Genomic DNA, 72,089 nt, shown 5'->3' with positions numbered 1-72,089 from the left:
AATCTAACTCAGAAGAATGAAATTGGAAGAACATATCTGATTTTAAGGTTAGTTACAAAGCTGCAGTAATCAAGATAGCTGGTCCTGGTACAGTCACAGACACAGACATCAAGGGGACAGGACAGAGTCCAGAGATAGATCTATGCAAATATGGTCAATTGATTTTTGACAAAGATGCAATTTGGGGAAATGTGAATGAAAAAAGGCAATTTAAGGGAGAAAGGGTCATCTTCAACAAGCATTGCTGGAGGAATTGCACATCCATACACACACAAAAAAAACCTTCATCTGAACTTTGTCATATGCAAAAAATAAGTAAAAGTGGATTATAGATGTAAATATCAAACCATAAAATTTTTAAGGGAAAATATTCATGACTATGGGTTAGGCAAAGACGTCTTAGATGTTGCATCAAAAGCATGATATATTTTTAAAAATTATAATGTTGAGAATTATAATCTCCATTATAATTATTCTAACGATCTAAGATGGCTGATCGCTAACAGCTCGGGATTGTAGTTCCCAGTGAAAGCGCAGAGAACGAGAGGACGCCACCACCGACCAGAAGATTCCCAGCGGTGGAGCCCCATGGGTCGCCAGCACGACTCTTGTGGCCGGCACAGCGGTTCTTGGTGCAGAATAAACGGGACTGGTTCCCCACCCCCCACTTTTTTTTTTTTTTTTTTTTTTTTTTTGAGACGGAGTTTTGCTCTTGTTACCCAGGCTGGAGTGCAATGGCGTGATCTCGGCTCACCACAACCTCCGCCTCCTGGGTTCAGGCAATTCTCCTGCCTCAGCCTCCCCAGTAGCTACGATTACAGGCACATGCCACCATGCCCAGCTAATTTTTTTTATTTTTAGTTGAGATGGGGTTTCACCATGTTGACCAGGATGGTCTCCATCTCTTGACCTTGTGATCCACCTGTCTCGGCCTCCCAAAGAGCTGGGATTACAGGCGTGAGCCACCGCGCCTGGCCCTGATTCCCCTTTTGACTGATGTTTGGAGCTCCTGGAAGGCAGAGTCACAAGAAGGAAGCCAGACCGGAGATTCCCGGGCAGAAAATCCATAATGAAGAATTTACTTCAACTAATGGGCAAAACAGCCAGCTAATATCAAATGGCAGTAATCCTAAATTTAAATCAATTAAATCCCCCAATCAAAAGATACACCCAAAACCCATCAGTAGGCTGCATCCAGACTTATCTCACATGCAAGGATACACAAAGACTCAAGGGGATGGAGAAAGATTTACCAACTAAATCGAGAGAATAAATAAATAAAAACAGGAGTTGCAATTCTCGCCTCTGATAAAATAGATTTTAAAGCAACAAAGATATAATGGTAAAAGGATCAATGCAACAAGAAGAGCTAACAATCCTAAATATATACGCACTCAATACAGGAGCACCCAGATGCATAAGACCTATAAAGAGACTTAGACTCCCACACAGTAATAGTGGGAGACTTCAACATCAACATTAGATAGATCAATGAGACAAAATTAATAAGGATATCCAGGACTTGAACTCATATGCGGAACAAGTAAACTTAATAAACATTTATAGAACTCTCCACTTTAAATATACAAAACATACACGCTTATCAGTACCACATCACACCTACTCACAGGTTTAAATGAAGTATTGGTTGGCTACTTGTTTGATATTTTCTTCCCTCATTTTTTCCTCTCTCCATTATTAAGCACAATTATTGGCATAAAAGAGGCTTTCAATACCCATTTTTAGAATAAAGCAGCACTCCTGTTCTCTCTCCCTCTCCTTCTTCCTCTTTCTTCCTCTCCATTTTTTTCCTCCTTTCTCTCTTTCTTTAAAAAGAGAAAAAAATTAACATACTACTCATCAAAATTGAAAATGATTGCTCTGTAATTGGAACATTAAGAGGATGAAAAGGCAAATGACAGACTCGGAGAACATTTTGCAAATAGCATCCCTGACAAAGACTTGTATCCAGAACACACAATGAACTCTCAAAAATCAGCAATAAGACGATTTAATATAAAAAATCAATATTAAGAAAATTTAAAAACTGGCAAAATACTTGAACAGACACTTCCCCAAAGAAGATATGTGGATGTCAAATAAGCATATGAAAAGATGCTGAACAGCATTAGCCATTGGGGAAGGAAAATCAACACCACAATGGCAGAACTATTAGAATTAACAGCACTTCGGAAAATTAATACCAACTTACATCAAAAATTCAGAGCAGCGGGAGCCCTCACACCTTGCTGTTAAGGATGCAAAATGGTGCAGGCCCTCTGGAGAACACTTTTACAGTTTCTTTGAAGCTAACGTAACTCTGTGATCCAAGAGTTCCACTCCTGAGTATTTGCCCTAATTAAATTAAAACTTTTACTCACACGAACTGTATGCAAATATTAATAGGAACTCTATTTACAATCGCCAAATCAACCCAAATCGCCTTCAACTAGGTGAAAGGGATCAACTACGGTACATTCATTCAACAGACCACTAGTCAACAGTAAGAAGGAACTGCGGCATGCAGCAGTGTAGATGGATGTCAACGGCACTGTGTGGAGTGACAGAAGCCAGGCTCAAAAGGTCACATACTAAAAGATTCTGTGTATTTTCCGGAAAAGGCGAAATAATAGGGATAGAGAGCGGATCAGTGACTGTGAGGAGGCAGGGATTAAAGAAGGCTTTCACTACCAAGTTGCAATGCAAGGAAGTTTTGGGGGTGACCTGTCCTGTACCTTGACTGTAGTGGCAGCTACATGAGTTTATATTTGTGGTAAAATCTACAGATATGTACTCCCTCAAAAAGTAAAAAAAAAAAAAAATCAGTAAATTTGAAAAGTTAAAGATCAAAAAAGGCAAATATGGTGATTCTTGAAGAGCACCTTAGGCCTTGGTAGTTAAGGCAAGCAATGATTCTTCCCCCCCTCCCCCGTCTAGAGACAGTCTCGCTCTGTCACCAGGCTGGAGTGCAGTGGTGCGATCGTGCTCACTGCAACCTCCGCCTCCCAGGTTCGAGGGTTTCTCTTGCCTCAGCCTCCTGAGTGGCTGGGACTACAGGTGTGCACCACCAAGCCTGGCTCTTTTTTTTTTTTTTTTTTTTAATTTTTAGTAGAGATGGGGTTTTGCCACGTTGGCCAGGCTGGTCTCAACTCCTGACCTCAAATGATCCTCTCGCTTCAACTTCCCAAAGTGCTGGGATTATGAACGTGGGTCACCACACCCAGCAAGCATATCTGTGATGCAAGCAAGCTGTATTACATGCACATTTTATGTAATTCGTAATCTCTTGCAAAAGCAATACATGCCGTAAATCTACCCACTTTGTTATTTGGAGCACAGTTTTCAATGCTAAACAGAAGTTTGTAGATGTTTAAACTTTGCTTTTACAAGATTCCATTCCTAGCTGTCACGTTATCATGAGCAATTATCTGCTTCACAAAAATTTTATAAAACAGTTACTGCTATTTTGTGAACAAAGGGCAGGGACTGTCCATAGGCAGGCAGGAGATGCATGTGTCATTTTTCCATGAAAGCATACTTACCTATACTTGTCTGAATTTATTGGATAGTAAGTCCGTCCTCCAGGTGAGTTTTCCTGATAGTAATCGTGTTAGGACTGCCCATGAATTCTCATCAACTGGGAGCAACAGTGCAGTAGAGGGACCGGTGCACAGGGGATTGTGGTTCTGGTCCTACCTCCACCTATCTGACTCCTCTGGACTTCATTTGTCTCAGCGTGAAAAGCCGGCATCACTTGGACATTCTGTGTTCTCTTGCAATGTAGCTACATGTGTGCAATTGCTTAATGTGTTCTCTTGCTGATGTGTTTCTTTTTAACCTTCCTCTTAACATTATTTAGCCATCTTCTAGCTTCTACATTTTTTTCAGGAAAGCCTGGTGTAAGCTTAAACCATAATTTCTTTTCATCAGTGTTCTTCATTACTCATAAATTCATTTGTCATTCACTGAGCGGCACTGTGCTAAGTACTAGAGAACTAGAGATCAAGTGATTGCCCTCAAAGTGATGGTCGATTGGAAGAGAAGAACAATTGTCATACAGAAGGATCACTGTGGGCAAGGGGATAAAGATGGGGGAGACGAGACGAACACTGGATGAGTCCATGAATGCTGCATTTTAAAGAACGAGTAGGCACTGACCAGCAAAGAGAAAAAGATGCTGCGATGGGAGATTGCAGTTGGGAACAGGGGATGGGGTTGTATGAGCGCTTTAGGACGTGCTATGTGATTTGGATGTTTTCTTGGAAGGATGGGGAGCCTGATAGTTTGGAGAGGAACAGGGATATAATCAGATGTGCACTGGAGAGGCTAGTTTGTACACCTGTGTGATGGGAAACGGAAACGGAGACCAGTTTGGAAACTATTGCAATAACCCAGGAAGATATGATGAATGGCAGTGGGGAGGAAGAAGTGAATCCAAATTCAAGAAATATTAAGGGCCGGGCGTGGTGGCTCACGCCTGTAATCCCAGCACTTTGGGAGGCCGAGGCGGGTGGATCACGAGGTTAAGAGATCGAGACCATCCTGGTCAACATGGTGAAACCCCGTCTCTACTAAAAATACAAAAAATTAGCTGGGCACGGTGGCGCGTGCCTGTAATCCCAGCTACTCGGGAGGCTGAGGCAGGAGAATTGCCTGAACCCAGGAGGCGGAGGATGCGGTGAGCCAAGATAGCGCCATTGCACTTCAGCCTGGGTAACAAGAGCGAAACTCCATCTCAAAAAATAAAGAAATATTAAGAAGGCTGAGTTGCAATGACATGGAGAAGAACTGGAGGTGGTGGGTACTTGACCAGTTAATGTGAGGCTGTCATTTAAAACAAAATCTGCACTATTACATGCAAGTAGTTGGCAAATACTTTCACTTCCCACAATACCCCATCTAGATACTGACTTTATTTTTATTTTATAGAGAGGCAAAGAAGCATCAAGAAGTGACAGAACTTTGTGACCACCACACATTATGTTTTAGGGAGAGTAATGAATGGTAACAGGGTTGGAGAGGGGGAAGTTGGAGGCTGGGAGACCTGTCAGGGAACCAATTAGAGACTAAACGCCCTAAGAAGATCAGACAAGGTGGTGACTACGATAGGGGGAGGATACTAATGTGTGTAAAAGGAAAAAACTACTGATGTCTTGGGTGCAGTGACGGCGTCCTCACTCGTGTCTATAAAATCTAATTCCAAGATCATAAATTTGTCCCCTTAGTGCTATAGAAATACAAATGACCATTTACATTTTGCTTATCTGACTAAATATATCTATCAAGTCTGGGTAACCAGTCTGTAGGTCAAGAAAGTAGAATTCCCTGTAACAGAAATGTCTGCCTAGAAAACCCATGTTAGGTAAATCACAACGCCAAATCCTCTTTCTGCTCCAACACAACCGCAATCACCTTCCTGTATGACACTGAAATTGAAGAGTTACAGCTTTGCAAGAGAGACTGTGGTCTGGAATTAGATTTGGGAGACAACAAGCTATTATCAATGCCACAGTTAGAAATTTGACCTGGCTGGTGGCTCACTTCTGTAATCCCAGAGGCCGAGGCAGGTATGTCATGAGGTCAGGTGATCAAGACCATCGTGGCCAACATGGTGAATCCTCCTCTCTACTGAAAATACAAAAATTAGCTGGGTGTGGTGGCGCATGCCTGTAATCCAAGCTACTCAGGAGGCTGAGGCAGGAGAATCACTTGAACCAGGGAGTCGGAGGTTGCAGTGAGCCAAGATTGTGCCACTGCACCCCAGCCTGCTGACAGAAGCTCCTTCTCAAAAAAAAAAAAAAAAAAAAAAAAAAAAATTAGATTTCAGAGCCCAGAAGTCAAGCCCAGCCTCAGCAACAAAGTGAGAACCTGTCTCTACAAAACATCAAAACATTACTTTGACGTAGTGGTGCATGCCTGTAGTCCCAGCTACTCGGGAGGTTGAGGCACGAGACTTGCTTGAGTCCAGAAGGTTGAATCTTCAGTGAGCCATGTTCATGCCACTATACCCTACCTGGATGAGGGAGTGAGACCCTCTTTCAAAAAGAAAGAAAAAATATTAGATCTCCAGATAGACTGCGAGGATATGTGTGATACAGATTTTTAACGATTTTGAATGCAAAAGCTTTTCAAATTTTACTCCCAAAGTTGTGTGGCCCCCTGTGAGGGCTGAGCCTTCAGTGGCTGTGCAGTCTGCGTTGGACAGCTGGGTGGAGAGCTGGAGCTGGGCTGACTGCTAATGGTATGGCCTCGAGCAAGTCTCGTGTCCTCTCTGAGCCTTAGTTTCTCTCTCTATAAAATGAGCATCATAATAGTATCTCATGGGGCATTGCGAAGATATAATTAATTAGTTCATATTAAGCACTTAGTACAATCCCCGCCAAATAATAATCCATATATTTAATTAACATTAAATACAAGAGTATGCAGTTCCCACCTAAGTTCAGTAGTCAGTCTTGCTACATCTAACTTCAATTCTAGTCACCATGCAGTAACACTTAGAAACAAGGAGGCAGGCAAGATGACTGGACAGCAACAGCTCTGGCACGCAGCTCCCAGCAAGATCGATGCAGAAGGTGGGTGACTTCTGCATCTCCAACTGAGGCAACTGGTTCATCTCACTGGGACTCGGTTGAACAGTGAGTGCAGCCCAAGGATGGCGAGCAGATGTAGGCTGTGGAGTCCCCTCACCCAGGAAGCTCAAGGAGTCAGGGAACTTTCTCTCCTAGCCAAGGGAAGCTCTTAGCGCAGGGTACAGTCCCTCCAGCCCAGATACTATGCTTTTCCCATGGTCATCTCAACCCGCAGACCAGGAGCTTCCCACTGGTATGTACACAAGCACCAGAGCCCTGGGTTTCCAGCACAAAACAGGGTGGCGGTTTGGGCAGACGCCAAGCTAGCCACAGCAGTTGGTTTTTTTCATACCCCAGTGGCACCTGGAATGCCAGCAAGACAGAACCACTGAAAAGGGGCTGAAGCCAGGGAGCCAAGTGGTCTGGTTCAGTGGGTCCCACCCCCATAGAGACCAGCAAGCTAAAATCCACTGGCTTAAAATTCTTACAGCCAGCCAGCAAGCAGCCTGAGTCCAACTTGGGACTCTGGAGCTAGGTAGGGGAGGGGTTTCCACCATTGCTGACGCTCAAATAGGCGGTTTTAAAATCACAGTGTAAACCAAGCCCTGGGGAAGTGTGAACTGGGCAGAGCGACAAGTGAGCAAGGTTGCAGTAAACTGACTGTCTCACTAGATACCCTCATCGCTGGGCAGGGCATCTCTGAAACAAGGCAGCAGCCAGAGTCAGGGACTTATAAGTAAAGTCCCCAACTTCCTGAGACAGAGCACCTGGGAAAAGGGGTGGTTGTGGACACAACTTCAGCAGACTTAAATGTCCTTGCCTGGCAGCTCTGAAGAGAGCAGTGGAGCTTCCGGCACAGCATGAGAGCTCTGATAAGGGACAGACTGTCATGTCAAGTGGCTCCCTGACCCCCTTGCATTCTGACCAGGAGGAATCTTCCAATAGGAGCTGACAGACACCTCATGCAGGAGAGGTCGGGATGGCATCTGGCAGATACCCTCTGGGATGAAGCCACCTGACCTCAGCCTCATGCAGTCTATCCATGTAGCAAACCTGCACACATACCCCTGAATCTAAAAAATGAAACAAATCTGTTTTGGCTGCATGCTTGCAATGTCTGTTAGAAATCCCTGTAAACATACTGAGTAGGTAGCTGCACATTAGTCTCTGGAGCTCAGGAGTGAGGTCAAACCAGAGAGAATATTTTTGGGGTCATTTGCTGAGTAAGATGGTGCTTAGAGCCAAGGGATGAGGTGTGGTCACTTAGAGTTCAGGTACAGAGAATTGAAGAGAAAGGCCAAGGGCATTCTAACATTCAGAAATCTAGCAGGGGATGAGTCCAGCGAGGATACTGATAAGTGACTAGGTGCAGCAGGAATAACAGTCAGGAGCGCGTGGTGGATAGTATAGTGGCCTCCAAAGATGTCTACGTCCAGTCCCTGGGAACTGTGAATAACTCGGGTTGGCAAAGAGGACCTAAAGTTGCAGAAGACATTAAGGTTACTAATCAGTTGACCTTAAAATATGAAAGTTACCCTGGATTATCTGGGTGAGTTCAGTGTAATCATCAGGGTCCTTAAATGCGAAAGACGGTGGCAGAAGATGAATACAGGGAGAAGTTTGGGCTGACAGCAGAATGGGCAAAGAGATCAATGTTGCTGGCTTTAAAAATGGAAAAGGCAAGGGAAATAATTCCTCCCTAGAGCATCCAAAAAGCAGCATGATTTCAGCCATGGAGACCTGTGTTGGATTCTGACCTGCAGAACTGTAAGATAATAAACTTCTATTATTTTAAGCCACTATCTTTGAGGCAATTTGTTATGGCAGCAAATAGGAAATGAATACAGAGATGGCTTCCCAAGTATATCGAGGAAGAGAGAGCCGTCCACTGTGCTGTGTCCTGCTGAGAGTTTGAATAAGATGACAGTGGAAAAGTGAGTCCTGGGTTTGGCCACACGAAGAGCACTGGTGACCCTGACAGGGACTCAGGTGAGAGAGACTGGGAGATGAAGGAGCAAATGCTGAATGTGGACACCTGTTTCAAGGGGGTTGGGTGTTTAAAGGCTAGAGAGGGACTTCAGGAGAATGGCAGGTTTAGTAAAGGCCTACATCAACACTAGAGTGTGTGTTCACGCAAGGACACGCACGCTAATATACGGGGACAAAGTGAATGATAAGGGAGGGAGGGAGACGGACAATGGCAGGAGTGAAGATCTGGAGCAGGTGTGAGGCAATGGGACCCAGTGGGCAAGGGGCAGCAGGGTCAGTCCATCCACTGTAACAGGAGGCCAGGGAGACTGTGGGCACAGAGGCAGGTGGCTTGATACAAGAGGTAAGAATATGATTCTCCATTCCCGACTTCATCCCCACATTGTAGGGTCAGTGCGAGAGCACAATGAAATGATTCCCACAAAATGTCTACTACTGCATCTGGCACACTTTAAAAAATACCTGATTCCTCTTCATTCTTAGACTACCATTCAAGACCCTGCTTACGACGTACCTTTTCTTGTATTTTACTACTTCATGCACACACCCTGTACTCCAGCCAACAAAACCACACATTTGGCCACGTAACACGTTGCTCATTTCCTCTTCCAGGAAAATGTTCTTTCCCTTCCCTGCCTGTTGAAATTCTGCCCATCTTTCAAAACCCAACACAAAGGCCGTCTTTGGCATGAGGTTTTCTGTGATTGCCACAACAGATGAGACTATTTTTAAAAAATAACAGTCATTCTGAAACATAGTATGTCCAACAGGACAGCTCCGACTGCTCCTGTCACAAGTAACTTTTCTACTGGTAAAACTTTAATGAGTTAGAACAGACAAGTCTATGTCTAGGTAGCTATGACCAAGCCCCTCTTACTCATATTTTTACAGGCTTTCCTGAGTAGAGCGCACAGAGCAGAAGTATCTAGAAGCAGAGCAGAAATCCAATTCCAGCATACTGAGAATTAGACAAATTCCAGCTTATCTGTGCCAGAAAGAGCCATCTCATTTGAAGTACTTTACTTCCCAATCAAAATTGTGACATTTTATCAAATTGTTGAGAGGCTCGTGCACATGAACACAGTCTATCTTGGGTATCTTCACAGATAAAATATCAGAGCCACGATTCTACAGTGCACTGTATTTCTCTTAAGAAACCTGTAACCACATTCCTTGTTCTTAGCTGTGTACAGTCTTGCTTTAGCCACCGTTTCATGTCAATGTCATGTCATTTATACTGACTCTACCTTACCTATCCTCGTATCATTTAATACCCACTGCAATGTTCACACATGGCAAGGTCTTAACGAATGAATTAATGAAGGGATATTTTAACACAAAATTACAAATAAGAGGAATAAGTCCCAGTGTTCCGAGGCACTGCTGAGTGACCACAGTTAACAATAACTCATTGTATACCTTCCAGTAGCTACAAGAGAGGATTTCCAGTGTTCCCAGCATTAAGAAATGATCAACGTTTGAAGTGAAGGATATGCCGGTTACCCTGATTTGACCATCACGTCTTGTATATAAGTATCAAAATAGCACCCTGTACCCCCAAAACATGTGCCATTAATGTGCGTCAATTTTAAAATAATTATATAGAAGACATGACAAAAAAGTGTTAGTGCCCTTGCAAGAAAGCAATTCATTAAAATTAACTAAAAATGGAAGAACCTCTGGGAAATAGAAGAGGAAAAGACTTTCTTCTAGTCTGTCATTACCCAGTGTCTATAAGTAATTGCTACAGGGCACAAACGTAACTCATGGGATGGTATCTTACAGCACTGTCCTTATACATCGAGTCAAGCTAGTTCGCCCCTGCCCCTGGATGAAAAGAAAAATGGAGACTACAGTTATTATTAGTTGCTAAGAGTCTTGCTTCAGTTAAAATGTTCAGTTGCATGTACTCATCAAAATTCTGAACTTGAATAAAAGTTGAAGCCTCTCCCCACTCCTAGAGTATGCTTAGTTGTTTCTATGTGCCTTTTTTTTTTTTGAGATGGAACTTTGCTCTTGCCACCCAGGCTGGACTGCAATGGTGTGATCTTGGCTCAATGCAACATCTGTCTTCCGGGATCAAGCGATTCTCCTGCCTCAGCCTCCCAAGTAGCTGGGATTACAGGCATCCACCACCATACCCCGCTGATGTTTGCACTTTTAGTAGAGACAGGGTTTCTCCATGTCATCCAGGTTGGTCTCAAACTCCTGACCTCGGGTGAACCACCCCCCTCAGCCTCCCAAAGTGTTGGGATTACAGGCATGAGCCACCACACCCAGCCTCACCCAGCACTTCTGTTCCTCCTTTCCCCTCACTTCTTCCAAGGTTCCTGACCCTTCCAGACATGGAGCTGGAGGAAAAAGGAGAAGTAAAGAGAGCAAGGGTCCTTCAGTCACAGAGCAGCTGCACTATTTGGGCTTGGCTTTTGCTTAAAGCTGATTCTACGAAGAAATACCTCAGAGGGTTATTGCAAGAAACCACCCAACTGCTTGGAAACACCCACCTGAAGTTCTCTGCCCCTAGGTATCTCTATGCTACCTGGTTCCTTATGCTTTCCTTAGCCCCTAGCAATGCAGCAATACATCCAACTTTTCTCTACAGGCCTTTCGGACCTAGAACGACTCTAGGTTTCTGCCTCCCATCCATCACCCACATCAAAACCATAGTAAACATCATCTGTTCTAGCCCCACTGTATTCTGGGAGTGCCAGGGTGCCTAACACCACCTCTTCTCCTTCAGCTTTTCCATCACAGCTACACAGCCAAATTTTTACCCTTGAGAGTTCTCAGGGGAGAATCGGACACCAGTCCACTGTGTCCTTCAACCCTGGAGAAGAGAGACTTTCAAGGTGGCTCAGCTCAAGTCTGGCCTATGAAGAAGGGCAGGCATCTCTCAGAACTTACACCTGCCGGGGGCATAGCCTCTCAGTACATCTTTCCAAGTAACTCCTCCTAAGCAGTGATAGTTCAGTCTCCTCCTCTGGGCTTCAGTATTCCTTATATGGGTGAGGGATTTAAGAATGATCCACTTTGGGAGGCCGAGACGCGTGTATCACGAGGTCAAGAGATGGAGACCATCCTGGTCAACATGGTGAAACCCCGTCTCTACTAAAAATACAAAAAATTAGCTGGGCATGGTGGTGCGTGCCTGTAATCCCAGCTACTCAGGAGGCTGAGGCAGGAGAAGTGCCTGAACCCAGGGGGCGGAGGTTGCGGTGAGCCGAGATCGTGCCATTGCACTCCAGCCTGGGTAACAAGAGCGAAACTCCGTCTCAAAAAAAAAGAATGATCTACTGGTTCTCAGCCTCTTACTTTGTAAATCCTGGTCCAGAACTTCAACTTGGAATAGGCATCTGTTGTTCTGCAAACTTCACTTCCATTTCACCATCCTGTTACAGGGTGTTACATATGTTCTATACTTAGTACTTTCCATTTTTACATATAACCCAATTTTCCCAGGCCTCACCAGACTGAAAATGTAAAGTTGTAGTCTATCTTTATGCACAAATTATGATGGCAAGACCCCCAACTGTTTTGCTGACTAGAAATCAGCACATTTTCCAGTGTTCCAAAGGCATTTTTGGAACTTCCGCCAAAGCATGCTACACACATGCCCACGAGCCGTGCTGTAACTGCAAGGTGTCCGCTTTTTCCCTCTTCCTGCTCTGGCTTATACTCCTCCATTGTCCTGCCTAGGAGCTTGAGGAGTGTCAGTTCATTGCTAGGTTTCAAGGGTAGGTGAAAGAAATCGCCTTCTCTTAAGTTGTGGGCCACATGTGGTCAGCAGCAGGTAAAACGGCTGTTCTTTGTCACTAAGTTTCGGCCACCTCCTACTTCCCATGAATCCTCCAACTCGCTCCTAAAAACAATGCCATTATTTTTCTGACTGCCCCTTTTTGGAGCTTGGGCAGTCCAGACAGTCTATGGGCCAGAACAACTCCCATTTTTAGCTCCCCACAAATCACAGACTTCCCTACCCAACTTCCCTTCCTGTTTCTCCTTCATGCGAAGGTACAAAATAGAAATCTCTGTGTATATTAACAGATGGGAGGGAAAGGGAAGTGGAAGTCTCACCAGTAGCTTCTGGGCCGACACATTTCTGGGTTAGGGATATTCAATGTTATCTTTCTTCTACTTTCCAAGTTCAAGAGCCATTCAGAAAAAAAAGCAAAGTGGAGGACACTGTATATAGTCTGCTACTAAGGAAGGGGAGATTATAAATGTGTATCAGTTTACAAGTGCAAAAGAGGTCTCTAGAAGCACCCACAGGAAACGGACCATGGTGGCTGCTTCTAGAGTGGGGACTTGCTGACTAGGGATCAAGGGAGGAGAGAAAATTTAGTTTTTACTGTACTTAATTTTGTGCCTTTTGAAAATTTTACATGTGCATGTATACTCCAAAGAAATTAGCAGTTAGCAAGTGGAAAACTCATTTTAAGAAAGCAGAAACTGGACCCCTTCCTGACACCTTACACTAAAATTAACTGCAGATGGATTAAAGACTTAAACATAAGACCCAACACCATAAAAACCCTAGAAGAAAATCTCGGCAAAACTATCCAGGACATAGGAGTAGGCAAGGACTTCATGACCAAAACACCAAAAGCATTGGCAACAAAAGCCAAAATAGACAAATGGGACCTAATCAAACTCCACAGCTTCTGAACAGCAAAAGAAACAGTCATTAGAGTGAAGTGGGAACCAACAGAATGGGAAAAAATGTTTGCAGTTTACCCATCTGACAAAGGGCTGATATCCAGCATTTACAAAGAACTGAAACAGATTTACAGGAAAAAAACAAGCCCATTCAAAAGTGGGCAAAGGATATGAACAGATACTTTACAAAAGAAGACATACAGAGGCCAAAAAACATATGAAAAAATGCTCATCACTGGTCATTAGAGAGATGCAAATCAAAACCACATTAAGATACCATCTCACGCCAGTTAGAATGGCGATCATTAAAAAATCTGGAGACAACAGATGCTGGAAAGGATGAGGAGAAATAGGAATACTTTTACACTTTTACACTTTTGGTGGGAGTGTAAATTAGTTCAACCATTGTGGAAGACAGTGTGGCGATTCCTCAAGGCCTTAGAAATAGAAATTTCATTTGACCCAGCAATCCCATTACTGGGTATATATCCAAAGGATTATAAATCATTCTACTATAAGGACACATGTACACAAATGTTCATTGCAGCACTGTTTACAATAGCAAAGACCTGGAACCAACTCAAATGCCCATCGATGATAGACTGGACAGGGAAAATGTGGCACATATACACCGTGGAATATTATGCAGCCATCAAAAATGATGAGTTCGTGTCCTTTGTAGGGACATGGATGAACCTGGAGAACGTCATTCTCAGCAAACTGACACAAGAACAGAAAATGAAACACCGCATGTTCTCACTCAGAGGCGGGTGTTAAACAATGAGAACACATGGACACAGGGAGGGGAGCACTACACACTGGGGTCTGTTGGGGGGAATAGGGGAGGGCCAGCAGGGGGTGGGGAGTTGGGGAGAGAGAGCATGGGGAGAAATACCAGATATAGGTGAAGGGGAAGAAGGCAGCAAATCACACTGCCACATGTGTACCTATGCAGCTACCTTGCCTGTTCTTCACATGTACCCCAAAACCTAAAATGCAATTAAAAAAAAAAAAAAAAAGAAGAGAGAAGACAGTGTTCAAGTTGAAGTCTGCAGTGGCAGATCATCCTCGTCAATTTGCAAAGAAAAAATTAATTTTGTTCATGCCCCAATTGAAGAGGACCAACAACAGCACAAACAACAGGCATCTTAGTTGTTTAAACAATTCTGACAAAAAATTAAAGTCGAGCAAACTTTGCACTCAGTGACTGCCAAAACCATCCAGATCAACTGAAGACAAGAGCAGAGCCCTCAGCAGAAATTTCAAACGAGTGGGATGAAGATCCTAAAGCATTTATTTGAAGCATTGTAACAGAAGATGAAACATGGCTTTACAGTACAATCCTGAACACAAAGCACAATGGCTACCAAGAGCAAATGGCTCTTGATCCAATCAAAGCAATGGCTACCAAGAGGTGGAAGTGGCCCATCACAGCAGAGCCGGACCACTCGAGAGCAAAGGCCATGGCAACAGTTTGCTGCAATGCTCAAGGCATTCTGTTTGTTGAATTTTTGCAAGGACAAAGAAGGATAACATCTACTTATTATGAGAGTGTTTTCAGAAAGTTAGCCAAAGTTTTAGTTAAAAAAAAAAATGCCCAGGAAAACTTCACCAGAATCACACCACAAAAATGCCCCTTGCTGATTCTTCTCATGAAACAAGGGCAATTTTGCTAGAGTTTCTGTGGGAAATCATTAGGCATCCACCTGGTTACAGTACCAATTTGGCTTCTTCTGATTTCTTTTTCTTTCCTAATCTTAAAAAAAATCTTTAGGCTGAGCATGGTGGTTCATGTCTATAATCCCAGCACTTTGGGAGGCTAAGGCAGGTGGGTCACCTGAAGTCAGGAGTTCAGCACCAGCCTGGCCAACATGGTAAAACACTGTCTCTAGTAAAAATACAAAAATTACTTGGGCATGGTGGTGGGTACCTGTAATCTCAGCTACTTGGGAGGCTAAGGCAGGAGAATCACTTGAACCTGGCAGGCAAACAGTGAACCAAGATCACGCCACTGCACTCCAGCCTGGAAGACAAGAGCAAGACTCCATCTCAAGAAAAAAAGAAAAGTTTAAAGGGCAATTTTTCTTCAGTTAATAATTTTGAAAAGACTGCATTGATATGGTTAAATTCCCAGGACCCTCAGTTCCTTAGGGACAGACTAAAGAATAATGGCTGATATCATTGCTTACAGATGCATCTTGACCTTGATGGAGCTTATGTTGAGAAATAAAGCTTATATTTTTTATCTCTTAATTCCATTTTTCCACAAATTTTTTGAAGTCTCCTTCTACTTCAAAAGAGATATAACGGTTTAAAATCAGAATGTATCCTCCGCTTCAGGTGAGATTAGAAATAAGTTGACAATGACTGCAATAACAATAACAGCAGAGTACATTTTTTGATGTTGATCGTATGTACCCAGCTCGCATCTCATTTTCGGTTGTGCTCTGTGCATCTAATAGATCTGGATGAAAAACTGTACTTAAGTTTATGAAATGGTAAAAATAAACATTAATCTTGATTAGGCTTAAATGTATTCTTTCATAAGGACATTAAATTATAATGGAATTGGTTGAACACAAAATATACAAAACAGAAGCCATCAAGAGCTAACACTGAAATATTCAAAAAGACAGACTGAACATCAACAGATAATTTTTAAAATGAAGACAAACTCCATGACACAAATGACACATTTTAGAGAACAGAGTCAACAGAATAAAGACATCTTCAGAAACACCTTTTATAAAGCCAAGCTGGATAAGACCCAACTGGGGCCAACACAAGGAAAACCCGTAGTAGTAAATAAACGTCCATAATGAATATCTCTAAAACCCTTGACCCCTAGAATAGTAGTCACCCAAAGTTCACGTATTTCAAAGATAAAAGAGCATATCATTTAAGATTTTAGAGCACATGTGTGAGATAAAATGTAAGATGCTCGGTTAAATATACTTTTCAGGTAATTTTGAAATATAAATATGCTTTCTATAATATTTGAGACATACTTATTCTGAAAATTTGTTGATAACCTGTAATTTAAATTTAACCAAGGGTCTTGTATTTTTATTTGACAGTAGAACCCTGTTTAATGAGAACCAGAGTGTAACAAAACAGGTGGCTCAGTGTCTTTCCCCCATCTTACCACAACTTTTAGAGGCACAAGGTGACTACAGGTGGGATATAAATAGTTCCATTTCTTCTGTTTCGGTGCTGTTTCTGGTGATGTTTTGTTGGTTTTAAGAGTTAAATATTTTAAATAAATATGTCTCAAACCAAAAACATCAAATTTTTTAAAATGAAAAATATCTGCTTTAACATTAAGTGAATCATGCTGACATTTTTGAGTTTTATTATATCCATAATTATTTCATATTCTCCAAGTTATGGGGCAAAAAGCATATTCCACGTTTCAATTTGTGAAGGATTATTTCCTGACTCCTCCTTTCTCAGTGATGAGTAGCCAACCTTTCAGTAATTCAGATGGAACATTCCGGCTACAGCTATTCAGCATGCCAGGCCATGAAAGGGAAGACCAGCAGAACCACGTGCTCATGGGTGACAGGTGGACAGCAGGGAGACAACGGCTTCCCAATTAGAGGAGGCTGTGAAAATGGATAGGCTTTAAAAACGAGATTCACAGCTTATATGATTTGTTGATTTTGGTTGTGTTGAGAGGAAAAATGGCTGAATAATGGTGGGTAGGATTGAACTAGGAGGAGTCTGTTCTTGGCTGGAAGCTAGAAACTGGGCAAGAGTTTCTTTGGATACACAGCTGCAAAGAGGATCCAACAATAAGGTGCTGAACTCAGAGAAGTGGATGGGAGAACAGAGTGCGTAAGTTACCAGAGGAATGCAGTTTCAACATACAAATGCCTGGTGAGCTGCATCTTGGAATAAAGCTGGCAGAAGCCGCTTCCTCATGGGCAGGAGAGCAAAGAGGGGAGGACTAACATGTCAACAGAATACGGTGAAACTTGGGTCAGTCACCCACAAGGCTTTGAATGAAGAGAAAGGCTAGTCTGTGGTAAAGCAATCACTATGCTTAAATGAGCAAATTAGATATAAAAACAGTCTGGGTGCCTGTAATAAGTCCCAGTATATAAGCTACACAAGAAGCTCATTGCAGAGAAATTAAATAACTAATTCACTTTTTTGGCGTGCTTGCCATATACCACCATATGGCATTTTTTTTTTTTTTTGAGACGGAGTCTTGCTCTGTTGCCAGGCTGGAGGGCAGTGGTGCGATCTTGGCTCACTGCAACCTCCACCTCCTGGGTTCTAGCGATTCTTCCGCCTCGGCCTCCTGAATAGCTGGGACTATAGGCGAGTGCCACCACGCCTGGCTAAATTTTGTATTTTTAGTAGAGACGAGGTTTCACCATGTTGGCCAGGATGGTCTTGATCTCTTGACCTCGTGATCCACCCGTCTTGGCCTCCCAAAGTGCTGGGATTAGAGGCGTGAGCCACCACACCTGGCCCATGTGGCATCAAGTGCTTTTTTATGTGTTTGGCATCACTTTATCCTCTCAGCAACCTGAAAAGTAGGTATTTTCATCTTCATTTTAGAAAGGGAAGATAAAAAGGCTAAGAAACCTGTCCAAGACGATGACCTAGCTAGTAAGTGGTGGAGTCAGGCTTCCAAACCAGGCAGTCTATGAGGAGAGATTATGCTCTTAAGCACCAAACTTTAAGGCCTTCTTAAGTGGCTGGCTAAGTGACACTGACGTGGCTCACTAAGCAGAGAAGCAAGGAGAGGAAAACCAGAGTCTCAAAGCTGCAGTCGTTGGAAGAGAAAACCAATACCTCGGAGTGCTGGCAGAATTTTGCCAGTGACAGAACTGTGTCTGAGGCTTCACTAACTTGAATCCACCCTGAAGATAGGAGAACATCAAAATGGGCCATCACGGAAGTACCTAGAGGTTCTCCCGGAGCACGGTTGCCAGCTAAAAGGGTGTCCCATTAACTACTTTGGACATATTGATACTAAAAATACATTAGTTTTTAAAAATCTGAAATGCGTATTTAACTGGGCATCCTGTATTTTTACTGGTCAAGCTGGCAGCCCTATCTGAGGAGCTAAGCAAGCTACAGGTGCAAAAGTGATGTGAAAGGAAGATATTTTGGGCCCACAAAATCACGAAGCTAAAAGGGTAAGTGAAGCTCGGAACTGCTAAGGGTAAACCTGCCTCCCGTTCTATCCGTCACCCCTTCTGCTCACCAAGACAAATGTGTATCTGACTGCCTCCACTGGACAGACTAATCAGAAACTCCAAAGAATGCAACCATTTGTCTTTTATCTGCGTATGACCTGGAAGCCCTCTCCCTGCTTCAAGTCCTTCCACCTTTCCAAACCGAACCAATGTTCATCTTACATATGTTGATTGATGTCTCATGTCCAGAGCAGTGTGAAACCGAACTGCTCAGACCACCTTGGACACATGGCATCAGGACCCCCTGAGGTTGTGTCATGGGCACATGTCCTCAACCTTGGCAAAATAAACTTCCTAAATTAACTGAGACCTGCCTCAGATATTCAGGGTTCACATTTTGGTAACCATGAAGGGATTCTAAGTGGAGATCCCCTGGTCTTCGACAAATCTATGCTTGGTATCAGCATGAGCTAACCGTATGGCTCAAAGCAATAGGACAATTTGCTAAGGCCTGAGAGCACCCCATCCAGAGAATTCCTGACCTCCCGGAATGTGGTAGAGTCAAAAGTTTATTTTGCTGTTTGAAAAAAAAAAAAAAAAAAAAAAGCAAGTAAAACTCCTTTTGTTTTTGGAGTTTTACTTGCTTCCAAAAAGGAGGGCAAGATTTCCTGTTTCCATGGAAAGTTCCATGTTTCAATGGAAGACAGATAACTCCTTTATGGAGTTTAAAATCACTTCCAACAGAGAAGAGGGTTTTTTGTTTTCCTGCATGTAGGATGGTAGAGAGCAGCCTACAGCCTGAGACCCATCCCTAGGTAAGTAACTGAATTGGGGTTTGCCTTGGCTCAAGTTAAGAGGAACAACTAGCTGGTCTTTATTTCTCTTCCATTAGAGTGCTCAGTAATAAGTCGCGTGGCCGCTCGCTTTGCTCGGTAGTAAGTCGCGTGCCCGCTCGCTTTTCTTTTTTTTTTTTTTTTTTTTGAGACAGAGTTTCGCTCTTGTTACCCAGGCTGGAGTGCAATGGCGTGATCTCGGCTCACTGCAACCTCCGCCTCCTGGGTTCAGGCAATTCTCCTGCCTCAGCCTCCCGAGTAGCTGGGATTACAGGCACGCGCCACCATACCCAGCTAATTTTTTGTATTTTTAGTAGAGACGGGGTTTCACCATGTTGACCAGGATGGTCTCGACCTCTTGACCTCGTGATCCACCCGCCTCGGCCTCCCAAAGTGCTGGGATTACAGGCGTGAGCCACCGCACCCGGCCAGCCGCTCGCTTTTCTTATCTGTTTTTGTTGTTTCTGTTGTTTGCTTCTGTTGTCATTGTTGTTTTGGTCTTTTTCCCATTGGGTTTGATCAACTCTGTCTGACTTGGTCAAATCCAAAGGAAATTCCAAATTATGAAATCAGTCACGTCACAGAACAAGGTCTGTAAAGTGGCTGAATTCACACACACACACACACACACACACACACACACGGTATTGGGTGGAGGGGAAAAAATGGCCAGAAAAAGGAAATAAAAGAAAAAAAGAGAAAAGATGTTTTGTTTTGACCAAGGGGCTTTGAGTAACATAACGAGGCCACCGTTTTGCTAGCCAGGCCAAACTGAAGAGCAATGGCCGTACTTCTGACAGCAGCGATTTGTCCTAGCTGAAATATGGAAATGAGGTTTTAAAAGGTTTTCTTTAAAGGAGCTCAAAGGCTAAAAGTCAGCTTGAAAGCTAACATCCAAGATGTGTGTGTGTGTGTGTGTGTGTGAGCGCGCGTGCATGTGTGTGTTTCTATTTAAGAGGACTTCATGTTTTTATTCTTCTCCTGGGACCCCTTTTTTTCTTTTTTTGAGCAAAAGTGTTTTTCCTCTCAGTTGACTGAATTCAGCTTTTTTCATTTACTTCTTCTGTCTCTCCTTTCTCTTGCACCCTCTGCTGCACGGAGGACCTAAAATAGTTTATAATAGCCTGGTTTTTTTTTTGTTGTTTTGTTTTGTTTTTGAGACGGAATTTCGCTCTCATTACCCAGGCAGGAGTGCAATGGCGCGATCTCGGCTCACCGCAACCTCCGCCTCCTGGGTTCAGGCAATTCTCCTGCCTCAGCCTCCTGCTAATTTTTTTGTATTTTTAGTAGAGACAGGGTTTCACCTTGTTGACCAGGATGGTCTCGATCTCTTGACCTCGTGATCCACCCGCCTCGGCCTCCCAAAGTGCTGGGATTACAGGCGTGAGCCACCGCGCCCGGCCGGTGTTTCTTAAAGTATATAGAGAAGGTGCCAGACTCACTTTCAGGGAAAAACAAGTTTTTCAAAGATCCTTAACAGGTGTGTCTCAGCTCTTGAACAGCTCACTTTTGTGTTGTGTTACGTATCCTTTGTTTTTCCTGACTAAAATCGGCATTGCAACAGAGGTTACTCTTGGGCTTTTAACAAGAGTATGGTTTAGACACTTAGAAATATCTTTGTTAAAAAAAATTTGAGTGTACTAATAAAAGCATCACGTGGTCTAACCTCACACAAATTCTCCCTTCTTGGAGACCTAGGTTCCCATGTAGGCTCTGCCCAGAGCTCAGAAATCCAGTTAAAAGATAGGTCGTCAGTCCTTACCTAAATAAAATTGGTCTCCTTTTAAAATCCTGTGACAGACTTCTATAATTTTATGTTTAATTTGGCATCCATTTTTAATCTCCCTCTAGCATCACCAGACTTTTTCCCCCCTGTACTTTAAGATGCAAATTTTTCTATATGATTTTCACTTAAGTTGTTTCCTTTAATATGCAAATTTAAGGCTATCTAGGGGACAGCCACCTAGGGTTGTGAAACAGGTTATCAAGAATCTGAACAGGTAAGAGAGGGGACAAAGTTTCTATAAATCTTTAAGATGTACTTCTCTCTGCGTGCCTACATAGATGTATTCAGCGTTGTTTACACAACGTCTCACACAGAAATATATAAAAGAGCTCTAAGTAATTGGCTTAAGAAAATGAAAGTGTTAGCCAGGTGCAATTAATCGCTCACGCCCGTTATCCCAGCACTTTGGGAGTCCTAGGCAGGTGGATCACCTGAGGTCAGGAGTTTCAGACCAGCCTGGCCAACATGGTGAAACCCTGTGTCTACTCAAAATACAAAAGTGATTAGCTGGAGACCGCAGTGGGCGCCTGTAATCCCAGCTGTTTGGGAGACTGAGGCAGGAGAATCACTTGAACCAGAGAGGTGGAGGTTGCAGTGAGCCAAGATCATGCCATTGCACTCCAGTCTGGGCGACAAGAGTGAAATGCCATCTCAAATAAAAAAAAAAAAAGAAAGAAAAGCAAAGCATTTGCATCAAATACTTTATGAGAAGACTAGCAAAATGCTTTTTCAAGTTTACATAACAAGTAAAATTTTTAATAAATAAGCTAGCTTTAAAAATGATTGGTAAAGCCATATTAGAAGTCTTAATTGCCAGCATACTTTTTATTACATTTATTAATCAAGTAATTTCATACGTTCCTGGCCAAATACGGTAAGGTGTCAAACTTTGGCATAGGGGTTACAAAACTACAAACCCAGCCCAAGACAGAATGATCTTTGTGTAATCTTTCATCAATAAAATATTGGTATTAGTTTAATAAAAATAACTACCTCTTGAATTCAGTAAGAGTGCTGTAACTGAGAATCCTGGGCTTTAGGCAGTCTGCTTCACAAGCAGTGGGACTTGTTTGGGGAAAGGACTGTTAGGTTTTTTGTTTCAAAGCTAAACTATAAGTTGCTCCCAAAATTAGTTTGGCCTAAAGCCAGGAATGAACAAGGACAGCTGGGAGGTTAGAAGCAAGATGGAGTCAGTTAGGTCAAATCTTTTTCACTGTCTCAGTTAGAATTTTGCAATGGCAGTTCCATAACTTTAAATAATGACAACTGCAGTTTTTATAAGTAATCTAGGTAAATGATTAAAATAATTAGGTAAATGTAATGGGATACATCCTTGTAGACCAACTCATTATCATTTATAATCTAAAGTTATATTACATAATAGATATTTGATCATTTGGGCATTTTCCAATAAAAATATATTTGTAGAAAAACATTCTTTCTAAACAAAAAAGTATGTCCTTTTAAAAAAGGTGAACAATTTTTGTGTAATTCAAAGCTTATTTAAAGGGCATGTATAAAACAAGGTAAAAAGGAACCAGGACATAAAAGATAGATTTTAAAAGTTATAAAAATAGAGTTCTTTTTTATAAGAAAGCTTAAAGTGAAATAATTTCATATGAGAAGGAATCTTGTATGGTAAATTTGGTCCTAGACTAAAACAACTGTCTAAGAAAGGAGGATGTCCAGCTGAGCACAGTGGCTCAAGCCTGGAATCCCAGCACTGTGGGAGGTCAGGTCGGCTGGATCATCTGAGGTCAGGAGTTCGAGACCAGTCTGGACAACATGGCAAAACCCTGTCCCTACTAAAAGTACAAAAATTAGACCGGCATGCTGGTATGCACCTGTAATCCCAGTTACTCAGGAGGCTGAGGCAGGAGAATTGCTTGAACCTGGGTGGCAGAGGTGGCAGCGAGTTGAGATTGTACCACTGCACTCCAGCCTGGGCGACAGAGTGAGACTGGAAGGAAGGAAGGAAGGAAGGAAGGAAGGAAGGAAGGAAGGAAGGAAGGAACATTAGTTCAAGACAAACCAGAAAACCTAAGTATGTCATGAACATTCTGTGTAAAACAAAACAAAATCTTTTATATGATCCAGTTGCCTGTAATAAAGGGAAATTATAATGGTCTTTCTACAGATTGGGTTTGATGTTAAAAAAAAAAAGTCACTTACACACTTAGATTGCATCTCGGAGGTTTTGGTTTCCTCTCCCTTTTTAAAGGTGAAATAGTAGCACTCCTCTTCAACTCATGTTCAGGTCTTTCCTATGATCAGGTTCTTTTTTTGTGTGGCCTGATGCCAGCAATATTTTCTTAAAAGGTCTAAAGGAATTGTTTTTTTTCCCACATAATATTCTGTACATTGCAGAAAGTCTTTTGCCTTTTGGTAACTGGGCTAACAGATTTTACATTTATAAAAAATAACGCCTATGCCATTATTAAGTTTGGTTTGCTTGGAAAAAAACTGAGATTTAATTTTTTTAATTAAGATTATATTCTTGTATCTTCCTGTATGTGCTTTTAAAGTCCTTGTGACTTTAAGTTATAGGGCTTTGACTCCTGGGTCTAAAAAGAACACTAATTACTGCAAATTTCTTAAACACTGACAGCAATTAAAGCCTCATCTTCAGGCCCCATAGAAGATGCCAATCAAAATGAACTGCATTCCTGAGACACAGGGCCAGAAAGTAAAGCGGTGCAACTCCTCAAGGCCAGGGGCTATCACAGAGCAGGTGGGCTTGTGAGACTGTAGGGGCTGATGTAGAGAGATACAATTTCAGTTTCTCTATAAATTAACTGTTAATGTGAAAGGCACACTGATGCAAGGCCAGCATATGGACTCCCATGTCAAATTAACAAGGTTTTCTTGAAACATTAACCAACTCCTTAATAAAGATTACCAAGGTCATAAAAGGCATATGGAGGGTGCGTTTTATAATTAAGATTAAACCTTTATAGATTGTTTATAAAATTTTGAAACACAAATTTAATTGGCTTCATGCTATTTATTAGGGCTACTGTTTGGAAAACTAGGTCTCCTTTCTCAAAAAATGGTTTTTGCTGTTTTGAAACCCATATCACTTTGGTTAAATGAATGACTTATTTTACAAAACCTGCAATCATATTTTGTGATATCAAGTGTTTTAAAACTTACTCCCAAAATGAAATTCTAAATTATGTATTTTTCCAACCTAATTAATCCTCTAAGATATAAATAGGTTCCCTAAAGTCCAAAACTGATGTATTTGGCTTATTTGGTATGAATCATATAGGAAGCACTGTCTGATATGAAATGGTGTTTGGTTTTCTTTGGACTATATTTGCATAAATGTTATTGTTATGTGTTCCAAAATTATGGGAAACTCCTATAATTGTGATATGACATAGTGTACGTTATCAGTAATAATTATAATTTTTATGTTAAATTATTATGTGCCACGGAGGTAACAAAATGCCTTTGACTATGGCTGCCCTAAACCTTTTTGTTACCCACGGGTAATTGTTGTCTTGTTTTGGACTCTTTAGAAGGTGGTTTTATAATCAGCCATGAAAATGTAACAGGTGCTCCTGAATAGAGAGACTGTGACATCGAAATAGAGAAAAAACTTTGAAGACTCATGGAGAGCTGAAATGTTCATGAGCATCAGGCAAAACAGGAATTAACTGCATGGACTAAACTAATAGAATTCTGAAGTAATCTTTCTTTTTACTTTTTGCTTAAAACATTGCTGATCCTTTGTTTTTCAGAGTCAAGAAACTTTTAAGCTATTTACAGCTTTGAACCATTGAGTAAAGTACACTATGAACAAAATTTGGAGCCTATTTGTTTTTCTACTTGATTTTACAGAATTTGGGAACTATTTGTGAGTATTCTTTACTTATGACAATGCCGTTATTTGCATAAGTGCAGTAAGAATCTGTTTTCATTTGTAACAGGATACAGTTGGAGAAACTGCTTATTTTTACCAAGGCTTTGACTGGAATGATGTGCGTTCCTTTAAAAGATTAAACTTGACTTATGGAGCCAATAAAAGCCCCTTGGAAGAACTAGCCTCATGCCTTTGTCTTCACAGTCTCTGTACAGGACTCCTGACCTGTGTTAAGTAAAGAATGTCACTTTCTGACAGGCCTAGGAGCTCCAACATTTTCTTAGAAGTGCAGAAGGAGAGGAATTCACTCGACTAGTAGGTATTTCATGTATTTGACAGTACAAATCAGTGGCTGGGATTGGCTTTATTAGGGCTAGTGCTTGGCTTTCAAAAGTCTTCCCTGAGAGTCCTTCTGTGGAACAGTTCCATCAAAGCCAATTCAAAGGCCTGTGTAAAAAGTTATTATTCGAGGGGAGAGATCCAAGATGGCCGATCGCTAACATCCCGGGATTGCAGCTCTCAGGGAAGGCGCGGAGAACTAGAGGACGCCACACTTTCAGACAAAGTCTGGTCGCTCACGGAGCAGGAGATCCCCCAGTGGAGGAAACACACGGGTGGCCAGCGCGACTCTCGTGGCCGGTGCAGCGGTTCCGCCGGCACCTTGACTCAGCAGCTCTCGGAGCAAAGTAAACAGGTTCGGAGGACCCGCGTGGGTCCCCAGCAGGACACCAGAGCCCGGCAGCGGCTGTGACGGCACCTCGGCTTGGCAGTGCTCGGCGCAGAGTAAACAGGACCAGTTCCCCTTCTGACCGAGGTTTGGAGCCCCGGGAAGGCAGAGTCGCCTACTACGGAAACAAGAAGGAAGCTGGACAGGAGAATCCTGGGCAGAAAAGCACCATCAGTTTTAACGCAGCTGCTCTGGCCCTGGGAACTAACAACCTGGACGCCCACTCAAGAGACCTAATCTGAAAGTTGGTAATTTCAAAGAGACAGGAGGATAAATTAACAATGACGGGAAGAAACCAGCGTAAAAAAGCTAAGAATACTCAAAGTCAGAATGCCTCTCCCTCTAAAGATGATCACAGTTCCACATCAACAATGGAACAATGCTTGATGGAGAACGAGCGCATCCCGATGACAGAATCACTCTTCAAGGAATGGATAATAACAAACTTCGGTGAGTTAAAAGACCATGTTGTAGCCCAACGTAAAGAAACTAGGAACTTTGAAAAAAGGTTTGATGAAATCCTATTGAGAATAGACAACTTAGAGCGGAGTATGAGTGAATTAATGGAACTGAAGAATACAATACAGGAACTCCGAGAAGTATGCACAGGTTTAAACACTCGAATTGTTCAAGCAGAAGAAGGGATATCAGAGGTCAAAGTCCAACTTAATGAAATAAAACGTGAAGAAAAGATTAGAGAAAAAAGGATAAAAAGGAATGAGCAAAGTCTCCAAGAAATGTGGGACTATGTGAAAAGACCAAATTTACGTTTGATAGGTGTACCTGAATGCGACGGAGAGAACGAATCCAAGCTGGAAAATACCCTTCAGGATATTATTCAGGAAAATTTTCCTAAACTAGCAAAGCAGGTCAGTATTCAACCCCAGGTAATACAGAGAACACCACAAAGATATTCCTCAAGAAGAGCAACCCCAAGGCACATAATCGTTAGATTCACCAGGGTTGAAACGAAGGAGAAAATACTAAGGGCAGCCAGAGAGAAAGGTCATGTTACCCACAAAGGCAAGCCTATCAGACTTACAGCAGATCTCTCGGCAGAAACTCTACAGGCCAGAAGAGAGTGGGGGCCAATATTCAACATTCTCAAAGAACAGAACCTTCAGCCCAGAATTTCATATCCAGCCAAACTAAGCTTCACAACTGAAGGAAAAATAAAACCTTTTATGAACAAGCAAGAACTCAGAGATTTTATTACCACCAGGCCTGCTTTACAAGAGCTTCTGAAAGAAGTATTACACACAGAAAGAAATAACCAGTATTTGCCTTTCTAAAAATACACCAAAAAGTAAAGAGCACCAACATAAAGAAGAATTTACACCAATGAATGGATAAAACAGCCAGTCAACATCAAATGGCAGTAACCCTAAATTTAAATTGACTAAATCCCCCAATCAAAAGACACAGCCAAAACCCAATGGCATGTTACATCCAGACCTGTTTCACATGCAAGGATACACAAAGACTCAAAACAAAGGGATGGAGAAAGATTTACCAACCAAATGGAGAGCAAAAATAAATAAAAAGCAGGAGTTGCAATTCTCGTATCGGAGAAAATAGATTTTAAAGCAACAAAGATATAGTGGTAAAAGGATCAATGCAACAACAAGAGCTAACGATCCTAACACCCAGATACGAGACTTAGATTCAGTGAGACAGAAAATTAATAAGGATATCAAGGACTCGAACTCAGATCCGGAACAAGTAAACTTAATAAATATTCATAGAGCTCTCCACTTCAAATACACAAAATATACATTCTTGTCAATACCACGTCACACCTACTCATAGGTTTAAATGAAACATTGATTGGCCATTATTAATACTCAATTTTTTTCAAAATAAAGCAATATTTCCATTTACTCTCCCTCTTTCTCTCCCTCTTTCTTCCTCTCCTTTACTTATTTTTTTTTTTCTTTCCTTCTCTCAAAAAAAAAGAAATCAACTTGTAAACCTCTAGATCCAGGTTGGCAATGTCTCTCTCATTGCTTGATTTCCTTCCTTCCCTTCCCTCCCTCCCTCCCTCCCTCCCCGCTTCCTCCCTTCCTTCCTTCCTTCATCCCTTCCTTCCTCCCTACCGTCCTTCTTCCCTCCCTTCCTGCCTTCCTCCCCCCAAAAAAAAAAAAAAGTTATTATTCTTGCTGCACTGTATACAAATAATTGGGCCACATGTAATAAAGCAAACCAGTCCTATCATGATTTGCCTTTCATAAAAATGGGAAATTGGAGAGAGAAAAGTTATGTTTCAAAAACTATAGTATACCTATTGTTAGAGTCTAGTCTTGTGTAATGCTTTTGATTTTTTATTGTTTTCCACAGTTTGGACTGAATTCTAATTTTTCTTGGTTACATCTTCAAAATAATGTCTTCAGTTTTTTTCTCTTTTTTTTCTCCATTTTTCTTAACTTGGAGTCACTGGAAGCTAATCTGTGCTTTTTTAAAGCCCTGTGACCTGAAGCTAGACAACCTAAACTTCAGAAGAAAATAACAGCAACCTGTTTACATTCACAAGACACTTTCATACCTGCCTACTGGTACAGGCCTTCAGAGTAATGTGGCCCGTATCTGTTTTCCAGAATTTTCTTCGGTTTGTTTTTCTCTCTTCCTCCCTCTATTTTCTCTTTGTAGGACATGGGACTTCACAACCTTCTAAAAATGAGCTTTCCTGGTAACTCAGGACCTACCTGTTTAGGAATAAACTCTCCTAGCCATGAGAGATCAGACAAAACCTGAGGCCAGGGACTCATTTTCTTCTAAAATGCCTTCTCCAGCAGATTTTTAAGAAGAAAAGGGAGGGAATGTAAAAGGAAAATACTCTGGGTCCCTCAAATCAGTAACTAAAGGGAACTGTCAAACAGGGAACTGCTGAGGACAAACCTGTCTCCCATTCTATCCAAAGTCGCCCTCTGCTACCGAGGACAAACACATGTATGATTGCCTCCTTTGGGGAGGCTAATTAGCAACCATTTGTATTTTATCTTCCTATGACCTGGAAGCCCCCTCCCTGCTTCAAATTGTCTCACCTTTCTAGGCCGAACTAATGTCCATCTCATTAATGTCTCATGTCTCCCTAAGATACATAAAACCAAAGTGTGCTCTGACCACCTCAGGCACGTGCCATCAGGACCTCCTGAGGCTGTGTCATGGGTGCACGTCTTCAACCTTGGCAAAATAAACTTTCTAAATTAATTGAGACCTGTGTCAGGTTTTCAGGGTTCACAGTGGTCAGCATTTAAAAATCAAATAACATGAGGAGCTGGGGCCCTGAAATTCGGTATAGATAATTCCTAGTTTTTCTATACTTAGCAAAGACTACATCTTGTACAACAGTAAGAGCCGGCTGAGGGCATGCAGGAGTATGTGCAGGCGCCAAGGAGGCTCGTTCATAAAAGATATCGAGGATTTAGCTGGAAGGTGTCAGGAGTCCTTTTCTTTCTCACTGGTGACCTTTCTTCCAGTTAGATTTTACAGGAAATGGGCTCATCTAGAAATTTTAAAGGATCCAGTCAGCAAATTACTTCTCTAGTAAACTTTAGTCTTGCATGATTAGAACAGCTCTCTGATCTCAAAATTGTGTGTTCCATTTAATATTCCTGTCTCACATTCATAACACGGTGGGGAGAAATGCATCCACACCTGGATGTGAATGTGAGAGAGGAAAATTAAAGTGAAGAAAATCTGCGTGGACATTGAAGGACATTCTAGATATGGGTAACAGGGAACGTGCGGACAACTGCTCAGCTCTCTCCGAGCACACCAGCACCAAGTACCCCAAAGTGACCTGGGAAATAAGACTAACAACACAGTGGAAGAAAAAAGCCTAATACCAAGTGATAAAGCCACACAGGTCAGATTAGGCTGGCGCTTGGTTTGAAAGGTGGCGGTAAACACTCGCAGCATTACCGGGGTTGAGAATTAGGCTGACGAAACACAGGCCCAAGAGCCCTTTCTTGCTCTGCCAGGCAGTGCTAGTATTTCTTTGGCAGTCATTGAGAAAAAATCCTAACAAGACAATCCTGTCTTGGTATTGCTGCTGCACTGGGGAGAGGTGATGTATCTAGAGGAGAGGGAAGAGGAGGTGGGGAGGAAGGTTAGAGGAGGGGAGGAGAGGAGAGGGGAGGTGGGGAGGAAGGGTAGAGGAGGGGAGGGAAGAGGAGGGGATGAGAGGAGAGGGGAGGTGGGGAGGAAGGGTAGAGGAGAGGAGGGGAGGGGAGAGGAGGGGAGGAGAGGAGAGGGGAGGTGGGAAGGAAGGGTACAGGAGGGGAGGGGAGGAGAGGTGGGGAGGAAGGGGAGAGGAGGGGAGGGGAGAGGAGGGGAGGGGAGAGGAGGGGAGGGGAGAGGAGGGGAGGGGAGAGGAGGGGAGGTGGGGAGGAATGGTACAGGAGGGGAGGGGAGGGGAGGTGGGGAGGGAGGGGAGGGGAGAGGAGGGGAGGAGAGGAGAGGGGAGGTGGGGAGGAAGGGTAGAGGAGGGGAGGGGAGGGGAGGGGAGGGGAGGTGGGGAGGGAGGGGAGGGGAGAGGAGGGGAGGAGAGGAGAGGGGAGGTGGGGAGGAAGGGTAGAGGAGGGGAGGGGAGGGGAGGGGAGGGGAGGTGGGGAGGGAGGGGAGAGGAGGGGAGGAGAGGAGAGGGGAGGTGGGGAGGAAGGGTACAGGAGGGGAGGTGAGGGGAGGGGAGGGGAGGTGGGAAGGAGGGGAGGGGAGGGGAGGGGAGGTGGGGAGGGAGGGGAGAGGAGGGGAGGAGAGGAGAGGGGAGGTGGGGAGGAAGGGTACAGGAGGGGAGGTGAGGGGAGGGGAGGGGAGGTGGGAAGGAAGGTAGAGGAGGGGAGGGGAGGTGGGGAGAAGAGGGGAGGGGAGGGGAGGGGGAGGGGGAGGGCTTTTGGCAACTGCATCAGTTCTTCCAATAAGTAATCAGAAGAGCCACTGTTCAGGGCAGGAACAGTTGGGGCCCTGCTATTTTTATTTTGCCATCACAACTAGGCTCCCAGGAAAATTCTATCTGCTCTCCAGCAGGCTTTGGCAAAGTGCCCCCATACACACACATACACACACATACACACACAGGCACGCACACACATGCACTCTTCTGGGGGAGAGGGAAAGGAGACTTATAGGAAGCTTGGGTCTTTGAATATAAAACCAGGTAAATGTGTGCTTTCCCTATGCACACCCAAAGAGACACACACACACACCCTAGAGGTTTTGCTATTTGTCAAGCCAAGAATAAATTTTAAATTAGAGTTCTTGTAAGACAGAGGAAAATTAATGGCACATACAATTTTGAGATCAGAGAGACGTCCTAACCATGCAAGACTAAGATTTACTAGAGAAGCAATTTGCTGATTGGATCCTTTAAAATTTCTAGATGAGCCCATTTCCTATAAAATCTAACTGGAAGAAAGGTCACCAGTGAGAAAGCGAAGGACTCCTGGCACCTTCCGGCTAAATCCTCGCTATCTTTTGTGAACGGGCCTCTTGGTGCTTGCACACAGTCCTGCGTGCCCTCAGCCGGCTCTTTTTCTTGTACAAGATGTAGTCTTTGACAGTGCTCTCACTGAGAAAGAAATTGATTGCTTCCTTAAGATCGGCAACTTCAACAGGTGATAGGTACAACAGAATCCCAGCTGTTTGATGCTACAAAAAGGCAAACATTTTGAGAGGAAAGGTTCATAATATTAGGTTGTAAGAAATAATCATTTCAAACTGACAGCTCATAAACCCCTTTTCCCTAAAATACTTCGTAAGCCCCTCGTGTTCCAAGTACCCAGGTTTGGTGGCTATCTGGGGATGCATTTCTCCCCACCTTGATATGAATGGAAACAGACATGTTACTAGTTAAATGGGCCTCTCCACTCTTCTATACAACTAATAGCCCTCTTACCTGCCTGTCCATCATCTGCCGGTTCCTCTGCCTGGATATTTTGCAAGAACAGCACTTGCTCTTATCGTAAGACATGAGGCAGCGTGGAGAGAGATGTTCACTGCAGTTCACAGATGTCTTTGAGAGTTTTCTCCCTCTACCACACCTCCTTTAGAAGTCTAACACGACGTTCAGTTCTGAGAAGCCACTGTGCTGTCCCTCATCCCCTCTTTTGCATCTGGACTTCTGCCTAGAATGCCATTCCTCTCCTTCACCACACATCAGACTTGGTTCAAATGGAACTCAATTGTCCCCTTCCTGATTAAGCCTTCCAAGACACACCCCAGGTCCAGGCTAGCCTTCCCGGCGCGCAGACATCTCGTGCAGAACACTGTAACGTCGCACCTGGCACACTGCTCTGTTTACTTACACATAGGCACTTCTGAAAGCCCTGTCTTCCTTCTCCCCCAACCACTTAGCAGAAGTTTTCATGTTTGTTTTTTACCCATTATTAGAACTTAAACCCCAAGTTCTAAACACTCTGTTTACAGTGCAACACTGAATCATAGGGGTATATCATGTTTGCCAAGAAGGGTTTCAAAATATCTTTTGCAAATCCATGGTAGGAAATCTGGGCACACGTTGTTTAGTTTTATACTTCACTTCAAATGAAAAGTAACCAGAATTCTCTTTGCATGTTAAAACAGATTTGGAGTTCAAGCATATTTGTGGCATTTTCACTTTCAGTTTTAGAAGCGCCGCAAATTCCTTAAATGGGATAAAAATAATTTTAAGAGCAGTACAGAGTAGAGGAAAACAGAGAAACTGCTTCCACTATTGAACTGGTAATGCACGGCTTTGCAATGTTATCATCTACTTCCTCAAAGCAGATTCTCATTGTTTCGGACTGATACACCTCGGTCCGAAATTCCTGGTAACGTATTCCCAATAGACTTGACATTATTCCAAAAATATGTTCTAAATGAATTTGGTAGAATCTATTCCAAACATCATGACTTCCTTTTTGACTTTGTTCTTTTGAGTACAAGTGTCTGACACCAAGCTAACGTAGGCACTGAGGCAATTCCTGAAACAGTTGGTCTGAGTGTAAAAGGTAATCCTCTAAGTGTAAGAGGTAGTCCTCTATTTTTTTTTGTTGTTCCATTGAATAAACTCATATAGCCAAAGTTCTGTTTCAGATTTCAATTTATATCACAGCCATGTAGCAGAGGTTAAATTAACCACACTCTGTTCTCCTTTTCATGTGAAAGTCACATTGGAGCAGAAGACAAAAGAAAAAAATGTGTGTACTTAGAATATTTTTCTGTATATTTTTTAAATGATTAGCTTTTCCCCAGAGTATTTTTAAAGATACCGATGAATTTGCTTCTGTTAAAATCAAAAATAAAATTGTAGCAAATTGTTTTGCTATAAAACATTAAAACTAACTAAAGTGTATTTTAATATACCTACTTTTTAATGTTTCAATATTTTTTCAAATACTTTAATATTCTTGAAAAATAACTATTAAGAATACATTTATAAAGGACCACACTTTTTCCCTTTTGCCTTATAAGTGGTGGCTCAGTATGGCAGCATATCCTGTATTTAAGTTTTTGATATTTTGTCATGGAATTTGTACATTCATGTTAGCTTTAAAAAATATTGTGTTGGCTGGGCGTGCAGGCTCACACCTGTAATCTCAGCACTTTGGGAAGACAAGACAGGGGAATCACCTGAAGTCAAGGGTTCAAGACCAAACCAGCCTACACAGTGAAACTCCATCTGTACTAGAAATACAGAAATTAGCCGGTGTGGCAGCACGTGCCTCTAGTCCCAGCTACTTGGGAGGCTGAGGCAGGAGAATCGCTTGAACCTGGGAGGCAGAGGTTACAGCGAGCTGAGATCACACCACTGCACTCCAGCCTGGGTGACAGAGTGAGACTCCATCTCAAAAAAGAAAAAAAAATAAGGAAATGAAAAAATACTGTGTTAAAATAATTTCCATTTTCATCAAGATTTTTTGACATTCTTTAAATTTGTACAAAGGCAGCTGTCTCACTTGTCTCACCCTAAGCTTGGGCTGTGCTGTTTTCTAATGCTTCATTCTCATCTAAACTAGGGACTAGTTAGAAGTCGGCTTCATACGCAATGTATGTATCGCACCTGAATTATCCCCACCCTGTTCTTTTTCTGGAGATTAGTGGGAACCAGCTATAAGTGTGTCACAAATACATTTTAAAACTTTACCTTACTAGAAATCACAGAAAATACCTATATTAACAAAAATATCATTAGTTTACTATTTCAAGGGCCTATAGAACAAACAGTGATGCTCTTGAAACTTATTTTGAAAATTCAAAATCCAGACCTCAAAAAAAGAGAGAGGAATAGAGTTTTATGAGGTAAAAATGTCATTCATTCATGCTCTGATGCCACCACACACCCTAAGGATCTCTCTTTAAAGACCAGTGGCTGGGGCTTCTCAGCTCAGAGCCGAGGGAGAGGCAAGGATAGGAAGGATATAAATGTCAACTATACTTTGAGTCCAGGCAGGAGCCCAAATAAGACAACTTCTCATGAAACTAGAAACCCTCCAGAGCGTTATCATCTGAGAAAAGGGGTGGAGGAAGAAAAGCAACTCATTCAGAATTTTCAGTCTGTACGTACATTTTGCTACCCATAATTTCTTAGATATTTTGATTTGTTTTCAATGGGAACATGTTCAGTATTCTGCTCAAGAAAAGGCAAACTGTGAAGGCCAAGACTACAGTGCCTGTCCCATGGCAGGTGCTCAGTAAGTATCCAGTGAATGAAAGAATATCTTCATAAGAATAAAATGTGTCCTCCGTGATTAAAGGAAGAAAACTTGACCCACTGTTCCCTATGATTCTTGATGTCTAAAATCAGTCACATAAGCTTCCACTTTAGGGAACTAGAAAATAAATTCAAAGCAGGCAGAAAAAAAAGAAATAAAAAGTGGAGCAGAAATCAATGGAATTTAAACAGAAAATTAGTAGAGAAAAATCAACAAAACCAAATGTTGGTTCTTTGAAAAGATCAAAAAAGTGATGAGCCTATAGCTAGGCTAAGATTTTAGAAAAGAGAGAGAACGAGACAGGCAGGATGCAAAAATATTAGTATCGGGTTGGGCACAGTGGCTTACGCCTGAAATCTCAGCACTTTGGGAGGCCAAGGCAGGAGGATCACTTGAGCCCAGGAGCTCCAGACCAGCCTCTGGGCAACACAGTAAGACCCTGTACCTAAGGCAGGTGTGGCGTCTCACACCTGTAATCCCAGCACTTGGGGAGGCTGAGGTGGGTGGAGCAATTTGAGCTCAGGAATTCAGCCTGGGCAACATGGTGAAACCGCATCTCTACAAAAAATGCAAAAAAAAAAAAATCGCCAGGCCTTGGTGGCTTGGACCTGTAGTCCCAGTTACTTGGGAGGCTGAGGCTGGAGAATCACTGGAGCCCAACAAGTGGAGGCTGCAGTGAGCTGAGATCATGCCATTGCACTCTAGTCTGGGTGACAGAGTGAGACCCTCTCTTAAAGAAAAAAAAAAAAGACCCTGTGTCTACACAGACAAAAATACGAATATCAGAAATGAAAGAAAGGACAACACTATGGACCTTAAGGACATTAAACAGGTAATAAAGGAGTGCTATGAAAAACTCTATGCCCACAGATTTGATGACCTAGGTGAAACCGACCAATCCATGCAGAGACACAATCTGCCAAAACTTGCACAAAAAGAAATAGACCACCTGAGTAGGTACATATATATATATATATATATATATATATATGTAAAATAGATTGAATCAGTAGCTAAGAACCTTCTAAAACAGAAAACATCAGGCCCAGATGGGTATACTGGTGAATGCTACTAGAATTTTAAAGAATAATTTGTACCATTGTTTGAAAATCTCTTCCAGAAGAGAGAAGTAGAGGGAATATTTCCTGGCTCATTCTATGAGTTTATCACCCTAATACGAAAATCAGACAAAGTTATAACAAAAAAAAAAAAAAAAAAAAAAAAAAAAAAAAAAAAAAAAAAAAAACACCAAAAAAACAAAAACCTATAGGCTAATTTCTTTCATGGACATAGATGCAAAAATACTTAACAAAATATTATCAGGTACAACAATGTATATAAAATTATATGCTATGACCAAATGGGATTCATTCCAGGCACTAAGGCTGGTTCAAAATTCAAAAGTCAATTAATATAAAGTATCACATCAATAAGCTAAAGAAGAAAAGTCACCTGAAAACAGCAACAGAAAATGCATTTAATAAAATCCAACACTCATTCACGATAAAAACTCTTAGCACACTACAAATAGAGGGAAACTTCTTCAGTTTGACAGAGAACATTTACAGCTGGGCACAGTGGCCCCTACCTATAATCTAAGTGTTTTTGGAGGATCAACACAGAAGGATTACTTGAAGCCAGGAGTTTAAGACCAGCCTGGGCAACATAGCAAATCCTAATTGCTTAAAAGAAAAAGAAAAACTAGCCAGATCCAGTGGCTCACGCCTGTAATCCCAGCACTCTGGGAGGCTGAGGTGGGTAGACTGCCTCAGGTCAGGAGTTCAAGAGCAGCCTGGCCAACATGGTGAAACTTTGTCTCTACTAAAAAAAAAATTAAAATTAGTCAGGCATGGTGGCACATCCCTGTAATCTTAGCCACTCAGGAGGCTGAGGTAGGAGAATCGCTTGAACCCAGGAGGCAGAGGTTACAGTGAGCTGAGATTACGCTACTGCACTCCAGCTTGGGTGACAGAGTGAGACTCCATCTCAAAGAAACAAAAAGAAAGAAAATTAGCCAGGCATGGCGGTATGCATCTATAACCCTAACTACTTGGTAGGCCAATATGTAAGTATCACCTGAGCCCAGGGTTCACGGCTGGGGTGACCGATGATCACACCACTGCACCCCACCCTGGGACACAGAGCAACACCCTGTCTCTAAAAAAAAAAAAGGTAGAGAAAGAAAAATTTTAAATGAATAGTGAGAAAGTAGAAGCTTTCTCACTAAGGACAAGGCAGGGATGTCCTCTATCACCACTGCTTTTCAACATTGCATTGGAAGTTCTAGATGATAAAATAGGGCAAAAAAACAAAAAAGAAACAAATGGTATACAAATTGCCAAGAAAGAAAGAAAGCTGATTTTGTTCACAGATAACACGATTGCCTATGTAGAAAATCTGAAACAATCAAAACAAAGTTCTTCAACGTGGGCTGTGCAGAGAGACATCCTTTCAAAGAGGACAGTGTGGAAGTGATGGTAAAGAGCGGCTTTAACAGTCGGGGAATGCGACGGTCACTGCCTTATTCATCTAGGTGATCAAAGTCAGTATCAACAGTGGGAATTAGGTGAGAATGTAACTTTAATATGATGTGGTCTTCCTCCCTCAAACCCGAAATCCCAGTCTAATCATGAGAAAAAACTGAGATAAATTTCAATAGAGAGGTAACCTATAAAATACGTGGTCAGTACTCCTTGAAACTCAAGGTCATCCAAAACAAGGAGAGTCGGGGGAATTAACACAGCCAAGAGAAGCCTAAGGAGACATGGTGACTAAATGTGATGTGGTAACTTAGATGTCACCCTGAAACAGAAAAAGATATTAGGTAAAATTAAGGAGACCTGAATAAGCTACTCAGGGCATTAAGGCAAGAAAAAAATTCAAAGACATAAGGAGTAGAAAGAAAAAAAAATCATTTTGAAGATAGACTGTATATGTAAACATTCAGATAATTATCCACATATAAATGATAAGACTCAGAGTTTAGCTGAGCTGTTAGATGTATCATCAATAGTTCAGATAATCAATGTATTCTCACAGCAGCAATAAAACTCCAAAAATTGAATTTTAAAACTATTATTATTTAAGATAGCATAAAAGGCAGAGGTGGGCAGATCACATGAGGTCAGCAGTTCGAGACCAGCCTGGCCAACATGGTGAAACCTTATCGCTACTAAAAACACAAAATTAGCCAGGTGTGCTGGTGCATGCCTGTAATCCCAGCTACTCAGAAGGCTGAGGCAGAACTGCTTGAACCCGGGAGGCAGAGGTTGCATTGAGTCAAGATCGCACCATTGCACTCCAGCCTGGGCAAAAAAAGAGCGAAACTCTGTCTCTCTCTCCTCTCTCTCTCTCTTTCACACACACACAAGCACACACACATCACATAAAATATAAAACATCAAGAAATAAATCTAACATAAGCTGATCTCTGTGGAGAAAATTATAAACCTCTATTGAGAGACATTAAGTGTATATATAAATGAACAGTTATATTACGTTCATAGATTGAAAGCTCAATATTATAAAGGTATCGGTTTACTCTAAACTGATCTATAGATTTATTATAGTCTCAATAAAACCCCCAGAATGTTTTTGTCTTTTTTACATTTTTTACAGCTTAAAAACTTACTCTAAAATTTATTAGGAAATGCAAAGGGCCAAAAAGAGATAAAACATTCTTCAGGAAGACCAAGGTGGGAGGCGAAAGAGGATTTCTCCTGTCAAATATAAAGTCTGCTGGTAAGCTAGAGCAGTTCAGATAGCGCAGTGGTGGCTCAGTGGTAGATAAAATAATCAAGGGAACAGGATAGAGGCCTGGAAACAAATCCACATATCCACCAACACTCGGTAAGTGACACTGTAGATAACTAGGGAAAGAATAAATGTTTCCACTAAACTTGCTGGGGTAATTGGGAACCCATATTGGAAAAATAGATTGGACTCCTTATTCCATGGACAAAAATCAATTTCAGATAAATTAAAGATTACATTTAAAAGACAATCAATCTTTTTGAAGTTATTTAGGAGAAAATTTTTATATTCTTGGGACAGGGTGGATTTTTTTCAACAAAACACAAAAAACTATTGCAATTTTCAATTACACCAAACGAATAACATGTACTTCCCACAACACCATGAAAGAGTAAAAAGGTAACACACATAATGGAATATTTGCAACATAAATATGACAAAGGATTTCTACGCAGAATATAGAACGTCTACAAATCAATAAAAAGACAGTCTACAAGAAAAATGGGCAGAAAGTTTTAAACAGGTACTTCACAAAATAGAATATCCAAATCATGAGTAACTGTACAGAGAGAACCCGGCCTTACTAGCAATTGCGGGAGTGAAAATTAAAACCACAATGAGGAACCACTATCGCCACCAAAATAACTAACATTAACACAACTGCAAGTACCAAGTGTTGATATAGGAGTAAGGAAACTCTCATACATTACTAAGGAGAATGTCATGCAGTTCAATTTCATTAAAAATAATGTGGCATTCTACACTAAAACAGAAAATATACACGTACTGTGACCTAACACTCCCACCCTTAGCTAAGTCTCAACACTGGAGAAATGTGTGCATCTGTTCTTCAAGATACATGTACAAGAATGTACATTACACCATTACACACATTAGCCCCAAGTTGGAAACAACGCAAATGTTCATCAACAATGAAATGATAAATTATGTATTTATATGTTATATAAATTATATACTGTAACAGTGAAGTAGCATTCTGTGGAATACAAAAATATAAATGAACCAATTAAGACTACTTGTAACAACAGGCACCAATGCCCAAACATAATATTGGATAAAAACAAAACACACACACACACACACACACACACACACACACACACACTGTGACTCCATCTAAATCAAGTTCCCTAACAAGAAAACTAAAGTGTATTGTTTGGAAAGTGAGAAAAACATTACAAGAGTTAGAGCAGTATATATATGTAATGAGAGAGTTTTAATCAGAAAGGAGCACATTCTGTAGGACGCGATTAAAGGAAGACATGGGGCAAATCGACAGCTTTAAATGGCTGTATAGAAAAGGAGAATTATCTTAATAATCGAAGACTTCAACTTCAGATCTAGAAAAAGAAAAGCAAACGAAACCCAAAACAAGTAGAAAGATGGAAATAACAGGATAGAAATAAAAGAAGTAGAAAAAAATCAAAAACAGAAAATCAGTAAAATCAAAAATTGGTTCTTTGAAAAGATCAGCAAACTTGGCAAACCTTTAGGGAGAGTGACCAAGATAAAGAGAAAAGGCACAGATACAAAAAATCAGGAATGAAAGAGGATATATTACCATCAACCCTGCAAATCTTAAAAGGACTGTGAGTAAATACTACAAACAAGTCTGTGCCAACAAATTGGATCTAATTTCGGTAACATGGGCAAATTCCTAGAGGAACACAAATGGCCAAAGTGTGTTTAGGAAGGAGTAGAAAGCCTGGACAAACCCAGGAACAAGAGACTGAATCAGTAAGGTGCAGTATTTTCAAGGAAAAGCACAGGCCCAGAGGCCTCACTGGTGACCAAACATTTAGAGAAAAATCAGTATTGATAGTCTACAAACTCTTCCAGGTCACGTGGGATTTATCCTAGGAATGCGGGATTGATTTAATACATGAAAATCAATTAATATGCCATATTAATAGAATAAAAGGTAAAAACTACATAACAGTCTCAAAAGAAATAATGCAGAAAAAAATTGAAAAAAAATCTAATACCCTATCATGACTAACTGCCTCCCACCCAAGACACACTTTACAAACTAATAATAGAAAGTAATTTCTTTAAATTGATAAGGGAATCTATGAAAAACCCAAAACTAACATTATACTCAATAGCAAAAGGCTGGATACCTTTTCCCTAAAATCAAGAACAAGATAAGGTTATGTGCTCTCACCACTTCTATTCAACATTTTACTGAAGGTTCTAGACAGGAAAATGAGGCTAAATAAAGTCATCAAGTTGGAAAGGAAGAGTAAAGCTATTTGCAGACAACATGATCTCGTACACACAAAATCCTAAAACATTTACTAAAAAGCTTCTAGAGCCAATAGACAAGTTAGGCAAAGTTGCAGATACAGTATGAATATATAACAATCACTTACATTTCTACAGGTTAGCAATGAACAATTCAAAAAAATTTAGAAAAAAATATATTCAGAATGTCATTAAGAACAGTAAACACTTGGGAATAAGCATAACAGAAGAAGTACAAAACTTGTACACTGAAAACTACAGAATATTTTAAAAATAAACATCTAAATAGGAAGATACCGCATGTTCATGGATCAGAAGGTTAGATGGTGATACTCCCCAAACTGATCGACAGATTTAATACAATTCTCTTCTCAATTCCAGAAACTGACAAGCTGATCCTAAAATTCATATGAACACACAAAGGACTCAGATTAAGGTCATCTCGAACCAAGTTGGAGAACTCATACTGCTCCATTACAAAACCTGTAACAATATTACACTGATTTAGATAGTGCAGTACTGGCATGAAGGTAAGCATAGGATTGAGTCCACAAATAAGCTCATGTGTGTGTGGTCAATTGATTTTCAACAAAATGTCCAGATCATTCAATGGGGTAAAGAATCATCCTGTATTCAACAAACGGTGCTGAGACACCTGAATAGCCACATGCAAAAGCATAAATTGTACTCCTGTCCCTCTCATACACGAAAATTAAGTCAAAAGGAGTCCTAGATCTAAATAGAATAGCTAAAACTACAAAACTTTTAGAGGAGAACTGGAGGGAGTGGGTTCAAGGATTTCTGGACTGTTGAAGAGAAAGATATGACGATGAGCTGGCAGCAACATGCCGTGAGGTGCTGCTTCAGCAATCAGGCAGGGGAATGAGTCCTTCACATCTGGAAAGTATCCAGAGTCTCAGAGGGGCCACCATGCAGAAGGGGAGGAGAGCAAGGGAACCTGGAGGAAAGCGGGTAAGAAAGGTGGCTTGGCTCAGCAGCACAGCAGCGAGTCTCAGGGGCAGTGAGTTCAAAGGACGGCAGCAGCCTGGCATCTTTGTAACAGTGGTGCTTATCTTATCTACGGGTAGTAAATATTGAGCAGTTTCATAGGGCATGCAGACCAGGCCCTAAATGGCTAAAAATGTGCTTATTGGGGCTATGTTTAAAATAACTGTGTGTATATAATTTTAAATCTGGTGCTGCCAGCCTTTCAGCTAATGGATCCCAGCCTTCTGTGAAGAAATAAACAACCTAAGAGCCAATACATAAAGAAAATCTCTGAGTCATTTGTAGGTTGGTGCAAAAGTAATCACAGTTTTTTGTGGGTACTTTTAAAAGTAAAAACCACAATTACTTTTGCACCAACCTATACTTTAGAAAATATCTCTCTGTGACTTTGGGTCCGGCAGTGATTTTGTAGATACAACAGCAAAGCACAAGCAAAAGAAGAAAAGAAATGAAACATTTCACTTTATCAAAATTAAAAACATTTGCATTTCAAGTGATACCATCAAGAAAATGAAAACTCACAAGCTGTGAGAAAATATTTGCAAATTATGTGTAAGAACCTTGCATCAAGAATACAAAAAAAATATTTGAAACTCAATAATAAAAAAACAACCCAACTAAAAATAATTAAAGGGGAGCCGGGCATGGTTGTGCACACCTGTAGCCTTAGCTACTCGGGAGGCGGAGGGAGGAGAATCACCTGAGCCCAGGACTTTGCGACCAGCCTGGGCAACATAGGAAGACTCCTGTCTTTAAATACATAAAATAATCAAAGGATTTGAATAGACATTTTTTCCAAAGAAGATATATAAATGGTCCATAATGCACATGAACAGACGTTAATCATCATAGCCGTTATAGAAACTCAAATCAAACGACAATGAGATGCCACTTCACATCCATTAGGATGACTATAAGAAAAAATACAGATAATATCAAGTGTTGCTGAGGAGGGAGAAACATAGGAACCAACACACATTGCTGTTGATACATTTTTGAAAAGTTTCGCAGATTCTCGACATGTTAGAACTTGTGATGATCTAGCAATTCTACTCCTCGGTCTCCACCCAAAGAACTGAAAGCCTATATCCCCTCACACAAAAACCTGCCCCAAAGTGCAGACAACCTAAATGTCCGTCAATTAGGGGATAAAATGTATACACCCATAGAATGAAATACTATTTGGCAATAAAAAGGAATTACTGATACATGCTACAACATAGATAAATCTCAAAAGATTCTGCTAAGTGAAGGAAGTCAGACACAAAAGACCACCTATTATATAATTCCGTTTGTATCATATGCCCAGAATAGGCAAATTCACAGAGACAGTAGATCAGCGGTTATCAGAGACAATGGTGGAGGCGTGGATGGGAAATGGAGACTGATCAACGGCATGAGATTTCTCTATGCAGTGATAGAAAAATCCTAAAATGAGATTGTGGCCATAGTTGCCCAACTCCATAACCGTACTAAAGACTGCTGAATGGTACACTTAAATCAGGTCAATTTGATGGTATGTAAATCATATATTCAAAAAGTGATTTTAAAAAACAAAGAACATGAGAGATTTCTGTGGTGCTTACAGATAAAATTATGGTTTTTTTTAACCTAGGTTAATTAAAGGTGTTCACTTTTGTTTTTTGAACTGTTCTGTATGTCTGTTATATTGCACTATAAAAATAATGGGGAAACTGGTGTTTTAAACATGACTTTTCAAAGTATATTCACTCCTCACTTATTCTGATGTATAATTGTAAGTCAAGTTTGACCTCTCAAGAGAGAGCAGCTTACACCTGCAACCAGCTATAATCAACTATAATCAAGCTATTATCTGCTAAAATTAAGCAAGGTCCTGCTGCAAACAGCTTTGGCTTTTAAGTCAGCCAAATTGCCTCTGCGGAGTGTCCTCCAGTGACAAGTTCTGGGAGTTTCGAGTTATACTTTAATAAGAGAAGTCCTTCCTGTACACAATCCATGAGTAAAATGATGATGACTGTAATAATTACATTACACTGGAACTAAACACTAAAGAAACATTAATTGTCAATTTCATATTTTTCGTTCCCTCATTGACTTTTTAAAACATCTTACTTGGAAATAATCATAGACTCAAAGAAATTTGCACAAATAGTCCAGAGTCCTCTGTACCCTTCAGTCAGCTTCCCCAGTAGTGATCTCTTATACAACTGTATGACTGAATCAAAATCAGGAGATTGACATTGGTACGATACTGTCATCCAGAGCACAGACGTTATTTTCATGTCACCAGCTTTGACAGGCATGTATTCGTGTGTGTGTGTGTGTGTGTGTGTGTGTGTGTGTGTGTGTGTATACAGTTCCATGAAATGTTATTCCATGTTTTGATTTGTGTAGCCATCACTACTCTCAAGATACATAACTCAAGCCAGGCGAGTCTGCTAAGGGTGGAAGTCGTCGGCCCTGTTCCACTGGGCCCAGCCTGCCCCAGACCCAGCTGGTCCTGCCTGCGCAGCCCTCTGACCACCTGGAATGGAATGAGTCTGTGCTCCCTCCAGATAAGGGTGCAGGGCCTTCCTGTGCTGGTGCTCATCACCAAGGTGGTGCACAGTGACACTTACCCCCTGGCTGCCTTCCAGAGAACACCAGGTAGGATTCGATATCCAGTCGCAGCCATTGCCAACCTAGAAACAGAGTCTAGGGCCCAAGAGGAAAACACAAGTTTCAGTTACCTAAAAAGGGGCTACCTAACCCTATCAGATGGCAGGGACAGGGGGTGGTGAAACGAGACAAAGACCACTGCCTCCTTGAGTCCCACCTGGCAGAAAGTGGGGAGGAGTGTGGAACTCTTAGATCTGAATGTCATTGGTGGGAAACTCTACTCTGTGGACGATGGGACAAGGGTCACCTATCAGATGGAAGGCAGCAAGGCGGTGCCCCCGATAATTCTCTCTGAAGGTGATGGGATGGTGGAGAGGGGCATCATGGCAGTGGCTGGCTGTGGAGGTCATCTGTAGGAGGGCAGCCTGGACAAGGAGAGGAAATGGTGACAGAACACAGACTGTGTGAGACTGGCAGGCCACAAGAACCGGGTGAGCAGCTGCATTGCTCCCAGGGCCACCATGGAAACTGACTCCAGGCTGCCTCGCCCCTAGTCCACCTGCTCAGAATGCTGCAGCCCCAGTCCTGCCCCAGCAGTGCAGCCAGGACTCCCAGGCCAGCGAGCGTCACCCAGGACATTTCCCTCATCCACGTCGGGGAGGTGGACCGCATGCACGGCTTCTCTTTCTTCAAGTTCATCCCCAACACCAACGACCAGATCCTCGTGACCCTCAGTTCCGGAGAGGGCAGCGGCCAAATCACCACCTGCATCGTGGTCTTTCTCGACGGACTTGTCCTCTGGCAGACACCGAAATCCCAAGCGTAAAGTATGAAGGAACAGATCTTACAAATTTAAACAGGAAGCAGGGCTGAGGGGTGGGCAGTTTTAAGCTACGTTGGAACTCACATTTTGTAAAAGGCAAAGGTCTGGACTTTTGCTTTGGTTTTGGAACGGGAGGTGTATAGATGGTTTAAAGATCTCCAAAGCAGGGAGTTCAGTCCCAGGCTGAGGAAAGGGGCAGAGGTTCAGGAACCTCGAGGGTGCCCTGGCCAGAATGTTCCTCTGTGCTGTCAGCTGGTGGTAAACACCAATCACTGCAGACATCTCCACAGGGAGCCTACGTGTTGAGTTGGCCATGGGCCTTCTTCCATCTGACCTCCCTTTCTTCTCTTTACCTTTGTCCTTTTGTTCACATAGGTATTCCTGGAGCTCCTACTGTGTGTGAAGCACTGTGCTCCGCCCTGGAAATATGAAGAGTTTGAGGAGGAACTCCCAAGTCACTCCCTTTTCTTCCTATTTCATGAGACTTGGACTTTATGTCCACCCCACCAGGTCCTTGGAAAAGAAAATGTTTGCACCGCAGGACACTGCAGGGCTGTGAGCAAGGGCAGGCCCCTCGTGGGGGACACATTCACCCACACCAGCCACAGGAAAGAGCATACGCCCATCTGTTCCCGTATGTCACATGAAACCATCTCCAGCTCATACGGCTAATGACTCTTTCCTTCCTTCAGGAAACTTCTATGGCTGGGCAGCACTTTGAAGTTTTAATTATGTACCTATTTTAATAAAAGTAAATTCCTTTCTTAGAATCACCAAATCTTTTTTTTTTTTTTTTTTTTTGAGATGGCATTTCGCTCTTGTTACCCAGGCTGGAGTGCAATGTCACCATCTCGGCTCACCGCAACCTCCGCCTCCTGGGTTCAGGCAATTCTCCTGCCTCAGCCTCCTGAGTAGCTGGGATTACAGGCACGCGCCACCATGCCCAGCTAATTTTTTGTATTTTTAGTAGAGATGGGGTTTCACCATGTTGACCAGGATGGTCTCAATCTCTTGACCTCGTGATCCACCCGCCTCGGCCTCCCAAAGTGCTGGGATTACAGGCGTGAGCCACCGCGCCCGGCCAGAATCACCAACTCTTATCCCACAAATCCATTCCCAGTGGCGGAACAGATCACAGTGAAGCAGGGACGGTTGGTCAAGCAAGTGTACACAGTTTCTCAGTCCTTGGCCGATGGATACAAAACTGAAGACGATGGTTGACTTTGAGACAGAGTAGGAACAGGGCTCAGCCTCAGCCTTTATCAACAGAGCATTCCTTCACCCATGCCTACTCCACAAAACCCACACTACCGCCCCCCTCAGGCCATCATGTTTGAACCATGCCTTTTAACTAAAGAATTCCAGAAACTGGCCTTAGGAGATAACAAGGTTGCTGAGTGTCCCACATAGGTAAAGAATGCCGCACAGCTGATTCGCACTCACGTTGCAGCCAGCCAGATCACCAGGTGGCCCACTGTTAAAGACAACCGCCATAACCAGATATGCTGACCGGCATACCCAACCCTTCACTTGCCCAGCCCATCCTGTGTACCCCGTGGTTGATGAATTACCACTCTGTGATATTTTACTATACCAATATGAAACAGACTAAGACATACACATAAATGCAATCAGGTAGTACTTGTCTTTTTGTGCTGGCTTATTTCATTTAATATAATGTCCTCTAGTTTCATCTACATTCTCACAAATGACACCATTTTCTTCTTTCTTAAGGCTGACTGGTATTCCATTGTGTATGTATACCGTATCCTCCTTACCTTTTCATCCACTGACAGGCTCCGAGGTTGATTCCCTGTCTCGGCTATTGTGAATAATGCTGCAGTAAACATTACGGTGCAGATACTCTCCCCACAAGTATCTCTTTGACATACGGACTTCAATTCCTTCGGACGTATACCCATGAATGGGATCACTGGGTCATACGATAGTTCTGTTTGTAATTCTGGGAGGAGAGTTCATAGTGTTTCCTATAGCAGCAGCACCGTTTTACACTTTGCCAGCAGTTGAAGGGTTCCTCTCCTTCTACATCCTCACCGACCTTATCTTTCACCTTTCTGATAATAGCTATTCTTACAGGTGTGAGGTGGTAAGTAGGAAGCCTTTCGAGCAGGCCCTTGTGAGTCATTTTGAGATGACCGCAATAGTATTTAATATTTCCTTGCCTCTCACATAACAAGATATTTCATGTTCTTCTTTTGTATTTTCTGTCCCACACCTTGAATCAGCCATTTCTCCTAAAAGCTTTGGTTCTTCTTGTTGAAAAGGTGTCTGAAATCCATAATCCAGGTGCTGGAGGAGAGATGTCAATTTGAGGTCCAGTGCAGTGGCTCATATCTTTAATCCCAGCACTTTGGGAGAACAAGATGGGTGGACTACTTGAGGTCAGGAGTTCAAGACCAGCCTGGCCAACATGGTGAAGCCCCATTTCTATTAGAAACACACAAAAAAATTAGCTGGGTGTGGTGGCACATGCCTGTAGTACCAGTGAGCTAAGACGATACCACTGTGCTCCAGCCTGGGCAACAGAGTGAGACATCGTCTCAAAAACAAGATGGCAATTTGCTTACCTTTTGGGTGCTGTAAAGAATTTATTTCAAACTGTATACAGGCCTAAAAACACTTGATGATTTAGAAATTCATTATCTGGATCTCTTACTTTTTATAAGTGCTTATGTATCTGTGTCCTTTCTGAGACTAGGAGTTAAAAACCATAACCTCTTCAGCAGTCCCTGGTGCAAAGTTTGTAATATGTTAGACACTCATAATGTATTCATTGAATGAGAAAAATCAGGCTTTAGATGCTGAAAGAACTGACAAGAAATCAGTTTCAAAAATATGAGAAGAAACAGCAGCATAGTTTTAATAACTTGGTAGTTTCTGAGGACATTATTTTAATAGGGTCTACATTTGCATGGCTGTTTAAATTCATGTTTACTTAAGAAGCAATTACTTTACATTACATGCCTATGCTATAGTTTTAAAAGGGCATTTCTGAGTTGGTTCAAAGGTTGTGGGTTATTGTTGAATAACACTGTCTCCTCCAAAAACCACCCTTGATTAGCTTTAGAAAAAAAGAGTTTCTGTGAAAAGATACAAGTGTTCATTTTCTATTGAGATCATCCTCAGAGAATTTCAACCTACAATGATTATCAAACAGGGACCCCCCCCCCAAAAAAAAAGGGCAAAGCAAGTCTAAGATAACAGCTGATAGTAGAGTGATGGAGATCCAGCCCCTCCCTGTTGAGCAGGGATTTGGCAGGGATGGGGTACATGGCGAGTTAGCGACACGAGGCTCCTGGTTGCCTGCGTGGGGAAGTATACGCATGGAATGTGCCTGCGAAGCTACGGATTGGCCCTGGACAGTTTCCAGCCTGGAGCGGGAGGGATGGGCTCTGAAGGAGAGCAACAGAGGGCTTTGAGAGGAACGGGGATAAGGACGTGGAAGGGAATCTGGTTCTTCTTAGGAGGCAGAGAAAGGATGAGCAGAAACAATTGGTCTTCCTGCCTTTCTTCAGTGCCTCATCTGCTATCGCTTTCTGCGAAGTTTTGCTCCTGCAAACCCTTCTTTGCGCTCTCTCTAGCGGCTCCCTTTCTCTTCCTATTGCTCTCTGGCTGACAGCCTCTTTCTCTAGCAGCGTTTACTTGACTTTAACTTGTAATAGAGGCACGAAATTTTTGCTCACTTGTGGCAAAAATCCAACTCTGGCTACTTCCAGCAAAAGAAAGGTTAGTATAAGGAACTTGGTAGCAATGAGAATCTGTAGGCAAGTTAAGAGAATGGGCCTTGGAGACTGGCAGAATCCAGGGTTGCTCTAAGGACTGAAAAGTGGGAGGCAGAGGATTGGTTTCCCAGCAGAAACAATCTGGACAAGGATGTCACTGCTGGGGTCACCATCTGCGAAAATCTCAGTGACCGCCCTCGGCCAGGTCACGAGAGGAAGGAGCTTATGAAGTAAGAAGCAGACCACTGGATTTCCTCTCCCAGGACGGCTGTGCATGATAGAGCAGACGTGTCTGGAAACTGGCAGTGCTGTTAGAAAGAGTGAATGCCAAGCAACCAAAAAAAAAAAAGTTTTTTACTCAAAGACATCGACTGATTATCATCACAACTACTCAGGGATTCATGTCCTGTGATTTGTTTCCTAATTTCTTAAATGTTCAAAGTTAGTGCTCTCGTGTCTTAAAAACTATTTTTTAATTTTTAAAATTAAAAACTTATGTCCTGGTGTTGTTTCATTTCCTCCGATGAGTCAGTGACCTAAAGCTCTGCACCCCTGGAGTAAGGCCAGGAGTGAAAACATGACTAAAATAGCCCTAAAAAAAACACCGTCTTCCCTCTGGCCTTTCCGTGACTTCTCTCTACCCCAGCAGAAACAATTAGCCACTGAAACTAAGGCTCTTTTCCAACTTATGATGACCATTTTTGCAATATGCAGATGTAGAGAATAATGTATAACAAAGCTCCTTGAGCCTCAACCATTCCTCTCTGCCCACACGCCCTCCCATCGGGCACCTGTCTTCACAGTTTTGTTCTCCTCAGTTGGCTGATTCTAAAGCCAACCCCAGACATATGATTTTCCCTGTAAGGCTTTGTTATGTTTCTCTAAAATACAAGGACTCTAAAGATCAATAACCATAGTATCACCACCAAACCTAACACGTTTGTTAAAAAGTATTTCCGGTCCTCAAACATCAAGCCAATGGTCAAGTTTCCCCAACTGTCTCATAAATTTCTGGACCCAGTCGGGATCCAAACGTGGTCTGCACATTCTGGCCAATGTTTAAGTTGTTGACAATAACTACCCAAACTTTTACAGTCTCAGTTTTAAGTCTGAACACGGCTTTTTCTTCGTATTTATTTATTTATTATTAGTTGAGACAGAATCTCACTCTATCTATTGCCCAGGCTGGAGTGCAGTGGCATGATCTAGGTTCACTGCAACCCCTGCCTCTGGGTTCAAGTGATTCTCATGTCCCAATGACCCAACTAGCTGGGATTATAGGCCTGCACCATCACACCCAGCTAATATTTGAACTTTTAGTAGAGATGGAGTTTCACCATGTTGGTCAGGCTAGTCTCAAACTCCCGGCCTCAAGTGATCCAACTGCCTCAACTTCCCAAATCGCTAAATTACAGCCATGAGCCACCCACGTCCACCCTATTTACTTATTTTTATTTCTGACAGTTTCTGGGGAACAGGTGGTGTTTGGCTACATGAGTCTGTCCCGCAGCGGTGATTTCTGAGATGCTGGCGTACCCACCACCTGAGCAGTGTGACTGAGCACAGCTTTTTCATTTTAGTTTTCTCTAGTCGGTAGTCTAAGCTCTTCTATGTCCTCAAGCTGCCAGTGTTGCAAGTGCTGAAGTGACTCAGCGTCCCTCAGCCCCTATCTTCAGGTTAAATAAGCCTATCTTGCAATTTCATTAAGAAAAACTATCCAGGCCTTTTTAAAAATGCTACTATTATTTCTTCTCAAAGAGTAGAGAAAGTAGCAACTGTTTTCTAAAATGTAGAGTTTATTTATAGTAACATCGTTTATGGTGACTTCAGATTGGACCAAGTCAAAGGCTCACCAACGGGCTTGGCCACAGACTACCCTATGTCCAACCTCTCGGAAATGATGCCACATTCTAAAATAATGCGGCCACTGTATCTGTAACCATGTGAAAATGCCCAGTGCCAGGATTTGTTTGAGGCACTCGGCCTACAGTCACACTCACAGCCATGACTTACTGCAGTGAAATGATACAAAGCAGAATCAACAAAGGAAAAAGACACATGGGGCAAAGCAAGGGGGAAAATGGCCCAAGTTTCCAGAGTCCTCTGTCACTAGTTACATGGGAGGTGCGTCATTCCCCTGGCAACAAGTTGAAAGCACACATGTGAACTGTTACCAGCCAGGAGAGACTCAGCGCTCAGGGATTTTACTGGGAGCTAGTCATGTAGGCATCCACTGCTTGGCACATGCCCAGACTCTAAATTCCCAGAAGAAAATCAGGTGTTCATTATAACCACATTGTTTGTTCAAATAGCTTAGGTACAGTGAGCCACTCAACTAGTTAATCACGGGAACCCTCCCACAACCTAAGTTCGAAGATGCCAGCCTTATCAACAGGCCAGTCAAACAATAGCACTCGGGCCTCTCATGCCAACTCTTTTCTGTACAGCCTCCAAACAAGTGTAAGGAGTTAAGAGCACAATGAAAATATAGTTACACCAGCAGCCTCCAGCCTGTTTTCGTGGTGAACATGGTGAAGCCACTTAATATTATTTCTTTTCAACAAATAACAGTTTTCCTCCACGGCCCTAGTGTCATCCACGTATAGCCCAGACGGCCCTTTCTGGTCCACTTTTGTTGGCCACAGGCCAAGTAGTTCTCATCCCTTTCAGTTTTCACACCATCTTCCAAGAAAGCTTAGAGACAAAATATCCCAAAGAAACCGTTTCCCCGTGATGCCGAGAGCAGTGCCTGTTTGATTGCCCATGCAGAGAAAGGCCTTTGATGTTTCATTTTCAGTAACTAATTGAAGGTTTTTAAAAAGATTTGAGTGTAAGCTGCTTCTTCTCTATTATGACCTTCTCTTCGACATTGATTTCCAAATTGATGTCTTGTCTGTAGAATGGCAGGTTTCAAAAGAAACAAGCCAAGTGCCTGATCGCTCAGAAAATACTGTTCCTCTCACGTTAATTTGCCACACTTGAGAAGCTGTAGCCTTACTTTTAGGGTGGTAATTTGTTACCCTGTGCTTTTTACAGGAAATGTAGAACTTTACACAACCCAGCACCCACACCCGAGATGTCTTGCTCTGTATCAATTTAAGATATGCTGTCTGATGAATGTCATGATACGCTCAGAGTTAAGCAATTTGAGGATTATCTTATTGCCCCAAGCACTCGACCAACTTGGGTACTCCACATAGAGTTCTTTCCTTGTTTGCAATTCAATCTCTACTGAAAATGATAAAAACAGAGGAGTTCAAGACTGACTGTACTTACAAAACTGAATAAAAATTTACAAACTCAGTTAAGCCCTGGTAATATTTATCCACGTTTTACTTATAAACATAAAGGGTTGTATTTCCTTCCTCACGCACACACTTGCGATAACCATATGAGTTAGGTGTGCGCCTCCGTGGGTTTGGGAATCACTGAAGTTGCACATCTGTAAGTACAGCCCTAAAGACTGATGTAATTCCAGATACCACTTCACATCTGCATAAAAATTAGCAGTATGTTTCAGGGGACGGATGTGCTTTTATGTAATCCCCTGATGGGAGATTTTAACAAATATATTGGGCAAGTTGTTCTCTGTTCTAAAATTTGTTTCAAATTTCTGTGATTAAATAATCCACAAAGATACTCAATTATCCTAAGTACCTATGTAATTTCTACCTGTGAGTAGCTGATACGGTCTGGGTATTTGTTCCTTCCAAATCTCATGTTGAAATGCGGTCCCCATTGCTGGAGGTGGGGCCTGGGGGCAGGTGTTTGGGTCTTGGGGGCAGATCCATCATGAATGGCGTGGAGCCCTGAGTGCAGTCCGTTCACATGAGACGTGTTTGTTTACAAGTACATGGTATCCCTCCCTCTCGCTCATGTTTTTTCTCTCACCAAGTGACCCGTCTGCTCCGCTACCATCTTCTGCCATGAGTAGAAGCTTCCTGAAGCCTCACCAGAAGCTGAGCGGATACATGCAGGTGCCATTCTTGAACAGCCTGCAGAACCGTAAGCGAATTACACGTCTTTTCTTCATAAATTACCCAGCCTCGGGTACTCCTTTACAGCAACGCAAAACGAACTAACACTGCAACTCTGAGTGAGCATATCAAAAACCTTCCCTAACAATGTAGAGAATTTTGTCTACTATTTAATTCACTTTGTGATCACTCGCCTACTGCCTTACAGTATCTGTCTTTTGCTTATTGACTAAGGGTTTATATCCAGCTTTGTTATTTAATACTTTAGGCCTTTATCTGCTTTGCATCAAAATTCCCTAAGGATAGTGACTGTATTTTGATTAGTCTGCATTGAGCCCAGCATAGGAAAGGTAGCTGGTACTTACTAACCTGTTTTTCTGCTTCATGCATAAATGAATAAATGAACAGGCTGTAAGCTCTGGAAGACAGTTAACTAATTATATCTTCCACACAGTGGGGACTAGATGAACACTTCTCCCCTGAAGGAAAATATGAATCCTTATTTTAATTCAGAAATGTGGTTATGCCATGTTGCTTCTCCACAATCAAAAATTAATAAGCAATCTTCATGTTTTAGAGATGCATGTTAACATTTATGATTGAAAATAGTTAATGTTTGAGATTTTCTTCAAGATAGTGGGGCTAAGGAAAATGAAGGAGTGAGTGCAGGCAGAGCTGAAACAAGACAGACCATCAGTAGACAACAGTTGAATCTTCGTATGTATTGGAAAGTTTTAGTAAAATTTTGTAGTGTACTGCACACATCTAACCTGCTAATGAAGGTGTAGGTACCCATTCTAGTATATGCTTCTCCCTGGGGAAGAGGGTACTATCTATTGACCACCTACTATTGGAATATTGGTCATGCTTTCTGGCAACTTTTTAACAAACTTTTCAGGTATTTTGGGAATTCCCTACCAATTGGAGTCCTTGCCTCTCTAGTAGAGAAGCCAGAAACTCCCCTATTTAACCGTGCTTGTGGGTGGGATACAGATATGAGACCCAGACTGTTGATCAGAACTACCTAGCTAAGTCATCAATTTAAAAGAGTACCATGAATAAGGAGGTGCTGGTAAGAATTCTTTCTCACCAGGATGGAGAGGAAGCGTGCAGCCTTCAGAGGCAGCACTTCCTGAGAGCCCAGCAGTTGCATCCCATGTTCAGGCCTGTGTCCAGGCCGTGAAGTCTTCCTTAATATTAATTTGCTTTAATATAAACATCATTGTTCCTGCTTCTCCACCTGGCATGGTTATCCTGCCCTCGAGAGTCTACTATTCTTTAACAAATTTCTTTACTACTTACATGAACTAAAGTAGGCTTATTTTTTGCTTTTATAACAATGTACCTTGACTAATATATCTACCTTATACCAAGTATTTGATATTTAGTATCTCATTTAAGCTGGAAAAAATAACTCATTGAGGGGTGAAAAGCAAGCAAGGTCTGTGTTATGAAAACCTTACTGGACAAGCTCAGTGGTCTGAAATTTATTTTCTAAACCCAAATAGTCTAGAATGCCTCAGCGCAAAGTCAATCTTACCCTGGCCCCTGACGATCCCCTGCTCAGGTGCCCGCTCCTTTCTGTAGGGAGCAGTTTGGATGTGAACATGCCCAACCCTCCCACTCACCAACCCACAAGTCCACAGCTCTCTTCTTGCCTTTATGGAAACAGATCGAGAGACCACCGAGGAAAGTCTCTGCAACTACCTACACTGATCACTTTTGTCCTTCATTTTAAACATAAATGAGACCCTATGGTAGGCAGAATAATGGTCCCACAAAGACGTCCATGTCCTAATCCTAATCCCTGAAACCTGTGAATACATTATATTACATAGCAACAGGGAAGTAAGGTTAATCAGCTGACCTTAAGACGAGGAAATTATTCTGGTTTGTCTGTGCGGGCCCAGTGTAATCACAAGGGTCCATTAAAATGGTAGAGGAAGAAAAATAGATCAGAATGACGCCATGTGAGATGGACTGGACCCTCCACCGCTGGCTGTGATAACAGAGGAAGGGCTATGATCCCAGTAGTATGGGCAGTCTCTAGATGCCAGACAGGCGAGGGAGTGAATTATTCCCTTAGGATCCCTAGAAAGGAATACAGTCTTGCCAACACGTTGATTTTAGTCCGGTGAGAGACATCTTGGATTTGTAACCTACACAATGGTACGCCAGTAAATGCATATTGTTTTAAATTGGGGAGTTTATGGTAATTTGTCACAGCAACCAGAGAAAACTAACGTAGCTCCAAGGACAAAAACAATTAGCATGAGAGAATTAATGTAATCAATACATTGAACCCTGGCAAATGGCTGAAATGAGGCTTGTGATCTGTGAGATAGATTATATATATAATCTTTTTTTTTTTTTGAGATGGAGTTTCTCTCGTTACCCCGGCTAGAGTGCAATGGCGCGATCTCAGCTCAACGAAACCTCCGCCTCCCGGGTTCAGGCAATTCTCCTGCCTCAGCTTCCTGAGTAGCTGGGATTACAGGCACGCGCCACCATGCCCAGCTAATTTTTTGTATTTTTAGTAGAGACGGGGTTTCACCATGTTGACCAGGATGGTCTCGATCTCTTGACCTCGTGATCCACCCGCCTTGGCCTCCCAGAGTGCTGGGATTACAGGCTTGAGCCACCGCGCCCGGCCCGAGATAATTATATTTTTAAGTATGACGATTAACTCGTTTCTATTTCCTAAAAATAAAATTAAATAAAGCTACTGCAGGTCAACAAGTTTATAGTAACGGACATAATAATAAAAAAGGAAGACCTGGCGCTGGCCCTCAGCTGAGGGATCCGGACTGTCAGCCTCTCTGAAGGACTGTTTTACCACGTGCAAAGCGAGGTTGCTATCTGCCCTGGTTAGTGCAGTTTTGATCGGATTAAATGTCTGTACAGTAAATGCTACACAAATATAAGGTATTTTTAAAGTCTTATTGCTTGTGGCTGAACCAACAGCAGGGAAAGCACCTGAGCAATCCCAGATTGCTGTTACTGGTTGGCTATTCAGGTGACCTCATCATCACACTTCATACCGAACATTCAATAATATTCTTGACAGGCTACAGTATAATGTTTAGAAGCTTAGGCTAAGGATTCAGACGGTCCTGAAATCTGTCTCTGAATGCTGTTAGGCAAATTACTTAAAGGCCTCATCTCTAAAATGTGAATAATAGAGTTGTTTTGGGAAGTTAGATAACATCAGCAAAGCAACTAGCACGGGGCCCAGCACATATCAGAGCCAAAGTGAACCGCAGCCATCGTCATTCGTATGTCTTGTGGATGATGGACATGACGCCAACCGTTTTTGACCATTTAACCAAGCTTTCCATTGGATGAGCACGGCCTCCTTCAGAAAGTAGCATGTTAAACTGTAGTGTTCGCGCCAAGGGCTCGAGACAGCTAGTTGACTCGCCCCAGTTTGGCTGCTGGACCTGTCTGCATTTCCCCACCTCGAGGGCTGTCGAGTGAGACAAAGGGCCGCGAGCTGAGTCACTGAAGCAACAACAGAATGCAAAGCAAGGGTCTGCAGTTTATGAGGACATTGTGCTGTCTGCTTCCATGTCCCCATCAGTCTCTGTGTCAGCAATAAACTTACTGCAATTGAGATGCCTAAGAGGAGCAGAGACCTCTGCCCATATTTTCCCTGGAGTCAAGCCTTTGTTTTAGCTCCTGGTGAAAAACAGGTTTAATCAGCCACCTTAAGGGTGCCATTGTATCTTTGAAACGTAAAATCTTTGAAATGTAAACTACTACCACAAGCCCCCTTAAACTGCTTTCAGCGGCTATCACAAGCCCCTGATAACTATTTCTATGGAGTTTCTATTTCCTTTCTGTCTACCCCTTTCTCTCTTTCTGCTGAGATAAGGTAAATGTAAACAAGAAAAAAGGTATAAAAGCTGTAACCCACAAAAATAAATTTGCTGCGTTTTGACCATAATCTTCACGCAGCCCTCCAGACTCCACTTTTCTATATTCTTTCTCTTCCGCGCACTCTCTCTCTCAGGTTGAACGAGACATCTACGTTGGCGGTCTCAGGGACTCCCGCTGGTTGGTAGTCCCCGGGCAGACGTGCCGGACCCCGACATTAAATTTACACCCATGTTTCAGATAAGAAAAATTATGCAGAGCTGGGTGTGGTGGCTCAGGCCTGTAATCCCAGCACTTTGGGAGGCTGAGGCGCGTGGATCACTTGAAGCTAGGACTTTGAGACCAGCCGAGCCAACATGGCAAAACCCCTTCTCTACTAAAAATATGAAAATAAGCTGGGCATGGTGGTCCATGCCTGTAATCCCAGCTACTCGGGAGGCTGAGGTGGGAGGATAGCTTGAGCCTGGGAGGCAGAGGCTGCATTGGCCAAGATGGCACCATGGCACTCCATCTCACTTTTGAGATGGCAAGACTCTGTCTCAAAAAACGGAGGAGGAGGAGGAGAAGGAAGAGGAGAAGAAAAAAAAAATGATGCACAGCAAGGAAGTATGCCTTGCTGTAGTGAACTGGAGCCAGAACCAGTTCCACGTGAAAAGACTATTGGGCACTACAGTAGCTGTAAAGGTCTAGGAAGCAGTTTCCTTTTGCTCAAATGAAGAATGCTAGAAAACCAGTAGGAAATAAATAATGAGAATCTCCACTATGTTTTACCTTTAAACAGTATTCAGCAGGAAGACAGTGGCATACTAGAGAAGGAGAATTCATACTAGAGAAGGAGATTTAAAAGAGCCAAACCTCACGCCTGTAATTCCAGGATTTTGGGAGGCTGAGGCAGGTAAATAGCTTCAATCGAAGAGTTTGAGACCAGGCTGTACAACATGGCAAATCCCTGTGTCTACAAAAAATACAAAAAATTAGCCAGGTGTGGTGGTGTGCATCTGGCAGTCCCAGCTACTTAGGAAGCAAGGTGGGAGGATCACTTGAGTCCAGGAGGTCAAGGCTGAAATGAGCCATGAATGACGACATCATTGCACGCCAGCCTGGGTGATGGAGTGTCACCCAGTCTCATATAAAAAAAGAACAGGCTGGGAGTGGTGGTTCACACCTGTTGGGAGGCTGAAGCTGGTGGATCACTTGAGGTCAGGTGTTCGAGACCAGACTGGCCAACGCAGTGAAACCTCGTCTCTACCAAAAAAAAAAAAAAAAATACAAAATACAAAAAAAATTAGCCAGGCATGGTGGTGCATGCCTTGTAATCCCAGCTACCAAAAGGCTGAGGTGGGAGAATCACTTGAACTTAGGAGGCAGAGGTTGCAGTGAACTGAGATTGTGCCACTGCTCTCCAGCCTAGGTGACAGAGTAAGACTCTGTCTCAAAAAAAGAAGAAAAGAAAAAAAAAAGCCAAAGAGCCAACTTAGGAGGTGGAAATATTCTGTTTAGGCCATTCAAAGGACGGAGGTCAAAAGAGGAAAAATCCCCTGCCAAGAATGTTTCATTAGATTGTAGAGGATAAACCACGATAGGATCTACAAGAGGAGTTGGAGCCATACAAAATAAACATGTGTGTATTCCTCATTATCCAACAGAAAAGCAGGGGAGAAAAACAAATCTTACATGTAATCACTCGAAAAAAAAGACATTTGGAATGTTATTCAGTCATCCCTCCCATTACCTCATGGGAAAGTTTTCCTTGAGTTGCTTGGCTTTTCATCAGCTAAAAATAGTAAGGGTAAAATAACAAAATAAGTTTTGCAAGGAAAGAGCGAACTACACGGGAAGGCTCTTTCTTCCAACGATGGGATGGAGAAACGGGTTGGCGGTTCAGAACACTGCACATGTCGAGCAGCTGCTAAGTGTGATACTGACGATGCCTTTTCAGCTTTCTCTTTTCCTTCCCTCCTTGATTTCTGTCTTCCTTCTGTTTTTCCTACTTTGTTTTCTTCCCACCCTCTCTCTCTTCCATTTTTTTTTTTTTTTTTTTTTTTTTTTTTTGAGATGGAGTTTCGCTCGTTACCCAGGCTGGAGTGCAATGGCGCGATCTCGGCTCACCGCAACCTCCGCCTCCTGGGTTCAGGCAATTCTCCTGCCTCAGCCTCCTGAGTAGCTGGGACTACAGGCACGCGCCACCATGCCCAGCTAATTTTTTGTATCTTTAGTAGAGACGAGGTTTCACCATGTTGACCAGGATGGTCTCGATCTCTTGACCTCGTGATCCACCCACCTCAGCCTCCCAAAGTGCTGGGATTACAGGCGTGAGCCACCGCGCCCGGTCTCTTCCATTCTTAATGAAACAACTCAGCACTCTGTCAACTATCAGAAATAAGCTCAAGCTCAGCCATTTACTTTGAGAAGTCGTTTCGGCACCTGGTGTGTTAGTCTATCATACTCTTACCATACATCATCTTTACCATTTTGTTTTATTTCAGAATAAAGTACTATGGCCAGGCATGGTGGCCGACACCTGTAATCCCAGTACTTTGGGAGGCCAAGGCAAGCCTAGGAGTTTGAAACCAACCTGAGCAAAAAGTTAGACCCTGTCTCTACAAGAGTCAAAAAAAAAACAGGTAGATGTGGTGGCATGTGCCTGTGGTCCCAGCTACAGCTGAGCCTAAGGTGGGAGGATTGCTTGAGCCCAGGAAGTCAAGGCTGCAGTGAGCCACGATCGCACCATCGCATTCCAGCCTGAGTGACAGTGAGACCCTGGGTCAGTGAATAAATATATACAACCTTATGTCCAACAACAGGAAAATAGTTAAATATATTAAAAATACTTATTTTTGGAAAATATTTAATGTTATAAGGAAGTGTTTAGTGAAAAGGCAGAATTTGAACGTACACATTTGTGCATGCCTTTAGAAAATGAGAGGGCTACATCATACTGTTCACTGTGATCCTCCCTCTAAGAGGGTGGATGGGATAGAAAGCAGCAACTTTTATATTTACTTCATTTACTTTTAAATTGGCTGAAGGTTTTCCCTGCAGTTAGTATATATCGCTTTAAGATTATAAAACAAAACTGCTAGAAAACAGATGAAAAAAGTCTTAATATATTAACAAGTCAAATCTAGCAATATATTAAAAAGATACATTGGGATCAACTGCAGATTATCCCAGAGAAGCAAGTTTAGTTTCTTAATTTAAAAAACAATGAAATTCAAAGTCCGCAGGCAAAATGGCTGAGTAGGACCAGCTCCAGTGCACAGCTCCCAGTGAGAGCAGCACAGAAGGCGGATGATTCCCACATTTCCAACTGAGGTACCTGGTTCATCTCACTGGGACTGGTTGGACAGTGGGTGCAGCCCAAGGAGGGTGAGCTGAAGCAGAGTGGGGAGTTGCCTCACCTGGGAAGTGCAAGGGGTCGGGGAACTCCCTCTTGTAGCCAAGGGAAGCCATGAGACACTGTTCCCTGCACTCCCGCCCAGGTATTGTACTTTTCTCACAGTTTTCATAACTGACAGACCAGGAGATTCCCTCTGGTACTGACACAACCACCAGGGCCCTGGGTTTCCAGCACAGAACTGGGTGGTGGTTTGGGCAGAAACTGAGCTAGCTATAGCAGTTTTTTTTTTTTCATACCCCAGTGGCACCTGGAATGCCAGCAAGACAAAACTGTTCACTCCCCTGGAAAGGGAGCTGAAGCCAGGGAGCCAAGTGGTCTGGCTCGTGGGTCCCACCCCCACAGGGACCAGCAAGCTAAGATCCCCTGGCTTGAAATTCTCCCAACTAGCGCAGCAGTAAAGCTTGGTGGGGTGAGGGGTGTCCGCCATTGCTGAGGCTTGAGTAAGGGGTTTCAAACCTACAGTGTTGGCAAAGCTGCCAGGAAGTTTGAACTAGGAGGAGCCCAACATGGCTCAGCAGCTGCAGTCACTGTCTCACTAGATGTCCTTGCTGGGCAGAGCACCTCTGAAAAAAGGCAGCAGCCCATCAGGGACTTGTAAATAAAGCCCCCAACTTCCTGGGACAGAGCACCTGGGAAAAGGGGTGGTAGTGGGTACAGTTTCAGCATACCTAAATTTCCCTGCCTGGCAGCTCTGAAGAGAGCAGCAGATCTCCCAACACAGTGTTGGGAGACTGATAAGGGACAGACTGCCTCCTCAAGTGGCCCCCAGATCCCCATGTATCCTGACTGGGAGACACCTCATGTAGGAGAGCTCTGGCTGGCATCTGACAGGTATCCCTCTGGGATGAAGCTACCAGAGGAAGGGACAGGCAGCAATCTTTGCTGTTCTGCAGTCTCCACTGGTGATACCCAGGCAAACTGGGTCTAAAGTGGACCTTCAGCAAACTCCAGCAGACCTGAAGCAGAGGGGCCTGTTAGAAGGAAAGCTAACAAACAGAAAGAAATAATTTCAACATCAATAAAAAGGACGTCCACTCAGAGACCCCTACCACAAAACAAAAGTAAGATAAATCAACGAAGATGGGAAGAAACCAGTGCAAAAAGGTTGAGAACTCCAAAAACCAGAATACCTCTTCTTCTTTAAGGGATCACAGCTGCTTGCCAGCAAGGAAACAAAACTAGAGGAAGACTGACTTTGACAAGTTGACAGGAGCAGGCCTCAGAAGGTGGGTCATAACACACTGCTCCGAGCTAAAGGAGCATGTTCTAACCCAATGCAAGGAAGCCAAGAACCTCGACAGAAGATTACAGGAAGTGCTAACTAGAACAACCAGTTTAGACAGGAACATAAATGACCCAGTGGAGCTGAAAAACACAGCAGGAGAACTTCATGAAGCATATACATGTACACACAGCCAAATGCATTAAGTGGAAGAAAGGATATCAGAGATTAAATATCATCTTACTAAAATGAGGCATGAAGACAAAATTAGAGAAAGAACAATGAAAAGGAACAAACAAAGCCTCCAGGAGATACAGGACTATGTGGAAAAGGCCAAACCTACGACTGATTGGTATACCTGAAAATGAAAGGGAGAAGGAACCAATTTGAAAAACACACTTCAGGATATTATCCAGGAGAATTTACCCAACCTAGCAAGACAGGCCAACATTCAAATTGAGGAAATACAGAGAACACCACTAAGATACTCCTCAAGAAGAGCAACCCCAAGACACATAATCGCAGATTCTCCAAGATTGAAACAAAGGAAAAAAAATGTTAAGGGGAGCCAGAAAGGAGGACAGGTTACATACAAGGACTATCAGACTAACAGCAAAACTGCAGAAATCCTACAAGCTAGAAGAGACTGGGGGCCACTATGCCATATTCTTAAAGAATTTTCAACCCCTCACATCCAGCCAAACTAGATTCATAAGAGAAAAAAAATAAAATGATTTCCAGACAAGCAAAGACTAAAAGATTTTGTCACCACCAGGCCTGCCTTACAAGAGCTCCTAAAGGAAGCACTGAATATGGAAAGGAAAAACCAATACTAGCCACTGTAAAAACACACCAAAATATAAAAACCAATGACAGTATGAAGAAACTACATCAACTAATGTGCAAAATAACCAGCTAGCATCATGACAGAATCAAATTCACCCATAACAATATTAACCTTAAATGGAAATGGGCTAAATGCCCCAATTAAAAGACGCAGACTGGCAAATTCAATAGTCAAGACCCATTGGTGTGCTGTATTCAGGAGACCCATCTCATGTGCAAAGACACACAAAGGCTCAAAATAAAGGGATGGGGGAAGATTTACCAAGCAAATGGAAAGCAAACAAAAAAGCAGGGGGTGCAATCCTAGTCTCTGATAAAACATACCTTAAACCAACAAAGATTAAAAAAGACAAAGAAGGGCATTACATAATGGTAAAGAGATCAATGCAACAGGAAGAGCTAATGATCCTAAATATTATGCACCCAATACCGGAGCACCTAGATACATAAAGCCAGTTCTTAATGACCTACAAAGAGACTTAGATTCACACACAGTAATAGTGGGAGACTTTAACACCCCACTGTCAATATTAGATAGATCAACAAGACCTAAAATTAACAAGGACATTCAAGACTTGAACTCAGCTCTGGACCAAGCAGACCTAATAGACATCTACAGAACTCTCCACCCCAGATCCACAGATTAACACGTTCTTCTCAGCATCACATACCACTTACCCCAAAATCAACTACATAACTGAAAGTAAAACACTCCTCGGCAAATGCAAAAGAATGGAAATTGTAACAAACAGTCTCTCAGGCTTCAGAAACTCACTCAACTACATGGAAACTGAACAACCTGCTCCTGAATGACTACTGGCTAAATAATGAAATGAAGGCGGAAATAAAAATTTTCTTCAAATCCAACGAGAACGAAGACATGACGTACCAGAATCTCTGTGACACACTGAAAGCAGCGTGTAGAGGGAACTTTATAGCACTAAATGCTCACATCAGAAAGTGAGAAAGATCTAAAACTGAGACCCTAACATCACAATTAAAAGAACTAGAGAAGCAAGAGCAAACAAATTCAAAAGCAAAAGACGAGAAATAACTAAGATCACAGCAGAACTGAGGAAGATGAAGACACCAAAACCCTTAAAAAATATATATAAGTGAATCCAGGACCAGTTTTTTTTTAATAAGATGAAGAAAGCAGATGGACCAGTAGCTAGACTCCTAAGAAAGAAAAGAGAGGAGAATCAAATAGACACTAAAAAATGATAAAGGGGATATCACCACTGATCCCACAGGAATACAAACTACCATCAGAGAATATCATAAACACCTCTATGCAAATGAACTAGAAACTCTAGCAGAAATGGATAAATTCCTGGACACATATACCCACCCAAGACTAAATCAGGAAGAAATCCAATCCCTGAATAGACGAATAACAAGTTCTGAAATTGAGGCAGTAATTAACATCCTCCCAACAAAAAAAATCCCAGGACCAGACAGATTGACAGCCAAATTCTACCAGAGGCAGAGACAGGAGCTGATATCATTTCTTCTCAAACTATTCTAAACAATAGAAAAGGAGAGAATCCTCCCTAATTCATTTTATGAGGCCAGCATCATCCTGATAGCAACATCTGGCAGAGATGCAATGAAAAAAGAAAATTTCGGGCCAATATCCCGATGAATATCAATGTGAAAATGCTCGATAAAACACTGGTAAACTGAATCCAGCAGCACATCAAGAAGTTTATCCACCATGATCAACTTGACTTCATCCCCTGGATACGAGGCTGGTTCAGCATAACGCCAATCAATAAACGTAATCATCATATAAACAGAACCGATGACAAAAGACACATGATTATCTCAATAGAGGCAGCAAATGGCTTTGATAAAATTCAACAGCCCTTCATGCTAAAAACTCTCAATACAGCGGGTATTGATGGAACATATCACAAAACAATAGGAGCTATTTATGACAAACCCACAGCCAGTAACATACTGAATGGGCAAAAGTGGAAGCATTCCCTTTGAAAACCAGCACAAGACAAGGGTGCCCTTTCTCACCTCTCCTATTCAACACAATATTGGAAGTTCTGGCCTGGGCAATCAGGCAAGAGAAAGAAAAGGATATTCAAATAGGAAATCAAATTGTCTCTATTTGCAGATGACATGATTATATATCTAGAAAACCCCGTTGTCTCAACCCAAAAACTCCTTAAGCTGATAAGAAATTTCAGCAAAGTCTCAGGATACAAAATCAATGTGCAAAAATCACAAGTATTCTATACACCAATAATAGAGAGCCAAATCATGAGTGAACTCCCATTCACAACTGCTATAAAGAGAATAAAGTACTTAAAAATACAACTTACAAGGGACATGAAGGACCTCTTCAAGGAGAGCTACAAACCACTGCTCAACGAAATAAGAGAGGACACAAACGGGAGGAAGAACATTCCATGCTCATGGTTAGGAAGAATCACTATTGTGAAAATGGCCATACTGCCCCAAGGTAATTTATAGATTCAATGCTATTCCCATCAAGCTACCACTGAGTTTCTTCACAGAATTAGAAAAAACGACTTTAGATTTCATATGGAACCAAAAAAGACCCCACATAGCCAAGACCATCCCAAGCAAAAGGAGCAAAGCTGGAGGCATCACACCACCTGACTCAAACTGCACTGCAAGGCTGCAGTCATGTGTGACATCAGTAACGTAAATGTGGGATGCACCTGTATAGGAATAGAGTTTTTGTATATGTCTGAAGTTAAATTATCAATTCAAAGTAGATCATTACAACTTTACAACATTATGATGATCCCGAAGAAGGCATCTATAGAAAACATACAAATAAAATGAAAACGTAATCAAAACTCTAAAGACACATGCACACGTCACGGTACTGGTACAAAAACAGATAGGCAGACCAGTGGAACAGAACACAGACCTCAGAAATAGCAGGGCACATCTCCAACCATCTGATCTTCAACCAACCTGACAAAAACAAGCAATGGGGAAAGGAGTCCCATTTAATAAACTGGGCTGGGAAAACTGGCTAGCTGTAGGCAGAAAACAAACTGAACCCCTTCCTTATACCTTATACAAAAATTAACTCAAAATGGATTAAATAATTAAATGAAAAACCCAAAACCACTAAAACCCTAAAAGAAAACCTACATATACACCACGGAATACTATGCAGCCATAAAAAGGATGAGTTCATGTCCTTTGCAGGGACATGGATGAAACTAGAAACCATCATTCTCAGCAAACTAACACAGTAACGGAAAATCAAACAGTGCCTGTTCTCTCTCATAAGTGAGAGCTGAACAATGAGAACACATGGACACAGGGAGGGGAACGTCACACACCAGGGCCCGTCAGTGAGTGGGGGAAAGGGGGAGGGATAGCATCAGGACAAATACTTAATGCACATGCGGCTTAACCCTAGATGATGGATGGATAGGTGCAGCAAACCGCCATAGCAAATGTAACCTATGTGGCAAACCTGCACATTTCTGCACATGTATCTGAGAGCTTAAAGCAAAATGAACATTTTTTAAAATTTTGCAAACTTACCAAGGATTTGAAAAAAATCAATCATATTGTAATTTTGATTTGTAACACGACTTTTTATTCTCTACAGGATTTAAAAGACAAATGCATAAACATTATAAATGTGTATTAATGGATAAACAATGTATAAAGATGTAATTTTGGTATCAGTAACAGTGAGGTGAAACTGTATAGAAATACAGTTTTTGTATATGACTGAAGTTAAATTATCAATTCAAAGTAGATCTTTGTAACTTTAGGAAATGATACGTATCCCCATAGTGGTAACGAAGAAAACAGCTATAGAAAACACACAAACGGGCTGGGCGCGGTGGCTCACGCCTGTAATCCCAGCACTTTGGGAGGCCGAGGCGGGTGGATCACGAGGTCAAGAGATAGAGACCATCCTGGTCAACATGGTGAAACCCCGTCTCTACTAAAAATACAAAAAATTAGCTGGGCATGGTGGCGCGTGCCTGTAATCCCAGCTACTCGGGAGGCTGAGGCAGGAGAATTGCCTGAACCCAGGAGGCGGAGGTTGTGGTGAGCCGAGATGGCGCCATTGCGCTCCAGCCTGGGTGACAAGAGCGAAACTCCGTCTCAAAAAAAAAAAAAAAAGAAAGAAAACACACAAACGAAGTGAAAAGGTCCTCAAAATGAGTCAGCTCAGAAAAAAATCAATTAAAGACAAAGAAAGGCAGTAACAGAGGGTACCTATGACATACAGAAAATGAATTTAAAAATGGTAAAAGTAAGTTCTTACCTATCAATAATTATAGGCTATGACATGGCCAAATCTTGAAAACTGTATACTCAATGACATAAGCTAGACAAAAGAATAAATATTGTCTGGTCCCACGTAAATGACGTATCTAGAAGAATCAAATTTGTAGAGAAAGAAAATGTAATAGTTACCAGGGGCAGGAGGATAGGGAGTTTCAGTTTGGGATAATAAACATATTCTGGAGATGGTGTGTAATGATCATTGCATGACAATGAAACGTTATTAATTCTACCGAATTTCACACTCAAAAAGGTTTAAAATGGTCACTTTTTAAGTATTTTACCACAACTGTTTTCTTAATAGTACCTTGGAAATTAGCAAACTAACACCTCCCCACTCCCACTGGCACATGACTTTTTCCACCCATGTTTCCAGCTTGCTTAGACTACTTCCTAGCAGAGCAGGTAGATGCTAATGTTCTGATGTAGGGAAACTCTAGGACCAAGAGGACACTTTTTTTTTTTTTAATTGGATTTTAGGTTTTGGGGTACATGAGCAGAGCATGCAAGACAGTTGCGTAGGTACGCACATGGCAGTGTGCTTTGCTTTGCTTCTCTCCTTCACCCACATTTGGCATTTCTCCCCAGGCTATCCCTCCCCACCTTCCCCTCCCACTGGCCCTCCCCTTTTCCCCCCAATAGACCCCAGTGTTTAGTACTCCCCTTTCTGTGTCCATGTGTTCTCATTTTTCCTCACCCGCCTATGAGTGAGAATATGCGGTGTTTCATTTTCTGTTCTTGTGTCAGTTTGCTGAGGATGACGTTCTCCAGATTCATCCATGTCCCTACAAACGACACGAACTCATCATTTCTGATTGCTGCATAATATTCCATGGTGTATATGTGCCACATTTTTCCAATCCAGTCTATTATCAATGGGCATTTGGGTTGATTCCAGGTCTTTGCTATTGTAAACAGTGCTGCAATGAATATTCGTGTACATGTGAAGAGGACACATTTTTAAGAATGATGTAACTGGAATGCAAAGGAGTCCTCACTGACACCTTCACGATATTGCAAACAGGGAAGGACGGAACTGTGACTGCACCTAACAGAGCACCCACTGAAGCACTGCACCCTGTTTTCCTTACCCAAGGCATTCACTTTCTCTTCGTCGGGAAGACATACCGAAGATGGCTTTAAGTTATCGTCTGATGTTACTAGACAGAAAAATCGTATCAACACGACTTTTTATTTACTTCGCTGCCAAGTCATTGTCAAGCTTTGAAAAAGCTGTCTGCAACTTGTCATTATTAATTCCTGTACAATATCCCATAGTTTTATTCCCTTTTAGTTAAGTATTTCAGTTGAGTCCAGGTTTTTTAAAACTATTGATACAAATAATCCTAAACAAAAAATTCTAAACATATTTTAGCCATACCTATAGCATGGTCTCAAATTCATATATATGTATCAACTATACCTACTTACATAGTCACTGTCTCCTAATACTCTTTTTTTTTTTTTCTTCTTTGAGCCAAGGTCGCACTCCGTCACCCAGGCTGGAGCGCACCAGTGTGAGCTTAGCTCACTGCAACCTGCACCACCCAGGTTCAAGCAATTGTGTAGCCGTGATGTGGTTTTGATGGGACTAACAGCCTCCTCAGCCAATCAGGGCAGTCCCATCCCCCTTGCCATATTGATTAGTTGACACGGTCCTAACAAGCTACTCAAGGCACAGATTCCCCCAGCCACCGGGACTGATGTACAAGTGCACACCTGACACAAGATACTCTGAGAAGCTCAGAACATTTTCACAGCAGCTCTGAGAGGTCTCTCTCCAGATGTGAACAAGGACGCATGCAGCCCCAGATGTTACTGGCAGCCATTTTGTGTCCACAGAAGTGGCCTAGAGAATAAAGATGGGACACCAGGGAGAACAAAGCTCAGGTTCTCGGAGAAATAAAGTCAGAACACAGATCGAACCGTTCGGCCGTGAGATGAAGGCGGAGTGTAATGAACACCCCCAAACCTCCCCCACTGTGTTTCATCAGGATTTAGTATTTTGCCTATTTGCCTCAGGAATAGAAGGTAGGGGAGTTTTAAGGTTTTTTATTTTGTTGTTGCTTTGTTTTGTTTTTGAGACAGAGTCTCCCTCTGTTGCCTGGGCTGGAGTGCAGTGGCGCAATCACGGCTCACTGCCACCTCCCACTCAGGCTCAAGCGATTCTTGTGCCTCAGCCTCTCCAGTAGCTGGGGTCCCGCATCCTGCCAGCTAATTTTTTTTTTTGTCTTTTGAGTAGAGACAGGGTTTCATCATGTTGACCAGGCTGGGTCTTGAACTCCTGTCCTCAAGTGATCACCCACCTCAGCCTCCCAAAGTGCTGGGATGAAGGGCGTGAGTGACTGCACCTGGCCTTTCACGGTCTTTTCTAATCAGTACACAAAACCACTATGGATTCTTGTACATTGATCAATCTAGAAATGCCATTGAGGCATCTTACTAATTGTTTATAACAGTCTTTGGATTTTCTAATGATCATATTTATGCAAATCAGTTTATTCTCATCCTAATTATTACACACTCGATATTGGGTATCGCCTCACCACTTCTGACCTCTTTGCCTACTTCCATCCAGTGCAAACTGATGGCACCGCACTGTGTCCTGGAAATTCTTCCTGCCCTGAAAATTTGCTCAGTAGCACCCAAAGTGAGGTAGGGGAGGGACGTTTAATGCTTGTAAGGAAACCCTGACATATGAGGAAGAAGGGCAAGGGCCGCTGTGCAGACAGTTCTCAGATGCATTTCATAAGGCTTCTGAGCAAGTCCTATGAAGTCAAGCAACCAGTGTCAATAGTAGACACCTTCTTCTTTTTCATGTGTCACCACATGAACCAGATTCTCTCTACAATGTGGGCTAACGTGGGGACGCTGACTCACAGGGGTGCTTGTCTTGCCTTGGCTTTCACAGGAAAAGAGGCACGTGGATGCTGTGGACATCTGTGTCCTCATGTGCGTGCTCACCGAAGGGCAACCACTGCAGGCAGGCGAGATCACATGCCTTCAGTCAGCCTCCTTCCCCAATCCAAAGTGGCCATACTGGCAAGGATCAATAATGTGGCTTCCCTTCTCTGAGGCCAGCTACCAACATTACCAGATGCTAAATCTGCCAGCAGGAGAGACCCAATGCTGAGCCTCCAATATAGCACCATTCCCAGGGGAAATCAGCCAACCACATGGTGGCCGATTGTTTATATCACGGAAAGAGAACTGATTCGTCCTCCTTGGAATAGACACTATTCGAACATGGCTTAGCTCTCCCTGCCAGAATATGTACTAGCCAGCAGCATCTGCACTCACAAAACAGCACAGCCAGGGACACATGCCCTTGAAATTCACTGGCCTTACCAGGTAACCCATGACCACCAAACAGTGGGTCATGGTAACAAGCTGGTAAGAGGCTTACTAAAAACTCAGCTACAGATGGTACCAATTAGGGGACAACGTCCTGAAAGGATAGATCCTATCTTACAGAATGCCAGAGGGAGACAGGGAGGGAGGGAGGGAGTGGGGAGAGACAGGGAAGAGGGGATGATACACGGCTACTGTTTCTGCCACCAGCCCAGGATCAAGGAATGGACATGAAGTGATTCCCCTTATTCTTTCATAGCTAACAACTCAACTGCAGGACTTTTCCTCCTGTCCCCCCAACTCTGAGCCCTGCGGGTTGTGAAGTCTCAGTGACAACAACAATGGGGCCCTTGAATTGTCAGCTGAAACAAGCACCTGGCCTTTTGGGGCTTCTCCTGCCACTGAAACAAAGAAGGGTAGTTCTCAATGGCTGCAGCCATAGGTCCTGATGACAAAGGAAGTTAGATTCCTACTACACACAGGGCTGGGGAGGCCAGGCTGTGTCTAACCCAGGGAACTCTCTGCCACACTGCTGGGGATCTCCATGTCCCACACTAAAGTTAATGGAAGGTGCAGGAAACAACCTGAGAATCCAGCAGGGAATGTCCTGCTCCCCACCACCCACACCCCAGTCACTCCTGTTCCCCGCCACCCACACCCCAGTCTCTCCTGATCCCCGCCACCCACACCCCAGTCCCTCCTGCTCCCCGCATCAGGCTGGTAAGACACTTCGTTCAGTCAAAAACCGTATTCAGATGAGTAAGCCTGAAGAAAGAGATCTGAGCATATACAGGCTTTCCACCAAAAAAAAAGCAATGGACCTGGGTCCAGGTAAACACCATCAAAACGGCAGCCGAGATTGTGTCAGCGCAACTCACGACATCTCCCAAATGAAGAAGGAACAGAACAATTACAAAAACAAAATAGAAGTTACCTTTCATGTTTACTGCTGGAGAAGCTGTGATGGATGAGATCATCAGCCCTTTCCCTGCCACGATGGAACTCTTACAAATGAGAACAGTAGCACTACTGGAAAATACTCTGCTACCAAAGTAACTCAAAGTAAGAATTCCGTTCATCCTACCTCCCTTCTGAGGGCTATGATGCGACACAGGGAGTCTGGGTGTTTTTATCGTGTTCCAAATACTGCCCCCTTTGAAAGAGCTTTTTAAATGCGTCTATGAGTGAAGGAAGTAATCAGCAAGATAATATTGTGTCAAATACAAAATGACAATGTCTTAAATCATGAATCTATTGATCCATCTCAGCAAATGCACCTGACACTTTGTGGCGATATGAAAGTTTCCTTCCATATAATAATAATAATGACTTAATACAAGACTAGGAAAACTTTAAACACCAAACAAAATCAGCAGAATAAGGAACTCCAGATCTGAGTTTCTGGTGAGGTTTTTATCTATTGGCAGAATAGATAAAATCCTAATTTATATCCAAGATTCTTTTCTTTTTTCTTTTTTTTTTTTTTGAGATGGAGTTTCGCTCTCGTTACCCAGGCTGGAGTGCAATGGTGCGATCTCGGCTCACCGCAACCTCTGCCTCCTGGGTTCAGGCAATTCTCCTGCCTCAGCCTCCTGAGTAGCTGGGATTACAGGCACGCACCACCATGCCCAGCTAATTTTTTGTGTTTTTAGTAGAGATGTGTTGTGTTTTTAGTAGAGACCATGTTGGCCAGGATGGTCGTGATCTCTTGACCTCGTGATCCACCCACCTCAGCCTCCCAAAGTGCTGGGATTACAGGCTTGAGCCACCGCACCCGGCACCAAGATTATTTTCTAAGTGTCCCTTTGTGTTCAGGTCATGAGCAGCAACATTCCTTGGTTCTTCACTCAAGCTACAGGGCAGTTACAACCACCCCAACATCTTTAGCACCAGCGAATTCCTGAGAGGAAGCAGCAGCGACCGAGTCAGAAAACCAGGCACAGGAAGTTCACAGCAGCTTGCAGATTCAAGTTGTAATCCGGCCATGCCTGGCACTTGTCACCAGCAAGACCTGCAACAGTATAAGGTCTTTTCCAACTTCCAGGCCACCAATCAGACTTCCCACACAAACCTCAGTTTAATCCGAGGCCTCATATACAGAAGCTTAGCGCCTGTAATCACACGGGGCCCCACGACATTCCAAGTCTACGCAGCTGGACTTCCCTGTAGGAATTCTGAACCATTGCTAGTATCAATGACTTCTAATGTACAAGATTTGGTCAGTCATTGGTAAGTTTCTGAAAACAACGTGGAGGAAATAAGCACAAGCTGTTGTGGTAACTTCTCACATGAGTTATGCCAAGAACATGTCAATAGATCCGTGCCAGCCACAAACCTCACAGCTTTGTGGATCTGACGCAATATAAATGCAACTCCAAGCTCACAGACATTTGTAAACCCGTGGCTTTCAATGGAACATGTCCAGCTAATAGCATAATACTCAGACTATGATACGTCGTCAGCCTCTATTATCCATCAGAAACCAGACTGACCTCCAGTGCGTTCTGCTAACCGCAGGCCTGATTTCCGCTCGGCTTTGGACGCTGTATAAATTAGCTTGCAGTGGGCTGCAGAGTGACAGAACTCAGTGTTCAGCGTCAGCGCGCTCACAGGGAGGCATCGCTTGTGACGCCATTCCAAACCAAACCGTTCATCTTAAAAGATGA

Source organism: Callithrix jacchus, chromosome 6 (assembly GCF_049354715.1).
Source record: "Callithrix jacchus isolate 240 chromosome 6, calJac240_pri, whole genome shotgun sequence".
NCBI lineage: Eukaryota > Metazoa > Chordata > Mammalia > Primates > Cebidae > Callithrix > Callithrix jacchus.
The sequence above is the reverse complement of the archived record's forward strand: the minus strand, read 5'-3'. Positions refer to the sequence as shown.